This window comes from Euphorbia lathyris, chromosome 7, assembly GCF_963576675.1.
Source record: "Euphorbia lathyris chromosome 7, ddEupLath1.1, whole genome shotgun sequence".
In the NCBI taxonomy this organism is placed as follows: Eukaryota; Viridiplantae; Streptophyta; class Magnoliopsida; order Malpighiales; family Euphorbiaceae; genus Euphorbia; species Euphorbia lathyris.
This window is the reverse complement of record NC_088916.1, coordinates 32686292-32752916: the sequence shown is the minus strand read 5'-3', so window position 1 is coordinate 32752916 and position 66625 is coordinate 32686292. Positions and strand designations below refer to the sequence as shown.

Here is a 66625-nt window from a genome sequence, read left to right as displayed (position 1 = left end):
CTTTGATCCCTCTATGACAAGAGCCAGTATTGCCTTGTCTTTCTTCATATTGGGCTCAACTGACTTGAGCATATTTGCAAGCTCTTCAAGAGAGGTTTGCAAGTCATTCATCTGGTAGTTCATGATGAACTGTGAATAACTCTCTGGGAGGGATTGAAGAATTAAGTCTATGCTTAGTTCGTTATCCATCAGGAATCCAATACTAGAAAGCTTGGTAATATAGCCAATCATCTTGACACAGTGTGTCATAACAGATGTGCCCTCTTGCATCCTGCAACGATATAACAACTTCGATATCTCGTAGCGTTCGCACCTAGTCTGTTTCCCAAACAGCTCCTTTAGGTGCATGATGATGGAATAGGCATCCATTTCCTCATGTTGCCTTTGCAATTCCGGTGTCATCGATGCAAGTATGATGCATCCCGCAAGATCGTCATCAGCTTTGTGCTTTTGGTAAGCATCAATTTCTTCGATGGGAGCATCATCAGCTGGGATAGGGGGTATCGTTGTATCAAGTACATACCCTATCTTATCGAACTTCAAAACGATTTTGAGGTTACGAAACCAGTCGGTGAAGTTTGAACCATTCAACTTGTTATCGGTAAGAATGTTTTGCAGATTGGTTTTAGTCATGATTTTAAGAGTTTTTTAATTTAACCTAAGAGTAAGAAAGAGTAAACGTATGTTATTCATTTGCTTTAAAGTACATCAATCTAAAATTATAGGTCTTTTGATTCATTTTAAATTGCTCCCACTATTTTGCCAAATTAATAGCCCTCCATATTAATTCGAAGAATTTCAAAAATCCTTTAGTGAGCTAGGATCCTAACTCTTGAGATTTCGCCTTGAGTTTGCTCAACAAGCTAGTCTCATTTGTTAGGTAGATTCATGTAATCAATCACATCTTTAATGTGATTCCTAGGTTATTGGGTTACTAACCACATTAGTAACTAATATGCTATTCATATTAATCCCAACCATATTGCCCATTAGTCTATGATAACATGAGTTTGCTCATCCAATTATCATAATCTAATTTAAGTATTACCCCATATTCATGAAAGAACGATTTTCGATAATTCAGGTGTTACCATAAGACCCCGAGCTTGAGTTTGCTCAACAACCCAAAGGCCCCCAGTACTGCCGGCTGAATTATAATATTAGGGAGGGGCAACCGATTTTAGTAACTTGCTTATTTACTTAACTTTTAATTAGTGAGGGATTTTTTTATTTCAAGTCTCATAATCTAACTTAGTCTTGATTTGCTTTAGCATACATCAGACACATACATTGGTGTTATGGACATATTATCTAAATTAATCCGTCGAGCCAGAGACGAAATAAAAGGCCAAACCTAGGAAAATACACTACACCATAGAATGCCAATTGCAATGATTCTGATTCGTTACGTTAGGCACCCATAATTGTTGCATTATGGCCAAAAATGGTCTAATGCAACGATTTTGGTCAATTTATTTTTGTTGGTTAATTCACGGTTGCTTTTTCTCTTTAAGGCAACGAAAAGGCTCTCAAATGCAACAATGAACTTACCGTTGCTTTAGATTTCAGCAAGTGCAACGATCAAACGATACAATTAAAAGGCAACGAAAATGAAACTAAAGCAACGATTTTACATTTATTAATCGTTGCCTTCTGTAAGATAAGACAACACTATTTCAAACTAAAACCAAAGTTTCAATCCCTAATGCAACAGTGCTTTATAGCAGAGGCAACGATTTTTTAACTTTTAGCAACACTTTGGTCATACAAATGCAACGACTTTATTTGGCAAAGGCAATAATTAGTTTTCTAAATCAACAACTTTTGGTTAACAAAAGCAACACGATTTTATTGCAAAGGCAATGAATTTAATTTATAGCTGCATTATCTATTACAAATGCAACGATGTTTAGAACTGATGGCAACGTTGTTGTAACATAAAGGCAACAATGATATTTATAATCCAAAAGGCAATCCTTATTTAAATAAACATCCACAAGCAATATAATCCAAAAATACCTAAATATCAACATCCAATAGTACCTAAATAATAAAATCCTAAAGTACCATCACAAGCATAATTCAATCAACATCACATTCATCTGAGCGGATTGTAGGAAGAACACCATCCAAATTTAGATTGAGCGATGGGTACATAAGGCTCAACTTTTGTACAAGAAATTCAATGAGTTGATAGTTCATTCTGCACTTCCTCTATAATCTCATTCTTCACTTTGTCTCTGATTTCTATTTTGAATTGGTCCATTGCTTCTTTAGGCATGGGCCTATCCTACCAACTATCCATTCACAACCATGAGACGATATGTCTCCGAGTATTTCATCATCCTGCTCAATGTTTTCCCGCTAGATGACAACACTTCAATTCTTGGCTATAGAATTAAAACATGAAAAATGTTCATTAATAGCAAACTGATTATTAATAGCAAACTGATTAGTACATGAGCATGCCACCAAAGGGTGCCTCTCTACCCTATTACATTGAAATTGTACACATACTTGTGCCCCGGCTGAATTGGACACTGTGTTATGTATGCTGGACCATTTTCCCATCCTGTTCGAAGTTGTTTCACCCCGTGCCTGCATTTCACAACACCATATCATATGTAGTTTCCCCAGTAATTATAAAACAGAAATTAGAGTGACCGTGACTGTGACTGACCAATGGATGCTGACATTGTAGCTGACATGGTTGACCACTTTGATAAGAAGAGTATCATCTTCTCTTGCAACAATAGTGGGTCCTGAAAACTTCCATTCACTGTTACTATTGATTTACTTGAGCACAATCTATTCGTTTTCTTCACACCACCTGCATACCATTTTTACTATCACTAAAACATTCCATTTCCTTCCAACAACTGAAACAATTTAAGGAATACAATTAAGCTTTATGATTAATCCAAAATAGTTTTTACCTAATAAACTTTAAACCAAGGTTTAATACCCCTCAACATCATCTATTAATTACTTATCCCAAAAACCCCAAAAAACTATACATATATATACATATAATTTACCAAAGCTAATTTAGTATAAATGGTATCAAAATAGCAAATGAATAGATGTATAATTAGTATTTAATAGTTACATACCCCAAAAATAATTTTGATAAACATATTACATAGCTACACATACACATATATAAGAATCAATTCCAAAAAGGTAAGAAAAAGGTTCAAAAATGGGTTTTATAAAGTTCCAGCAGATTTACCGACGGAAAATCCGTCGGTAAACCGCCTTTAGCGACAGAAAATGGCAGAGTTACAGAAACAGCACCTAACTTTCCAGATTTGTTCAAACACTTTAAATCTAATCTATTCTATCGTTTTGGGTCTCCGAACTACCAAAATTGGATCATAGTCAATAACGGAGACTCCTAAAACGATGTTTTATTTCAAAACATTATTTGGAAATATTTTTAAAATTTATAATTACAACATTTTGATCCCGAACTACCCTCAAATCGGATCACGGTTCGTGTTGGGATGTCAAAACGAGGGTTTTTTTTACTTAAAACAAAAATATTTGTTTAATACGAGACGAGAATTAAATAAACGCGGAAAAGTAAATAAACGTGATAAATAAATAACTAAATAAATAAATAAATAAAACTATATCCTAAAAATAAATAAATGAATAGAATAAATAAAATAAATAAATAAAACGAGTCTAGTCCTCGGATAATACCTCAAGATCGGTATTGACAGCTGAAGTCGGTTGATCCCACGAATTATGATTTTTCGGTGTTTTTGGAGTTTTGGTAAAATATTTAACTTTTAGGAAATTTGGATTTTTAGGAGAAAAAAATATTTTCTCCCAAAAAATTGTCTTTCTCTCTCTAAAAATGTCTAGAGTGAGAAAGCTCCAAAAAATCCCTCTCTCCTCTCAAATGAATGGGGATCTGTGCCTTTTATAGGAACGGATCCCAAAAAGATTTGGGCGTCGCTGGACGGGAATTGGGCGACGCCCAAATCAGGTTGGGCGGACGCCCAAACCAGTTGGGCGAACGCCCAACTTTGGTTGGGCGAACGCCCAACTGCCATTGGGCGTTCGCCCAACCTCGTCGGGCGTCCGCCCAGCGAACGTTGGGCGTTCGCCCGACGTCGTTGGGCGTCCGCCCAACGAGCGTTGGGCATTCGCCCGATGCCGCGGGGCGTCCGCCCATCGAACGTCGGGCGACGTTGACGTGCCTTGGGCCGCGTCCAACACGCTCGACACCCGGCCCATCGGACGGGCGCTCGACGCGTCGCGCGCCGTTATTGACAGAACGACGATCATCGGCGGGAGCGATATTGGTCATTCATCGGCTAACGCTCGACTTTCGGGGCCCTCTCATATATCGATACGATGATGAACATGCCCGACCTTACTCAGGAGATGCTGAATTTGTTAGCGGGGCTATCACATGCCGGCTCTCCGAGTTTCCCTTTGATTTTTAAATTTCGTAACTAATGGAATCAACCGCTTTAGCCGTTTATCGTGGGTTTTCGTCACAGGTCCTCCGACTCGGTGTCTACAACAATCCATGATGAGCGTAGCATTACTTCCAAAGACATTCTGGGGCGATGCCTTAGAAACTGCCCTCTTCACCCTAAATCGAGTACCAACTAAATCCGTCAGTTCCACACCATATCAATTGTTCATTGGTAGGAAACCTACTTTCTCGTTTATGAGAATATGGGGTTGTTCAGCATTTGTCAAACGAATAGCATCAGATAAACTAGATTCTAAATCTGATAAATATTTCTTCATAGGATACCCTAAGGAAACTATGGGGTATTACTTCTATCACTCAGATGATCAGAAAGTAATAGTATCCAAGCACGCAACCTTCTTAGAGAAAGATTTTCTCGAAGAAACACAAAAGGGAAGCATGATTGAACTTGATGAAGTTCAAAAAGAAGAAACACCAGCTGAACCAACACAGGCGATTGAGGAACCCGAAGTAGTCCCATTAGATGAGACTCAAATGCCACCACCTACTCGTAGATCACGAAGAGTTCGTGAACTCCTAGTTAGATACAGTTTTCTAGTGGGAGATGATGATGAGGTTCCCGTGTTAGACGACGAACCCGAAAACTACGAAGAGGCTCTCACCAGTCCATATTCTAAAGCATGGCTTGAGGCCATGAATTCTGAAATGGATTCCATGTACACTAACCAAGTGTGGACTTTGGTTGATCCACCCGAAGGGATAAAACCCATTGGGTGCAGGTGGATCTTCAAGAAGAAGACCGACATGGATGGAAAGGTTAGCACCTACAAAGCTAGGTTAGTAGCGAAAGGATATCGTCAGAAATAAGGAATTGATTATGACGAAACTTTCTCTCCAGTAGCCATGTCCAAATCAATCAGAATAATGCTCGCTATTGCCGCTCACTACAATTATGAGATTTGGCAAATGGATGTGAAAACAGCTTTCCTAAACGGAAACCTGCTTGAGGATGTATATATGATGCAACCTGGATATTTCACATCAAAGGATGCAACCAAGGTTTGCAAACTTCAGAGATCCATTTATGGACTCAAGCAAGAATCAAGAAGCTGGAATAAGCGTTTTGACGAAACCATAAAACAGTTTGGTTTTGAACAAAATTGCGAAGAAGCTTGTATTTATAAGAAAGCAAGTGGGAGCTCAGTTAGATTTCTCATATTATATGTGGACGATATATTACTAATGGGAAATGACATAGCTCTACTACAGTCGGTGGAAGTATGGTTATCAGGTAACTTCTCCATGAAAGACCTTGGTGAAGCAGCTTATATACTAGGGATAAAGATCTATAGAGATAGATGAAGAAGACTGATTGGTCTTTCACAGGCTACATACATTGAAAAGGTGCTAAAGTGGTTTAGCATGCTTGAATCGAAACGAGGTAACTTACCCATGGTCCATGGGGTAAAGTTAAGCAATCATCAATGTCCTAAAACCAAAGATGATAAGAAACGCATGGCTGTAATTTCGTACGCCAGCGCAATCGGTTCAATTATGTATGCTATGCTTTGCACTAGACCTGACGTAGCGTTCACGTTAAGTATAACGAGTCGTTATCAAGGTAATCTGGGTGACAAGCATTGGAATGCCGTCAAGAACATTCTTAAGTACTTGAGAAGGACTAAAGATATGTTCCTAGTGTACGGAGAAGGGGATATGAAAATAGAAGGATTTTCATATGCCAGTCATCTCACAGATGAGAACGATTTTAGATCCCAACCAGGATACCTGTTTATCTTGAATGGGGGCGCGGTCAGTTGGAAGAGTTCCAAGCAGGGAAGCGTGGCTTTCTCTACGACCGAGTCTGAGTACATCGCTGCTGCGGAGGCAGTAAAGGAAGCAGTTTGGATTAAGAAGTTCATTACCGAACTTGGTATGGTGCCTGACATTGTGAATCCCATTACTCTGTACTGTGATAATAATGGAGCCATTGCACAAGCAAAGGAACCACGGTCTCATAATGCATCCAAGCATTACCTTAAGCGATACCACCTTGTAAGAGAGATTGTTGCAAGAGGAGATGTGAGAATAGAAAGAGTACCTACAGAGGACAACGTTGAAGATCCGTTGACAAAGCCCTTAACCCAGAAAGTACATGATCGTCATTTAAGTTCTACTGGGATAAGTTGTAGAAACAATTGGCTTTAGTCCAAGTGGGAGTATGTTGGGGTTTAGTGTCCTATAGACAATTGTTCCATGATATAAACCTAATGTAAATGAATTGTTCTTTATGTCATTTGTTTTAATAAGATATGGTTTCATAACTGTATAAAGGCAACCTCTTTTAAAGAACTAAATAAGTCTAATAAAAGGAAATCCCTAAGTTTATTTAAAGTGATAATAAACTGTTCATACAAGCATGAAGTGAGACAAAACATTATAATAAACTAATAAACTTAAAACCACCCCAAGTCAAGTGATATGTTTTTGATTAGGGATTGACATAACACTGTTGAGACTTGCATGTAACAATGTTTAGAGAGCTGATCTCACCAGCTTCAGATATGCAGATATCTGGACAGTTACGTGGATCCAATGAAAGGGGTTCATTAGGATTGGGGACCCGACTTGAGATAACATGATGGGTAGATTTATCCTTGTCACCTGTTCATCTCATTGGTATTAATAGGTATAAGTAATCCTAAGACTCAAAGGAATGTTAATTAGTGATTCTGGATTACGGAATGTGATGCTTTGATCCTGTTGTAACACAATCCATAACATGGATGACTCTGGGGTGTCTACGGCAGACGTTGGGTATCACAGGAAGTAATTGTAGGATAGTTAACATTGGATTGAGCATTTGTCACTCTTGATAAATGGGAGATACGTCTAAGGATCGCTTGTGGAAGACTTAACTCTAAATCCTTGCAAGGTGATAGCTTAAGACTTGAAATGCATATTTCACTTAACCTATCTAATTAGAGTTAACTCGGCCTGTACAAGTAAAACGAACGTCTCGCTATATATGACTTGACATTATCCGTAGTCATAAGATTATGTTTAAGGATGTAGTTGATGAAGGATCGAATTATACTGTAACTAATACGGAAAGGTGAACGACAGAATCAACCTGTCTTCTTATAGCTCTAGGGGAATGTTTCGGATCTGCCAATCACAGTTCGTGTACTCATTCCGTTATACAAAGATTGAATGTAATTTTAAGAAATTAATTTAATAGTTGTATACAGCTAGAAGCAATAAGAACCTAATGGGTCACACATAAGACTTGGAACCCAAAAGAGAAACAGATGTTAATTAATTGACGGAAGCCCAACTGAGTCCACTAAGGCCCAGTAACAAGGGGGGCGATTTCTATGTGTTGTGACACATAAGAAATTAATTTAATTTTAACAATTATAATTAGATTATGATGATGGATTAAATTAATTATAGGATAAATAAGTCAGGAAGTTTAATGAGATTAAATTGCTTCTAATTATTATCCTATTAATAAGTTATTATTATCTTTATATTTAGATATAATTATAGATAATAGCAATAAGAGTTTTATTCTGAATTAAATTCTTATTCAATAACCTAATTCTATCTGACTAGGGTTTAGATGGAAGAGGCTATATAAACCCCCCTCAGCTGTAAATTTCGGCTACCCCAGGCAATCTCGGAGAGAGAGAATTTCGACCCCCTACTGTGGTGGATCATCTTTCACCGCTTGCTTCCGAATCAATTGATTTCATCTCTTTCCTTTACTCCTTGATCTTGTGTTGATTAATTAGAGGCAATCTACTTTGATTGCTATTATACGGTTGAGTTCTAACTTCGTTTGAATTGTGTTTTTGTTTTGTGCTCGTGAACTCGGAATAAGAGTTGAGGGTACGCTTGCAACAGTAGATAGTTCATCAAAAGGTATTTCCTTCTATCCCTCTTTATATGAAATAACGATTAACAGATCTTGGTTAAAGGAAATAGGTTAAAAAATTTATATTTCCACTGCCAAAAATTTGCCGATTTTCCTTCACTCATCACTCTGATGTGTGGGTTCTGATTTAGGAGCATCTTATCATATTTGTCCAATGAGAGAGTGGTTTTCAACTTATAAGCAGGAAGATGGAGGTAGCATTTCAATGGCTAATAGTCATGTCTGCAAGGCAGTTGGAATAGGCTCGATCAAGTTGAAGACACATGATGGTAAGTTTTGCATGTTGAACAAAGTCATGCATGATCCATTAATGACAAAGAATCTGATATCTCTGAGTCTACTAGACAGCAGAGGTCTTAGCTGGTCAGGAAAAGATGGAATTATGCATGTTTGTAAAGGTTCTGATGTGATTCTGAAAGGCGTGAAACATGGTGCTTTGTATTTCCTGCAAGGTTGCACTGTTACAGGTTCAGCTAATGCTGCATTGTCAGAGATTGACCAAAAAGATATGATAAAGCTATCGCATATGAGACTTGGTCATGTGGGTGAAAGAGGGATGCAGATTCTATCAAAGGATGATCTTCTTGGTGGTCATAAAATCAAGAGTCTGGAGTTTTGTGAACACTGTGTCTTTGGGAAACTACATCGCAACAAGTTTCCCAAAGCTATTCACATAACAAAAGGCACACTTGATTACATCCACTCTGATTGTTGGGGTCCATCTCGAGTTGAGTCTTTGGGAGGTCACATATATTTTGTGTCTCTAATTGATGATTATTCAAGGATGACTTGGGTCATCACGATGAAGCATAAAAGTGAAGCTTTCAAGAATTTCAAGTTGTGGAAAGCATTGGTGAAAAACCAAACAGGAAAGAAGATAAAGAGGCTGCGAACTGATAATGGTCTGGAATTCTGCTCGTATGAGTTTGATCAGTTCTATAAGGATGAAAGGATTTCTCGGCATCACACAGTCATGGATACACCGTAACAGAATGGTGTAGCTGAATGAATGAACCAGACATTACTGGAGAGGGTGAGGTGCATGCTCTCTAACTCTGGGTTAGATAGAAGATTCTAGGCTGAAGCGGTGAACACAACATGTTATCTGATTAACGCGGACCACACACCGGTATATAGTTCAAGACACCCACAGATATGTGGTCAGGAAAGGTTGCTGATTACTCAAATTTGAAAGATTTTGGGTGCACAGTTTACTATCATGTTAATGAGGGTAACCTAGAGCCAAGAGCCAAGAAGGGAGTGTTTGTAGGCTATGGAGATGGAGTTAAAGGCTTCAGGATCTGGTCTCCATCAGAGAAAAGGGTCATTTTGTGCTGAAATGTAGTCTTTTATGAAAAATCTGTGCTTAGACCCATTGTGAAGCCTACAACTGCAACAGAAACTGATAGCATTGATAAACAGGTGGAGCTTCAGGTCATACAGAGTGAGAGTGGCTTGAAGGAACAAGAGTTAGAAGCAGAAATAGAGCTACCAGAATCTACACCATCAGTTTCTTAACTATCTGAAGCTACACATCGTATCTTAGCTCAAGATCGACCAAGGAGCGTTGGAGTTGGGCCACCTAAGAGGTATGGTTTTGAGGACATGGTGGGCTATGATCTACAGGTTGCTGAAGAGGTGGACACTCGTGAATCATCAACTTACAAAGAAGTTGTTTCAGGCACCGATTCTGAGAAATGGCTTGCTGTGATAGGAGATGAGATGGAGTCCCTTCATAAGAATCAAACATGGGATTTAGTCATACCACCTCTAGGGAGAAAGATTATTAATTGCAAGTGGGTTCTCAAGATGAAGGAAGGGATATCACCTGTAGAGGGAGTCAAGTATAAGGCTAGAGTTTTTGCTAGAGGTTTCAATCAGAGAAAGGGAGTGGATTATAATGAGATATTCTCTATTAGAGTTTTTGCTAGTCAGACACACCTCTATTAGAGTGTTGCTAGCTATAGTTACACATTAGGATTTGGAGCTTGAGCAACTTGATGTAAAGACAGCCTTTCTATATGGAGATTTGGAGGAAAAGATATACATGACCCAACCAGATGGTTTCCATATTCTTGGAAAGGAGAATTATGTTTACAAGTTGAAGATGAGTCTTTTATCTATCTGGTATTGTATGTAGATGATATATTGATAGCCGCAAGGAAGAAGAACGACATTCAGAAGTTGAAGGGTCTTCTCAGCACAAAGTTCGAGATGAAGAATTTGGGTGCAGCTCGGAAAATTCTGGGAATAGAGATTTACAAGGACAGAAGCAAAAGGAAGCTTTTTTTTGTCACAAAAGGGCTATATTCATAAGATTTTGTCAAGATTTGGCATGTCTACTACAAAGCCCATAGATACTCCTAGTGCTGCAAGTGCACGTCTGTCTATTGCTTTTGCACCTAAGTCTGTTGAAGAGGAGTACATGTCTCGAGTTCCCTATGCTAGTGCAGTAGGAAGCTTGATGTATGCAATGGTCTGCACTAGACCTGATCTTGCACAGTCTGTTAGTGTTGTTAGCAGGTTTATGGGTGAACTTGGCAAGGAGCATTGGCAAGCTGTGAAGAGGATTTTTAGGTACCTAAAAGGTACATCTTACATTAGTCTCATTTATAGAGGTGATACAGAATGTTTCGTGACAGGTTTTTCAAACTCTGATTATGCTGGAGATGTTGACAGTAGAAGATCTATGACTGGTTATGTTTTCACTCTTGGCGGTTCAGTTGTCAGTTGGAAAGTTACTTTGCATCCTACATTAACTTTGTCTACTACGGAAGCAGAGTATATGACACTAGCTGAGAAGAGGGTAAGGGTGAAGAAGGTTGGCACTACCGACAATCCTGCTGACATGTTTACCACTCTCGTTCCACAGATCAAGTTTCAACACTGTTTGGACTTGCTAAACATCAGAGATTACTAGTTGCCTGTGGGAAACTTTGAGGCAGAGGGAGAAGTCTGTTCATCTGGCACTGTTATGGGTGCATCTGTTATGTTTTCAGGAGGATTTAAGTCAAGGTGGAGATTTGTCGTAGTGCCTTGACTTAGTATATCTTGTTTCCTATTCGGAGTAGTATTGTGTTTCAGATTTCTACTTGGATTCGGAATCGTGGGGACATTGTGAGATCATAGGTTCCTAGTTGGATTGGGATCATGAGTTCCTTATTGGATTAGGATCATGGGTTCCTAGTTGGATTAAGATCATGGGTTCCTAGTTGGATTAGGTTAGATTGGGTATTATAAGTACCCCAGTATGTAAACCTAATCATGTAATCTGTTTTTCTGCCTCCTAATAATACTATTCTCCTTCTGCCCGTGGACTAGCCAACACAACGTTAGTGAACCACGTAAATCTGTGTTTCGATTATTTACTTATTTATCTTTCGTTAATTTCGCACAACAATGAGATATAACCTCAAAGCTATGTTTGGTTCATGAATTGAAGAGAATAGAGTACAATAATATTACCAAGGAACAACATATAAGAGAATAAAATAGGTATTTCTTGGGAATAACTATTCATATCTTTGGCTGATAAAATAAGTTTTGTAGTTAAAAAGACAATTTTGCCCTTAAGTATAATTTCTTATTTATTTTAAAATTTTAATTATTACCATCAATTATTCAAGTATTAATGTATATTATTGAAGGCAAAATAGAGAAACGGTAAAAACAAGAAAACAAAAAAAAAACGTAAACGGTAAAAATACGAAAAACGTGAAAAATGGTAAAAACACAAAATGGTAAAACATGAAGAATTTTAAAAAAAATGAAAAACACAAAAAACAATAAAAGGTGGAAAACTTGAAAAATAGAAAAATGTGAAAAAACGTGAAAATGAAAAAAGGAAAAAATAATAAAAATGCGAAAAATGGAAAAAACGTGAAAACGGTGTTTACCATTTGACAACAAAAGTTGAACCATCAACCGGTTGATAAATATTACTTTTCATCATACTCTTTTCAATGGGAGAGTAGGATACAACGGGGTATATTGAGATTGTATCCTATTGGAGATGCTCTAACAATACAAGTTTAGAGAGAAAGGATTATTTGTTAGAGAAAGTCTGGAGACCACAGTTAAGGCTACAAGCGACTGTTACATCTATAAAAACTCCAACAATGATAATGGGAAATTGAACCCAAATAAGGTGGCACAAGAGTCAAGTATATTACATGGCATATGATATCCCAGTTTGAAGGGATCGATCATTATTATTAAGTAAATAATGGTAGTATAATCACACATATATTTTGCAGAATATCATTGAAACTAATTGAGTAACTTAATTAGGAGGCCTTGTTCTCAAGCTGCAGGGGATGATGAGGCATGGAATGCAGAGCTTCACCAAACTTTTCATCCTTATGGATTACTCCCTCAACATGAACATCATCTTGAACTTCTAGAACAAGAGACCGAGGACCATGAGGTCCTTCAACAATGGCCTCTTTCACCTTCAAATGTTCGTCTAAATGAACAATTTCGTCCACCCTTTTCTTCTTTTTCCTGCAGCAGCAACACACAGCAGCAACAACAAGGCAAGCCAACAATAACAACCCTCCAAATGAGACGAAAACAATCACTATTACCGTAGTGTTATTGCTTGGTGATGGAGCAGGTGGCAATGGGGGCGGAGGAGGAGAAGGGAGTACATGAGGTGGTGGCGGGCGTACAGGTGTAACATGAGGAGGAGGAGGAGGCCGGAAAGGGTGAGTTGGCGGTGGAGGAGACAAATATGGGAAGTTAAAGTTATTGGGTGAGGCCATTTCAAGATTATAGGTAGTGATTGATGATCATATTGATTTTGGTAGGCTATTTGTAAGGGAGAGGTTTGGATTAAAATATTTATTTGTAAAATCTTATAGCAAGCATTCAATTTCTTGACTCTCATTCTAAGATTTGAAAACACTTGTTTTCTCTATTTGATATTTTCTTCTTTACTTTTTCCCATCAATTTCCTAAATGATTTTGGACCAAATTATAAGTTGGAAGTACACATTAGTACACTCAAGTAGGAATATAATATAAAAAAAAAAAATTATTGTTGTGAATCATAATATCTATAGAATGAAAAACAGATGAGAGGCAATTAGGTAGATTTTTCCTAATTGTTAGCACAAAGCAAATGACGTCAGACTTAGATTGAAGATCAATATTCATTCGTTTCTTTTTTAATTTCTCCCAAGTTTTCCCTTTTACTTCAAAAAAAACAAAGCAAAAATCATCTAAATAGCTAGGAATTCAATTGCTTATTGAGCTAACGTGTCATCTATATCCCAATTGAATTTGAATTCTCATAAAATCATACCATCTTTGGCCTCATTTCCAACTCACATTACAAGCTACTTTTAAATATGTAATATTTATTTTTTTTTATTTTTTTCTTCCAAACATGAAATTTAAAGAAATAGAATTGAATTCCACCCAAAATAGAGTTTCCAAACACTCTCTAAATGAAAGAAATAAACTTGAAAACAGTGGCAGCACATTTCACAACATAAAAGCTCAAAAATGAAAAATGAAACAAAATGCCAATCCAAAGACTTCCAAGAAATCTCAGACCTGGAACTTCTACAAACCGCTTGTTCATCGAATGCAGACTAATTCAGTTATCTTCTCTTCCTAATTTATGTTTTCCACTAGCGTTAAAACCCACGCAATGCACAGTATATATACAAAAATGTTGAATTGTATTTATAGTACCAATCTAGTCTTGAGGTTTTTAAGTGTCAATTTAGCTTCAACATACAAAATAGCACCACTTTAGCCTCAACGTTTGTGAAATGGTGCAATTTTAAGCTCGATGGGTTACGGTAGGTATATTTGACGTGTCAATTTCTGTTACCCAAATCTATAATTGCACCATTTCACAAACGTTGAAACTAAAATGGTGTTATTTTATATGTTGGAGCCTTGAAGCTATTTTGGTAGTTTACCCTTTCTTTCTATCTATATTTTCTATTTCAAATGGATCACATAGCCTTAAAAATGCGTAAACTATATGTAATTCTCAGATTAACTCTTGGTTGTTAACTGTTTCTGACAACTATTAGTTGTTGTTAACTCTAAAATTTTAGTTGATTAATAAGTAGCATTTCGTAAATCTAGATGACATCTTGCTCTTAAAATGTCAAAAACTAAGGGTATTTTTTAAATCAGTATATAATAATTAGGGTAAAAATAACCAAAACAATAGACAATGCCACGAAATCATCTTTCGCATTTAAAATTAAAGGGATAAGTACCAAAATAGCCTCGGGAGGAGAAGGGTCAATTTAACCACAACGAACAAAATAACATTAATTTAGCTTCAAAGTTTCCCTTACCTATGGCTATAACTGCACCATTTCACAAACATTGAGGCTAAAATGGTGTTATTTTGTACATTATAGCTAAATTGGCACTTCCCCGAAAATCTTGAGACTATTTTAGTATCTTTATCTCAAAATTAAAATTTTAGAAGTTCAAGCTAAACTATAGATTAAAAAACACATAAATTTCCTTTTTCTTAAGCCAAGTACTCGCATCCAACTAATGCATCAGGTACTTCGTTTGACGAAACCAATCCTTAAAATCATTAAACTTTACTGTTCATAATCATCTTGTCTCTACTTTGTAATCCAACCTTCGTAAGAACAATCAATCAGAAAATTATGTATCAGTTTAGGTATGTTAACCACCCTTAAACAGATACACAACAGTGGACGACCAATTATTCATTAAACTATACTAAAAAACTAAAAAAAGAATGCAAATTGATGACCAATTTCTTTATTTAAACTATATGTAGAAAGCAGTATAGCAAACAACTATATTTTAACTGGCGTCCATAGATGACATATCTATAAAAACAAATGCCATCCGCAATTCATGAGGGTCTGAATTTAATTTAGCAATCAATCAATTGATAAAATATGAATTTTGAATCCTCTATTTGGAGGGAGGTACTTAATTGGTACAATATAACAACTAAAAAAAGAAAATTATTAGAAAAAGATCCAGAAAGGATTAAAACACAGAACAAACACTCTACACAGAACAAAAAAATAAATAAATAGTCTTAATTCCAGTAACTCAAGAACCAGATCTTTAATATTAATAGTTTTATAAATACTCTACGCTATCTCAAACAAACACATCTCATGAAAACCGAGTAATTGCAGAAAAGAAGAGCATAGAAACTAATCTGTGCAAGTTAAAAGGGGAGGAACCTGATTTTAAACATAAGCAGAAAGAAACATTAATGCTGAAGATTAACCCAAACCCGGGTAGTGCATCTGGAGAAGCTTGTGCAGTGCAGTTGATGGCTACCACTCCTCAGAAATAACATGCCAAGATCCATGACCATGAAAGCAGCACTTAAGAGGACAAAGTAATTGAAAGGAAATCTTACTTATGCTAAGTAACCAGCCAATCATTCATTATTTCAAGAAGGATTAAATGGTGGTTATGCTACATTAGAAAGCATTAGTAGCCTCTTCAAAGCAATTCCAACATAAACATAAGTGCTTTATATTCACATACCTGAAACCTCAAATCCTATGAATCATGTCACTAATAGCCTAAATATCACAATTTTCTAAACAAGTAGAAACAAAAAATATATGCGTACCTCAAATAGTTCCAAAAGCTTCCATGCTTGCCTCTTTTCTTTCATTAATTCCTTAATTTGAGCTAGTTTAACAATGAATGACAATATTACCATCTACAAAGCTAGAGATTTCAAGTGTCAGCTTAATGAAATTAGAAAATTCTGTTAATCCTATTGAATAAGAACTTTAAAAAGGTTAGTGGTTTTTTACTGCAAATATAAAAGAACTAAAGAGTAGACCAACAACATAACAAACAATAAAAGAAATGAAGAGCTAATAGAATGAGGAAAAATAAGGGGCGTATTATGTCATTTTTAGGGAGTTACAGTGGCTAATAGATTGTCCCTTAGTTTGGAGGGCAAAGTGATCAAAATGGACAACTTTAGGGCTCCGTATGGTTTAGGCCAAAATAAAATGAACAGAATGAATGGCAGCATACCTCCAATGGAAAGATTCATGAGTCTGGAAGAATGCACTTGCTTTATTCACATCAATGTTTGTCTCTGCCCAGGATGCCCATGTGATTAATGCAGCTCTGAATTCATCAGCAATACACATTCCAAGCTTCATTGAACCACCAAATCTGAAAATAACAATGCCTATCTGAATAAGTATGTTCAGAGAACTTTTTACTGACTAAGAGTCTATAGTGGTTAAAATTTTGCAGGTTCATGTACATAGGAAACTTAGACACTACAAGATGTTGATAAAGCATTGTCTTCCTAAACACTTCAGAATCTCTCTACCATCCCTTATGGAAGATACACATCCTTTCATATCACATTGGTTGACAGAAAATAATAAATGTCGGAAAACTTGTCTCTAATGCTGCAAACTATAGACTATACAATAACATCATATTTATACTCCTTTTCGTCAATGATGAGCATCCCTACTACTTTCTGATTTTAAAACTTCCATAATCTTGCATGGGCATCAAGTGCATTTTTTTACAGTCAAAGGAAGAAAGAATAGAACTACCAACTATTCTCCAGTAAATAAGTTACCACGGAAAGTAATTACATTATTTGCAAAGTAACAAAATGGATGCCTAACACAACAATATCAATAGAGGCGCATAGAAACATTCATTTGGCATGGTTATCACCGAAACTGTCCGTCAATGGATATGAATTTAGTGCAGTCAAGTCCACATAGTAATTGCAAATAAATTGAGCAAAGTTACATTTTTTATTTCAAAGTGTTCCAAGGATTTTTCATCTAATACTTTTTCAAGCTATCGCCTTTCAAGCATCCAAAGTACTAAACTGCTCCACAAATTGATTGCTGAAACTGACCACAAGGTCTAAATGATTTTGGCTACTGGAAAGCAAGAGCATATTGGCAATGGGTTTCATTCAATACAAATAGACTAACATGAAGTTTCATCTGCAGCTTTCATAACCTTATTAACCTAATTTGTCTAGTGATCTAGTTCTTATCGACTACAAAGACACTCTTCTTATCCTCCAGACCAGTCATAAGCATACATATCAAGGACTCCCCATTATTTCATCATAGGAATAAATCCGCTATCTGTTCAACATTTTACACAAGGTTAACGAGAGAACAAAAAAAAAAAGAGTAACATTCTACACAAGGTTAAGAGATTAAAGAAGGTTTACTAATTGTCATGGATAAAAGAATCAATAACAGTAACATAACCATCCTCTTTCATCGAAGTGGTCAAATCTTTTAAAACTTGCTCCATTTCTCCAGACTTGTGTCCTGCAGCAAAGAAATATGTTTTTTGACCAACTATGATCCAGCTACATCCAGGTAGCTTCTTCACTCCTTTCTCCCGCATTGCCGTTCTTAAAATATTGACCTCATTCCAATTTCCTGATGCAGAATGCATGTTTGAAAGAAGCACATAGGGTGAAGAATCTTGAGGTTCAAGCTCGAGCAGTTTGGCAGCAGCTCGTTGGCCTCTAACATCATCTCCATGTATTCTGCAAGCTCCAAGCACTGTAGCCCAAATCATAGCATGAGGTTCCAAATTAAGTGCGTAGATGAACTCTTCAGCTTCTTTAAGAAAACCCCACCTGCCTAGAAGATCAACTACACAGGCACAATGGTCAATTCTAGGCTGAATTTTGAAGTAGTTAACCATACTATCAAACAACTGACGACCTTCCGATACTCTTCCCGCATGACTACAAGCAGTCAGGACACCTAGAAATGTAACTTCATCAGGTCTAACATGCGCTTGCTTCATCTTCTCAAAGATTCTTAGTGCATCATCTGCACATCCATTTTTAGCAAATCCCACAATCATTGAATTCCAACAGATAGCATCATTTTTGCAAGGCATTTGCTCAAAAACTTGAATGGCGCTCTTCACTTCCCCACATTTAGCATACATGTCTACAAGGGAACTGCATGTTAATTCATCAGAATAAAAACCAGTGCGCAAAATGAGCGAATGAATCTCTCTACCATCCCTTATGGAAGATAAGACGGCACATGCTTTGAGCACACTGACAAACGTGGCTTGATCACATAGAGCATTGCACCCACGCATCTGTTGATAAAAATGCAACGCCTCATCACTGTAATCATTATGTGAAAGTCCTGAAATCATCGCAGTCCACAATATAGTGCTTTTTGAATTTGAAAACTCTGAGAAGAGATTACATGCATCTGTCTTTCTTAGGCAGTTCATGTACATGCCCAAGAGTGATACACCTAAAAATTCATCATTATATGGAAGTCCCTTTTCCAGAATAAGACAATGGATTTGCCTTCCTAGATTCAAGAGGTGAGGTTCACAACAAGCATCTAGAAGAATTGCAAACGTTATTTCAGAGGGGTTCAACCCTTCAGCTTGCATCACCTTAAAAAGAAACACTGCCTCTTGCAGATCAGTTGGAGCATATCCTGATATAAGTGCATTCATGGAGACCACACTTCTATTAGGCATGCATTCAAGAATTTCATGTGCAGCGGTAATAATGCCACACTTAGCATACAAGTCAATGAGGGAGCTCCCAACATAAAGGCTTGTTTCTAGACAAGACTTGATTGAGAAACAATGTATTTGTTTCCCTTGTTTAAGACCTTCAAAATTTGCACAAGCGCTCAGTATACTTGCCATGGAAAATTCATCTGGCATAATCCCATGCAAATGCATATTATGGAACATATGGAATGCCTCGGTTTCATTTTCTTCTTGCACATATCCAACAATAATTGCATTCCACGAAATGTTATCTTTATTTCTCATGAGCTCAAATTGTTTCCTTGCATCCATGAGAGCCCTAGACTTAGCATACATATCAACCAATGCATTCCCCACAAATAAGTTTGATGCAAATTTGTTTTTTATGATAATCGTATGCAATTGCCGACCCCCTTCCAGACATCCCAAGAAAGCACAAGCGCTCAAAATACTGGTATAGGTAAATTCATCTGGGTGAAACCCAAAGTTCTTCATACCATAGAACAATTGGAAGACTTCATAAGGACATCCATTCTGTGCATAACCTCCAAGTATTGCATTCCACAAGACAATATTTCGCTCATCTAAAGCATCAAAAATTTTCTTTGCTGCTTCAATCTTCTCACACTTTGAATACATACTAACTAATGAACTTCCAACATACACATTTGAGTCTAAGCCCAGTTTAATTGCCTCTGCATGAACAAGCAAGCCAAATTCAAGAGCACATAAACTACCAATTGCACTCAATACACTTCCTAATGTGGACCTTGTGGATTTGACATTAGCTTTCCTCATATTTTGAAACAATTCAACAGCTTTCTCCTCATAACCTCTCTTGGCATGCCCTGAAATCATTAAATTCCAAGCTACAACATTGGGGTTAAGCATCTGGGAGAATAAATAAGATGCATCATTAAGCCTTCCAAGGCCAACATATGCATTTATAGTAGTGACAAATGCCACCTGGTCTGGTTCCAAGCCAACTCTCCTCATCTTGTTAAATACTTTTAGAGCCTGCTCAGGCAAGCCAGCTTTGACATACCCAGCAATCATTGATGTCCAAGCAACAGTATCCAAATCTACTCCTCCATCAAACACACTATGACAATCATTCATGCTATTACACTTAGCATACATATCAATAAGAGCACCCTTACAAAAAGAACTAGACTGGAAACCCATCTTAATAATATTACAATGAACTTGTCGGCCACGTTGAACACTCTCTAACCTTGCATAAGCAGACAATACAATAGCAAAAGTAAACTCATTAGGCCACATCTCATGATTCCGCAATGACCTATAAGACTTATCAACCATATCCAAAAATCCCAATTTGGAATACATGGATAATATAGAGTTCCAAGCCAATATACCTCTATTTTCAAGCCCATCAAAAACCTTCTCTGCAAAATCAACATTGCCACACTTGGCATAAAGGTCAAGAATGGCATCGCCTAAAGACCCTTTTGACCAAAATCCAAGTATAAGGCTTTGAGAATGTATAATTCTGCAGGTTGCTGAAATTTGATATAGCCATTGAGGCCTTTCGTCGAACAAGTGTTGGGATTTTAGCCATTGGCATTTTCGTAGACAAGACTGCAAGGTTCTGGTGTATGTGCGGGATATATTGGTCTGAGTAAAAAGTGCCGAGTCATATGCAATGGTGCAAAAGGTGACGTGATGATGGAAGCTGTGTGTGTTGGAGGGTTGGAATAAAAATCTGAGACGCATTCCCTTGCTAAACTGAAAATCCTTGCGGTGAACTACCTGAAATGGCCAAAATGAGAATTGGCTGAAATATTCATCAATCTTAATCACTTTCTCCAAAATCGTCATGAAAAACGAACTATACGAAAAGAAAACCGACCCAGAACCCAGGTAGAACTGATACATATACTCCTACCCAAGGAAGCAGAATAGTAATTACCCAACAAAATTAGAAGCACGAGTCGAATCTTTAACAACCATATGGTGAAGTAGGTGAGAAAAGGTCACAACTTTGCACTGTTAACCACTAAAAATGAGAAAACTCACAGTTAATTCTACCAGGTTGTTAACTCTAGAGAATTGAATGAGAGTGATGAGTAATCATGCAACCAAAAGAGTCTATTATCATCAACAACCTACTGATTGTCATAATAACTACTGCAACTTTGACAATATAAAAAAATTAATAGTCCGATGAGAGTATATCATCGAATGACAAAAATTCCCAGAAATTTCACGAGAATTAAGAGAGAGAGAGAGATTGTGAAAGGTCCATGATGAACTTGCCTTGGAAGCTAGTAGAGTCGGTGGACTAGTGGAGATGATGGAGCAGCGACTACGATGAAGTTGCATTTCGGCGAGATGCAGCAGCTAAGAAAGCAGAAAACAAGTGTTGCCATCCCTCTTCTGGCACTTTAGAATAGAACAACAAATGAATGGAGAAGGTAAACAGAGTTCGGTCCTCTGAGAGTTTGAAAGCTATCGTCTTTTGGAGTATGGAACGTAGAAGAAGAAATTTATTCCTGAGCATGTAATCATAAAACACACATCTATATTTTATCTCCAGAAATCAATGAATTGGGGCGGAGACAAGGGTCCCTTCTCGCCTTAATCTTACAAAATAAATTTTGTAGTCCAATTTTAAATTAATTTTGAGATGTTTTAAGTAAAAATTTGTTTTGAACTGATTTGACTGTTCACAAGAAATTCAGAAGCTGCTGGTTCACCTGCATCGGGCCATTCTGGATAGTCAATACTCGATTGCAGCTAGGCAGTATGTCTATGATATGAGTTAAATTGTAGTATGCCGTTTTAGGCTTTGTTGTTGCGTTTTTGCTATTTTGTCTGCTTTTGAGTTTGTTAGGTGAGAGAGAAAGTAGAGACACGTATCCTCTAGTCACCCACATGTGCAACGGATATATTGCATGTATTCCCTATTGCTGCAGTTATGAATGAATATACAGAACTCTTTTCTTCCTCTATCAGATTGTTGTTCTCTTAAATCTTAGTAATATCATTTGGTATCAGAGCAACCTTCCTTTCCTGTGGTACACCCGCCATATCCAAACCTTTTTCCATGACTGAGACTTGAGCACAGGAGTTTAAGAAGATGGAAGAAAGTCTCAAAAACATGGTGAAATCCATGCTTGCCGAGAATAACAAGATGTTGGAGGAAAACAGTAAAAGGCAGCAACAGGTCTTCACTGAGCATGTAGCAAGGCAGCAATCCACCATGTTTGAAGAACTCAAAGGGCTGATTGCTAATTTGAAAGTCACTGATGATCAACATCATCCTAACAATACAGTGAATCTGTCTGGATCTAACTCCGATGGGATTCCTTACCATTTGGCCACACGATTCACCAAAGTTGAGTTTCCAAAGTTCGATGGTTCAGACCTGGAGGGGTGGCTCTTTCGCTGTGAGCATTTCTTCCAGATTGATCTTACTCCGCCAGAATCACAAGTCAAACTTGCTTCTCTACACCTCACCAACCGTGCGTTGGAATGGCATCAGTCCTTCCTAAAAAAACAGAGGACAAACAGGGGAACCTCCTTAGGCTGAATATGTGGTTGCAATCAAGGGGCGATTTGGAGAAAGAGCCTATGAAGACCCCATGGCTGATCTTAAGCGTCTGGTTCAAACCGGGACACTGATGGAATACATAAAGGCATTTGATGTGTGCTCTCACAGAGTTTCACTAACTGAAGATTATATGCTGAGTTGTTTTTTGAGTGGTTTGAAGGATGAACTCAGCCTTCAGTTGCAGATGCTTGGACCTAAATCACTTCAACAGGCTTATGCCTTGGCTCAGCTACAGGAGGCATATTTGAATGCTTCTAGACCAACCAGATCTATCACCAACACCAACAAATCCATAATCACCTATCCTACTACTAGCTCAACCACTACCAATTTCAGACCCCCACCCTTATTACCCACACCAACTGCACCAAAACTCCTCACCAACTATGCTACCAACCACATTCAGAAAACCACCACACAAATGCCACCTGCAAAAACAAATAACCCACCCAAAGCCAGACGATTGACAGAGGCTGAACTTGCAGACAAGAGGTCCAAAAACCTATGTTTTTGGTGTGATGAGAAGTACACTCTGGGGCACCAATGCAAAAAGAAATTCATGCATATGATTATGGTGCAAGAATGTCCCGAAGAAGAGGAGGAAGGAGGCTTAGAAACAATGGAAGGGAACCCAGAGATTCCAACAATATCACTATGTGCTATGGGAGGACTTCGGGAACATTCTCCACAGACAATGAGGCTTGTTGGAAGCCACAAGAAGCAATTGCTCCATATCTTTGTGGATTCAGGTAGCACCCACAGTTTTATTGATTTGAATGTAGCTAGGAGAATGGGATGCACCTTAAGAACAATTAAGCCAGTCATTATAGTGGTTGCTAATGGTGAAAGTATGATGTGCACATATGAATGTGAGAATTTCAGTTGGGTTATGCAGGAACAGGAGTTCATTTCCAATTTCATGGTTATGCCACTAGGAAGGTGTGAAATGGTCCTTGGGGTGCAATGGCTAGCTACCTTAGGCAATATCACATGGAATTTTAACTCAATGAGCATGTCATTCCATATAGGACATACATCATATCTTCTGCAGGGCCTCACACATACAACAGTTAAAGTTGTATCTGAGCAGAATATGATGAAGATGTTTAACCGTGGGCATCCAACCTTTTTAGCCCAAATAAACCAAATTACTACCACCCCTGAACCACCCAAGGAATGCCCTATTGAACTAGAACCCCTTCTTAAGGAGTTCAGTTCTCTCTTCCACAAAATTACATCTCTGCCTCCACATAGGTCACATGATCATCAAATTCCCTTAGCAGCGGGGTCTTCTCCTGTGAATATAAGGCCTTACAAACACTCTCCCTTGCAGAAGGATGTCATAGAGAAGATGGTTCAAGAGCTTTTGGATAATGGAACTATCCGGCACAGTGTGAGCCCCTACTCATCTCCAGTTGTGTTGGTGAAGAAAAAAGATAACACATGGAGAATGTGTATAGATTATAGGGAGCTCAATAGCAAAACCATTAAGGATAGGTTCCCTGTTCCAGTAATTGAGGAATTGCTTGATGAATTGCACTCAGCAACTATTTTCACCAAAATAGATCTTACTTCAGGGTATTAGCAGATAAGAATGCACCCACCAGACATTCACAAGACTGCATTTAGTACCTATGAGGGCCACTATGAGTTTGTGGTAATGTCGTTTGGACTGACAAATGCTCCATCTACCTTTCAAAGCTTAATGAACAACATCTTCAAACCATATCTATGCAAGTTTGTATTAGTTTTCTTTGATGACATTTTGGTGTATAGCCATGATATGGAATCTCACATTCAACATCTTAGATTGGTTTTTCAGAAGTTGCAGGAACACCAGCTATTGGCCAAGCGGAGCAAATGCACCTTTGTAAGCAATTATGTGGACTATTTGGGCCATATTATCCAAGGGGGGGGCAGTAGGTACAGATCCTATGAAGATTGAAGCAATGTCAAGATGGCATATTCCAATAAACATCAGGCAACTTCGAGGGTTCTTGGGCCTAACTAGCTATTACAGGCGGTTTATTAGGAGGTATGGGGTGATTAGTAAACCTCTTACTGACCTATTGAAGAAGGATGGGTTCCACTGGAATGAACGGGTGACTCTAGCGTTTGAAGAGTTGAAATTGGCTTTAACCACTACACCGGTTTTAGCACTACCTTCGCCTCACAAACAGTTTATTATCGAAACAGATGCATGTGAAGTAGGTATTGAGGCAGTGTTGATGCAAGAATCTCATCCTATAGCTTACATTAGCAGGGCATTGGCAGTCAAGCATCAAGGGCTTTCAGCGTACGAAAAAGAGTTGTTGGCAGTTATATATGCTGTTAAAAGATGGGACCATTACATTGCTCACAAGAAGTTTTTGATCAAGACTGATCACAAGAGTTTGAAGTTTCTCCTGGAGCAGAGGATTACAACATCCCAACAGCAAAAGTACATAGCTAAGTTATTTGGCTATGACTTTGAGATCAGTTATAAGAAGGGGAAAGAAAACATTGCTGCAGATGCCCTGTCTATGCTACCTCCAGCTGAATTTACAGCTTTGACTGCGTCTACCCCAATTGGAAGTCTCTTGCCTGAGATTGAGTCCTCTTGGACTATGGATCCGCATTTATAGGTTGTCATTAAGGAGTTACAGGAAGGGACCACAAGGGATGGACCTTATACATGGCAGAATAATTTGTTGTGAAGGAAAGGGAGACTGGTAGTAGGAAATAATGCTGAGTTAAGGACTAAATTACTCCAACTCATGCATGACTCTGCTGTTGGAGGCCATTCTGGAGCCCATTCTGGAGCCCAGGCAACTTACAAAAGGTTGCAACTTCTGTTCTATTGGAAAGGGATGGAAAGGGATGTAAGAAATTATGTACGAAGTTGTGCCGTTTGTCAAGTGTGCAAGTATGAAACGGTGGGAACTCCAGGGTTGTTGAAACCCTTACCTATTCCTGAAGGAATTTGGATGGGAATCAGCATGGATTTCATTGAAGGTCTACCTAAATCCAATGGAAAAGAAGTAATTTTGGTGGTGGTAGATAGGCTCAGTAAGTATGCCCATTTCTTAAGCTTGAGTCATCCCTATACTGCTACAACTCTGGCTCATCTCTTCCTAAATCATGTATACAAATTGCATGGAATGCCTGCTACTATTGTTAGTGATCGAGATCCGGTTTTTCTTAGCTCTTTTTGGACTGAATTATTCAAATTACAAGGGGTTTCTTTACTCAAGTCTTCATCCTATCACCCCCAAACCGATGGGCAGATGGAGGTAGTTAACAGATGCCTTGAAACCTACCTTAGGTGTATGACAAATGGGAATCCAAAGAAATGGGAGAGCTGGCTTTCACTGGCTGAGTGGTGGTACAACACCAATTTTCATATCTCTACTCAACTGACACCATTCGAGATAGTTTATAGAACCCCACCTCCCTTACACATCCCTTACTTTCTTGGAGATTCTAAGATTGCTTCTGTAGAGCAGTTGATGCAAGACAGAGAGATGGCCCTCCAGGTTATGAAGTACCAATTACAGAGAGCCCAACACAGAATGAAGCAACATGCTGATGGATATAGAACTGACAGAACTTTTGACATTGGAGATATGGTTAACCAATGTACTTGGACTGGTTTAGAGATTGATGTCTTAAAAAGCAATATAATTTATTAGGTTAAAAAAATATTTTGATGGACTGGTTAACTGAACTGTGTCCACCCTTACATCTAATGGTTTTAAGACTTTGAGGGTAGTTTTGATATGTCTAAACAAGCTTAGAAGAATCAAGAAGACACAAGAGAATTCTTGTAACCTTGCTAATGCTTAGGGTTGAGTCTGTATTCTTGTTTCCCAAACTAATCTCCGCTCGCACTTGAACTTTGTTTCAATTTCTACACTGTTTACTTGTCTCTGGAAATGGTTTCAACCTCAATCATCACTCTATTGCTCTCGCAATCTGCAACTTGAATGTCTTCGACCAAATAACTTTTTCTCGTGTTGCAATTATAAGCTCATTCCTCAACAATAGCAAAGTAATTTTTCAAAGTTTTTGGAATTTTGAAAAATATTTTCTATTATCAAGGATCTTCATCTGAATCTTCTTTCTCTATTCAGGGTCTTACATCTCATTCTTCTTCTATAATCCATCATAATCTAGCTTGTCCTTCAATATTTCTACCATAATATACCATATAAGGGTCCAATTCCCTCCAATCTCCCTTCCCCTACTAGAGGAATCAACGTCCTTTCGCTAGGTGGCTATTCACTTTCGAATATGGTTTGCACCTCTATGGATAGGACTGCTGGCCACGGAAATTCTTTCCATCCTCAAAGGCGAGGATCGAACCCTGGACCTTTGGTTAAGGGAGGATGAGCCTTTACCACTCTACCACAACCCCGTGGTTAGTCAAATCTAATTTGATTAAACACATGTCTAATTAGAAATAATAATATTCAAACTATTATTTAACTTTTAAAGCTTTTAAGAGGTGAGTTCTTACTGGAGAGCATGTGTCACGTCCGTGACTAAATTTCTAGAATTTATATTTTGATATTAGTATATATGATAATTATTAGGTGTATGATTTTTATTTGGTGTTATAGGAAAAGTTTGGAGTTAATTTGGGGATTTTAGATATAATTAAAAGTTTAGGATAATTTTTAAAAGATTATATAAAGATGAGGATCAAACGGGATATTCTCCAAATATGGATATATATATATACGCATGAGGTGAAGAGAGATGATCATTATCTGATTTCTTTTTCCTTTTTCTTCTTCTTTCCGTTTCTTCTGCAGACCTAAACCGTTTTTTCACCGTTTCTTTGATTTACGGATATTCGACCGTCCGAATCACTTGAAATTTAAATCATAGTATCCTTATGTATAGATCTAAGTCCTAACCGAAGAGTTTTTGAGTTTCGGCAGTGTTTGGAGGAAAATGTCTTAGACAGAGTTTAGAGGCGAATTGAACGGGTTTGTGGTCTTCAATTAGTGACCAAGGTAAGTAACTATCACCTATATGTTGAGTTTTATGTATACATATATATATATAATCAAAGAATTTTCAGAAATTGATATTTTAGGGTTATGCAGGAATTTTATAAAATTGAGGTTTTTCACGATTTTGCTTTTTATTGTGAATTTATGGTTCAAATGAAGCTATTGATTATGCTTCTATGTGAATTTCAGATTTTACTTGATTATGTTGATTTAAGGCTTAATTTGGTTGATTTACATACATACATATATGTTTTTGGTTTCAATATATCTCTATATTGAACAAAATGAATTTGATGATTTCTTACGAATTGTTTTTGGATTGAGAAATCTGTTGCGGTTATTGTTGTTATTATTTTGGGTTGAAGTCCAAATATAATTTTTATGATACAAAAGGGCTACTTGAAGCCAAATGATTTTTTGTTATCAAATAGTTTGGAATTTGATTGTGAAAGGATATTTGAGCACGTTATTATTTTATGATTTTATATCCATCGGGAGTTATCCGGATCGGTGGTTCCATATTTGAAGACCATGTTCAGTGAGGGACATGGCCTGTGTACACAGTCTGAAGACCTATTGGGTATGGCAGTGAAGTGTTGGGTAAGACCATATGGGATAGGCAATGTTAAGAGACGTCTCGCTTATATATGTGGTTATGGATTGATACTTAAGGGGAGAAACTCGAGGATGGATACAATGTTTTAAGTTCATTTGGATTATGTTTTCGGTTATGATTGATTTTGATATAAGGTTTTACGTTTGATTATATACGAGTTGGTTTGAGAAAACACTTATTTGATTACCATATTTTATAAGGTTTTGAACTCAAGAATGAATACAAGATTATATATATTTTTGGATTTTTGTTTAATCCTTTGACTATATTATGACTTTACGTTTTGAGTATATTTTATAAGGTTTTGATTAAATCCCTTTATAAATGTATATATGTAGCTATGTTAAATAAAGTTGGTTTTTATAGCTGATAGTTTCTTACTGAGATTTTTGTCTCACGTTTTTAAATGTTTTAATGGTTTTAGGTGAGAAAGTACAGGATATAGAGAAGGTTACCGACCGTTTAGGCGGGGTTTGAAAGTTGGCTGCTTATTGTGAGAATTATGGTTAGAACTTTGGCAGCTCAATTGTAATATAATGACGTTGGATAATTTGGAGACTCTTAAGTATTGATTACGATCTTTTTATTTCACGACCAATGCCGATTGAGGTCGTCTAGAGTCGGGTGTGACAGCATGTCGTGGATGGACTTTACTAGAAGCAAGGCTCAATTGTTCAGGATGGATCAACTAGAAGCAACGCTCTGCTGTCTAGGGATGGATCAACTGGAAGCGAGGTGGACTTCCAAGCTATGCTATAAATGGTTTTTTCCATTTTCATTCCAGCTTGGTTTACTTCTTCTTTTCCCTTACTTTTTTTTTTTTTACCTTTGCATCTGGGTTTTGGGCGATTGATGGTTTTTTGTTCGTCTGGCGAAAGAGGTGTTTCCGGTGGTTTGTGAGGTCAATTTTCTTAACCATCTTGTTTTGAGAATTTACTTTTGTTTTCTTTTTTGGCGAGCGTCTTCCCTCCTCCCCAATCTGGCTGAGTAACCTTCCACATTCTTCATCAATATGTATACTTAATCTTTTTTTTTTTTTTGTTGCTATGACCTCCCTGATATGTCCATCCACATTTCAACCTCAAAAGTAAAATGTTAGTGTTTTAAAAACTGGACCTGACCGATCGGTTCGACTGGTTGGACCGCGTAAGTTCGGTCCAATTATAGATACTGCGGTTTAACAATGTTAAATCGGATCCGGTGAATCGGATTGACCCCGGTTTTTGAAGATTTTTTCTAAAAATATGGAAAAGCCTAAAAACTAAAAACTGATTTTATGATAAAAAAAATAAAAAAATAAAATTCTAAATTAAAAATAAGAATAATTTGTATTAATTAACTTCAACTTTAATATTTATCGTTGTATTAATCTTAAAATTATGATTGATTTATTTATTAATTTATATATATATATATATATATGACATTATCTGATTGAACCAATGAATTATTCATCCAGTTGTCAAGCAGATTCGATATCCGGTCCGATATTTAAAACATTAGTGAAATGTATACGACATCAATTTCCATATACAGATATTTTGAGAATTTCATATCCCCGTGGTTTCCTCCCTCACCACATTGGCCCATATATATATTAATTATGAAAAATGAAATAAAAAAAATAAAATTCTTATTAATTATTGAGTAAATAATAGTAGCGGAATCACATATATTTCGACGAGATCATTAGTATTAAATGAGAAAGTATGAATAACTTAATTGTTGTGAAGCTGTGAATGATTAGAAGCAGCAGAAGAGTCAATCTCCAAAGGGTTGGAATGCATAGCTTTACCAAACTTATCATCCTTGTGGATCACTCCATCAACATGGACATGAACATCATCTTGAATCTCTAGAACTAGAGATTTAGGACCATTAGGTCCTTCAACAACAGCCTCTTTCACCTTCAAATGTTCATCTAAATTAACTTTTTCATCCACCCTTTCCTTCTTTTTCTTGAAGCAGCAACACACAGAAACAGCAAGGCAAGCCAACAATAAAAGCCCTCCAAATGACACCAAAACAATGACCACAACCGTAGTGTTATTATCTTCTGATGCCATTTTTCACAAACTTAATTTGAATATTCACTGAATCAGATGCCTATTTGTAGGGAGATGAGATGAGAGGCTTTGATTACTTGTTATAATGTATAACATGCTTTTAATTTCTTGACTCTCATTCTAAGACTAACATTTATGACAGATACAGCTTGTTTGCAGTGGAAAACACTTCTCTTCTCTCTGTATTCCCTCATTAACATTTACATCATCTTACACACCTTTAACACTAGCTTATACAAGGTTGTAAAAAACGTTAGATGTTAGTCGGATGGACAAGCCTCTCGGAGATTAATCGGATTTCGAACACCTAGTGTCCAGGCGGCCGTTTTCTTCAACACTGAGTTTATAGCAACTAAAACAGCTTGGCTTAATCACATCAAAGCAATCATAAGATAGTCAGTCAATTTAGCCCATCAACTTATTTCACTGACGGACACAATGTGTGCTTGAATGATTACGGATACTTAATTAAAATATTTTGGGTGCCTTTACCTTAAAAAATTAAAGTGATAGTTTTCTATCGATCAATGGGTGTTCCATCCCCGTCTTCATCCCTGACTTAATTGACCATTGAGTGTTCAATCCTCCTCTCAAACCTCTAGATCCTGTCCCTAACTTAGTTCACGTGATTAAATTTAACTCAAACTAAAATTTTATACAATTTCATTGTGACTTAGAATGAACCTTTTATCTTGCAATGGTCACACTAGAAGATACAAGATAATTGATCTAGGATAAAGAAATTTTAGCAATTGAGGTCAATTTTACATCATTTAGAATGTTGTTGTTTTTTCATAAATTTAATCATGCATATGTGGATCTCTATAGAATTAAAAACTTGCGTTATAAAAATATAGAAGTTGCAGGTGATGAGAAGCATTCAGGTTTCTTGATTTTCTTTTCATCTTATTGGTAACAAAGCAAGTGACATCAAATCAGACTTGTATTTTGGTTTTCTTTTTCCTCCCAAGTTTATTCCTTTTACTTCAAACAAAGGAAAACATCAAATCAGTAACTTTGAGCCTTCCATCTAAATTCCCCTTCAAATCATACCAACATAAACAGATGTACAAATGCACCAGCAAGAATGTCAGGACAAATATAACATATGTATTTAATTCAGAGTAAAGATGTCTCACAGAAATCTCTTTAATGGGAATCTCTGATGCTAAATACAATTGCAGCATTACAAGATAATGAAATCACACTCCTCATATTATATACAGAATCAAATTAAAGCTTGCAATATAAGCAACACCTATTTGCAGGCTCATCAGTATATGCTCAACTTTTCTCTCCTGGAATCTTAGACCAGCTGAATCAGTAATAGCCTTAACCTTTCCAATGTCAGCCGCTAAGGCCGAGATGTAGGAGGCAAACTTGAAACATCATTCATGGACATCAAATACGCCAACAGGATTTCGTTCCACATATCAGGTACTCCAGGTAGACACCAATGGCTACAATCAGGCACAGAGGGGTTGTCGCTCCAGGTACCAACATGTCCATCACTACGGTATGCCCCCATTGGCGTCACATCCAGAACCGTTACAGGAAGTGTCATTTTCTTCACAGCCTCAATTATTGTATGCGAGATTGGGCTCCAATCCCTCCCGCCAGTTCTTGCAGAAGGTTGCTTCGTTACTTTGCAAGAAAAACGCTTCCTGCCACTATTACAAAGTAAAACTGAAAATATAAGTCTAGTTTGCAAAACCAGTAAATGCACAACTAGTTGACAAAATGTTAAAGAGATAGAGTGTGTACGTGTGTGTGTTCATGCAAGTGATGAATGACAAATTCCAGCCAGGAAAAGAAAAGGAATTCACAATTTAGCAAGTAATTCATCACAGCACCGAAAACATTTCAGCAAATGTCAGCTAGACTAGAATCAGAAAATCCTAAGAATTTCAAAACCATAAGCCGCAAATGCAAACTATAGGGAAATGAAAACTAAAATTAAAATAAACAGAATGAGGGACAGCATACCTCCAATGGGAAGATTCAAAAGTCCGGAAGAATACACTTGTTTTATTCGCATTGATGTTAGTCTCTGCCCAGGATGCCCATGTCTTTAATGCAGTTCTTAATCCATCAGCGATACGCATTCCAAGCTTCAGTGAACCACCAATTTGAAAATAACAGCCCCTGTCTGAAGAAGCATGTTAGGAGCACTTTCTTTTGGCCAAGAGTCTATAGTGGTTTACAAAAGACTCGACATACGTGGGTATACAAAGTATTGTATTAAACAAGAGAATTCAAATTTACTTCTCATCAAATCCGTTGCTTGAAAGAAATTAAACAAGAGAATTCAATAATTTTCTTTAGAAAACAAGTCATTTGAAGGAAATGCAACTTATGAGAGAATTCAAACTGAATTCATTTCTTATTAGATTTGATTCCAAACAGCGCATAAATAAACCAGCAGAAAAATAATTGCATTATTTGACCAGAAACTAAAAGTATATATACGCAATGCAACAATATCAGAATGAAACATTCATTTGGTATGGTGTAATTATCACGAAAACTATCCGGAATCTGGCTTGGCTTTTAGTGCAGTTAAGTCCTCATTAAATTGAGCAAAGTTACAGTTCCCTTTCCAGAATGTTCCAAGGATATTTCGTCTAATACTTGTTTGAGCTATTGTATCACAACTAGTTTTATCAAAGACCAAGTAAATCAGAAGCAATTTGTTTTTAGTGAATGGTAAGGCAAATATTGCAAAACTTGAAGACATATGGTCTCTTAGTTTAAGCAGCAAAGAGCTATACAGAAAGTTAGGCCGTCCAACTCTTAGCTAAACGACTTAGGACATTCTATATTTGCAAAGCATCCTTTCACCCAAATAAGTTACATGCTTCTTTTTGGCTAGAAAATTTCACAATGCCATTGACGGCGTACCATGATACATAATGTGAGTAGCACGAAGATAAATAAAATATGGGAGAAAAAAGAATACAGATAATGGGTCAAGTTGTCCATTCAAAGGCATCATATAGTTAAGTGAAGTGCAGCCAAGATTCATATCCTAAAAATTGTATATAAGCAATATTAACAAGTACTTATATCAAATAAGTGCTGAGGAAGCAGATAACTTACATTTCGAAAAGTTTGGTTGGCGTCCACCAATGACCTGAATTAAATATTAGAACATCAGAATTAATCCATTCTTTGCTGATATCATCCAACTTGTCAAGCTTAAGGGTTGATTTAACCCTCTTAGGAGAATGCTTAGGAATCCTACTACCAGGTTGCACCAGAAAAACTGATCGGTAAAAATCAATTCTTAAATTGAATGAACTGAACAATACCCCTAAAAACCTAATTTGTTTAGTGATCTTGTTCTTATTGACTTCAAACACACTCTTCTTATCCTCCACACCACTCATAAGTATACATATCAATGACTCCCACTGTGTTCTGCTCAATGAATCACCCACAAAAACAATCCTTTTACCACGTAACTTTTCAAGAATTTGATGGATATCAAACCTTGGGATTTCACAATTCTTAGGCTTCCATCTCCACTTTGTATAACCTCTATCTTTTCTTCCATTTGCTAAGCAATTGAATCCCTGCTCTGCGAAAGGACATTGTGAGGCATCATAAAGAGGGTAATTTTCATCCCGGATCCAACCACCTTCAAAAAAATTGCACTCACTAATTGAATAATTGTAGTTAGGAATCTGACCAACTGAATCATTATATGTAGGAATCTCAACTTCATTAACAACCGGCTGAAATCTGGGAAACAAAAACAAAAATGCAAATGCAGTGGCTAAAAGGAAGGACACTGCAATAGCTCCAGTAAAATTGAATGACTGAAAGATGAAGAATCTACAATTACCCTTGATAAAACTGAAAACCCTAGCGGTTGCAAATGAAAATCGGCTGGAATCTTCATCAGGCTTAATCATTTTCTCCACAATGAACGAATCAAATAGAAACAACCTCAATTCACCATAGAAAAATATAACTGAGCAAGAACCCAGATAGATCCGAAGATGACCTCCTAAAGGTAAAATGAACACAAACTCTTACTTAAGCAAGCAGATCATAATGAAGAAACCAACCAAATGAACAGGCAAAGTCGAATCTTTAACAGCATAAGCTGAAGTAGGTGAAGAAAAGGTAAGACTTTGCACTATGTATAAACCAACAACCATAATAAAATAAGAGAAGCTCACAAGAAAATAGATCTTGTGTGTGGAAGTAACTTGCAGTTGCAGGATTCACAAGAAAGTAAAGAGTTACAGTAGAAAAGAGAATAAGGATCAAAAGGCACTGTTTAAATTAACGGTGGGTTTGGGTTTGGATTTGGACAGTATCTTATGGTCTTAACTCTTTCGAGTGCTGTCGGTTCACCAAGATTCCTTTTTCATAATTAGGGGTGGCAAATGAGGAGGAGATGTTTTTTGTCGCAAGCCTTCCCCTACCAATTTATTTGGCAAGAGGCCGCTCCTAAGATTCGAATCTGTGACCTCTTGGTCACACGACAACAGCGTTTACCGTTGCGCCAAAGCTCGCCCTCCCCGTGACCTATTGTTCTATCATGTAAAATAAATGTTTATTAATGCTTAATTTGCTGGACTCTTAATTTGCTCGAATCCATTATTCGGCTAACATTCATATATCGACTCTAGCATGTTGATATACTAATCCAAGTTGAATGGTTATCTCATATAAGTAACAAGAACCTAATGTAGTAACTTTTGTGGTCCATGTTAACCGGATATAAATGTTGAAGTGAGGCATGAACCAGTCACTCTCGCAAGCTCTTTGTGCATATCTTTATTCCCTCGTGAATTGATAAGATCAAATCAGGTGCAACACTGCATCCTCACTTGGGTACGACCGTAGACTTTTTAGTCATACCAATCGAGTGGCCGGTGATATCCCCTCTCCAACAGGAGAGAAGTAATAGCTTCACTCGTGGTTTCTAAGCATGATATACAACACACCTGACTAAACCATACTTGGCACCATGTTGCAAACCCGTTAGGCAATTAATTATACTGAATTGTAAGTCATCTAGGCTTCACAATGAACATCGGTCTAAGGACTCCACAGAAAGTGTTAAAATGAGACACACCTATGACTAGGTTCCATGTGGTGTTCTTATTTGGTGGATCTGTCCAGCTCTTACTGTTTCATAAGCTCATGGGCCTCTGGCTACGCATTCAATGTCTGTGAGTGATGAAACACCATCACAACCCGAGCACATACTAGTCTCTAGTTGAATATTGTTCTCATGACAGTCAACAATCTAGGGACGTTTTAGTATAGTATCATATTGCTACATGGTTTCACTTGTCCGGGTCATGAACATTTCAAACATGTACAAATCACTATACTCTAGATACTCTATCAGATAATTTAGAGCAAGATAAATAAACTGAAAGATAATGTTTTTATTTATTAAAAAATGTCAAAGTATAATGTCCAAGGGCTTGGGTATACACTAAAATTAGTTGCCACATGGATTTTAGTGTATTGTGGCGTGACGGCGATTAAACGGAAAATTAGTTTGACATGTCAAGTGTTGTTAGACGAGACTATAATTACACCATTTCATAAATATTGAGATTAAATTGGTGCTATTTTATACGTAAAGGTCAAATTAGCATTTTTCTAATAACATTAGTCATTTTAGTAACTTATCCTTCAATTAATATATTGAGTTTCTCATACAACAACAACAAAAGCGTTAGTCCCGAAATGATTCGGGGTCGGCTAACATGAACCTGAAGGAAAATAGACAAGCTTAGGCGCAGCGGAATTATAAAATTTTATCTATTTTATCTATTTCTCTTTTCCAAGATCTGTTAATTGTTATTTCATATAAAGAGGGATAGAACGAAATACCTTTATGACGATCTATCTACCGTTGCAAACGAAGTGCCCACAACTTCAAAAGAATAGAATCTGTCAACGAATCTTCCCCCTACCCGAACAGACCTTCCAGACCTCCGAATGAAAATCCCAACGGTGAAAACAAGGAAGAATATGTCTAGAAGCTCCTGTCCAAAAATCGTGAAGATCCGACGGTTCAATCTCCGGAAATTTGCGAAAATGTGAACTGACCTGATGTAGGAGGAGCAAAACGAATTTCTCCTTTTGTTTGTCTTTTCTTCTCTCATGAGAACAACAAAACAAACAACACAGAAAAGAATAACTAATCAGTAATCAACCTTAATAATAGCAATCGCAATGATTGCCTCTAACAGAAATCGATACGAGATCAAAGAGAGAGTAAGAAAGATTGTAATTAGCCGAGACGAAAGACGGAACGGTTCCTCTTCTCCTTCTTGTGTGGTGAAATATGTAGGCTAGGGAGTCTATTTATAGACTTCTCAAAACCCTAATCCTAGTTGTGTTAATTAATTAATTAGAATCTTATTCGGAATAGGATTACTAATTAGATAATTAAATAAACACTTTACTATTATCTAAATAATAACTAATTATATCCAGATAATTATTATTAATCAAACTAGTTTTTGGCCCGTGCGATGCACGGATTCATCTTAATATATAAATATTAATAAAAATACAATCTAATAATTACAATTAATGACATAAATGTGTTATATAAATTAAATATTATTATTTAATTTTCACATTTACTTTAAATAATATTTTTATAGATAAATATAATAATAAAATAAAAACTAATATATTATATATTATATTATATTTTTTATCAGTAAAAAAGGAGGAAGTGACACCTCAGTTCCATCGTTGATTTTCACATTTACTTTAAATAATATTTTTATAGATAAATATAATAATAAAATAAAAACTAATATATTATATATTATATTATATTTTTTATCAGTAAAAAAGGAGGAAGTGACACCTCAGTTCCATCGTTACTGTTTTATATTATATATAGATTAATAATTAATTAATGTTAGGGATAATTAATTAGAGTTTCAATCACATAAAAACTTCTAATTAATATTATCAGATAATCCTTTAATTTAATTCATAACCATAATCAAATTATAATTATTAATCAAATTAATTTATTCCTAATTAATCTACAAATTTCGGCCCATATATATAGTGTCTCACTAATTACATTTTCGTCCTCCGAGTCCAAGTTCCATATGCGACCCATTAGGTTCTTTATTGCCACTAGCAGTATATATCCTTTGAAATTATTCATCACGATTAATTCCAACATACATATAACGGAATACCATCGCGAGCTGTTACTAGCAGAACCTATGATATTCCCCCAGAGCAATTAAGAAGTCAGGTTGATAACTGACGTTAACCTTTCTGTATTAGGTACAGTATAATACGATCCTTCATCAACTATATCTTGTCGGTCAATTCCTTATAACCATGGAACGTGTCAAGGTTACATATAACGAAGAGTCTGGTTTTACTTGTACATGTTGAATTCACTCTGAAAGATAAGTTAAGTGAAATGTTCATTTCTACTCTTAACTCTATCACCTTGCAAGGATTTCAGTCAATTCACCACAAGCGGCCATTTGGATATATCTCCCACTTATCGGGAGTGACGAATGCTCAATCTGACATTAACTATTCTGCAATTACTTTGTGTGATACCCAACCCTGCTCTCACACACCCCAGGCTCTCACCTGTTGGATCGTGCTCGCACAGAATCAAAGTATCAGACTCCATAATCCAGAATCACTAATTAACGAATGTTTGAGTCTGAGGATTAGTTATACCTACTAATACCAATGAGATGAACAGTTGACACATTAGATAAATCAATCCATTCTGTTATCTCAAGTCAGGTCTCAATCCTAATGAACTCCTTCACCGGATCCATGTAACTGTCTAGATATCTGAATATCTAAAGCTTGTGAGATCAGCTTTCTGTCTCGACAGAAAACACTGTTACATGCAAGTCTCAACAGTAATATGCCAACCCCTATAACATATTACTTGACTTGGGTTTACTTTAAGTCTATTGGTCTATTATAAAGTACAGCCTCACTTCATGCTTGTATGAACACTTTATAACTACTTAAATAAACTTAGGGTTACTTTCTTTATGAAAGATTTGTGCCTTTATATATAGTTACAGTTTAATGCTATATATCTGATTAAACAAATGATTAAATAAACAATTTATTCATTAATATTTATATCCTAAAACAATTGTCTATAGGACATAAACCCCAACATTCTCCCACTTGGACTAAAGCCAATTGTTTCTAAAAAACATTCCCATAAGCGTTCGTATGACGATCATGAACCTCTTGGGGTAAGGCATTCTTTTAAATGGATCTATAAGATTGTGCCTTGGTGGGCACTCTTTTAATTCTCACATCTACTCTTGTTGTTATCTCTCGGAAGAGATGGTAACGACTGAGGTAGTGTTTGGACGTATTATGAGACTGCGGGCCCTTAGCAAGAGCAACAGCCCTATTGTTAATCTCATTAACAATGTTAGGTACCACGCCTAGTTCATTAATGAACTTGCATTCCAAACTTCCTTTTAGATGCTTCCGAAGCTGCTACATATATATATATATATATATATATACTCTGATTTAATTTACTGGCTCGGTCACGATTTCCTGCTCGGAACTATTCCAGCTAATCGTACCTCTTTCAGAATAAACTTGTATTCCGTAAGATCATCTTTATCTTTTTGATGACTTATATCTGAAAGTCTCTAACTCTCAAATTTCATCTCCATATACCCGGAACATATCTTCAGTCATTTTAACTACTTAAGAATGTTCTTGACAACAATCCAGTGACCATCACTCGGATTGACCTATAATCGACTTTGTCATGCTTAAAGCAAAAGTGATGTTAGGTCTAGTGCAAAACGATTTGAGGACTTTGTCAACATGTTTAGACTAGGAGGGGTCAAGCAATCTTCTCAATCTATCTCCATATATCTTAATCCTTAAGATGTAAGCTGCTTCTCCTAAGTCTATTATGGAGGATTTTATCCGATAACCAAAATTTTCACTGATTGCAGTATAGCTACGTCGTTCCCATTAGTAGAATATCGTCGATGTATAATACTAAGTAAACGACCAAGCTCCCACTAGTTTACATGTAAAGGCTCATACGAGCTCCCACTAGCTTACATGTATAGGTTTGCAAGAGCCTTCTCATAAGTCGTAGATTCATCGTCTAACACGTGAACCTCTTCATCGTCTCCCACTAGAAATCCAAATTTCTTTGGGATTTCATCGGCTCCCACTAGAAATCCAAATCTCTTTGGGATTTGATGAACTCGACCAGACCTATGAGTTAATAATGTCACCAGTGTCTCATCTTGTGAGACAAATTCAGGTTCCACCATCGCTTCCGCTATTTCAGTCAATCCTTCTTCTTGAACTTCTTCAAGTTCAATCACGCTTTCTTCTTGTGTTTCTAGAAGAAACTCTTTCTCTAGAAATACAGCGTGTTTGGATACTATTACTTTCAATCATCCGAATTATAGAAGTAATATCCTATTGTTTCTTTCGGAATTCCAATGAAGAAATATTTATCAGATTTAGGGTCTAACTTAATCTGATGCTATGTCTTTAGCATGTGCTGAACACCCTTAAATTCTCATGAAAGAGAAACTGGGTTTCCTTTCAAATGAACAATTCAAATGGAATAGAACTTGGCGGTTTTGTGGATACTCGGTTCAAGGTAAACAATGCGGTTTCTAGGGCGTAGCCTTAGAACATCTTTGGAAGAGAGGTTGTGCTCATCATGGATCGTACTATATCTAATAGAGTACAGTTTTTCCTTTTAGATACATCGTGGTGTATACGGAGGAGTCTATTATGAGCGAATCCTATATTCAATTTAGATAATCCAGAAAATCATTTAGAAAGATATTCTCTACGACGATCTAATTGAAGCACTATAATATTCTTTCTTGTTTGATTTACTACTTCATTCTTGAATCATTTGAATTTTCTCAAAAGATTCTGACTTATGCTTCATCAAGCAGATGAATCAATATCTGGTATGATCATCTTATGGAGCTAATGAAGTGATTGAACCTTTCTCTTGCTTGTGTTTGATGTATGACTACATACATCTGAATGCACTAGTATTAGAGTGTCTGATACACATTCTCCTTTATTGCTAAAGGGTGTCTTTGTCATCTTTCCTTTAAACAAGACTTACATGTGCCCATTGATTTAAAATCAACAGAGTCTATAAGCCCATCTTGATGTAGCTTGGACATGTGTTTCTTGCTTACATGGCCTAGGTGACTATCACAAGTAAGTTCAATTATCTATCCTTTAGTTCTAAAAGTAAAAGCACCATCATGACCCTTCTTCTAGAGAGAGTCTAAGTACTTCTTACAGTTCTCTTCCACTTCCCTTCTTTACCATATTGGTGGCATTCCCTTCTTGCTTTTATATTGACTTGGGTTTAATGCATTTGTTCTTCTTGGAGTCTTTATAATTGGGAAACTTCCTTTTCTCTCGTGAGATCCCTCAATAACAAGTGCTAACATCACTTTCTTAAGATTTGGGCTCAACTATCTTGAGCATATTCAAGAGCTCTTCTAGAGAGGTCTCTGGGTTTATTCATCTGTCAGTTCGAGATGAACTTATGAATAAATCTCTGGGAGGTATTGTAGAACTAAGTCGACACTTAATTCATTATCCATCACAAATCCAATACTAGAAAGCTTTGGTGATGTAGTCAATCATCTTGACACAAAGTGCCACAAAAAAAGAACCTTCTTGCATCTTGGAGCGAAACAATCATCGATATCTCATAGCTTTCACATTTGAGTCTGTTTCTCAAAACACCTCCTCTAAGTGCATAACCATGGAATACGTATCCATGTTCTTATGTTTCTTTTGTAGCTCTAGTGCCATAGCTGCAACTATAATACATCCTATACGTTCGTCATCTGATTGGTGCTTCCGGTAAACGTCAACCTTCTTGACAGGAGCATCATTAACAAGGACATTGGGTATCGACATATCTTAATACATACCCAATCTTTTCGAACTTCAAAACAATTTTGATGATGAGTATCAGTGTATCTTAGTACATACCCAATCATTTCGAATCCTCAAAACAATTTTGAATTTGCCAAAATAGTTGGTGAATTTTGAACTATTCAATTTGTTATCGGTTAAAATATTATGTAGATCCATTTTCGATATGATGATTCAGAGTATTTACTTTAACTTGAGAGTAAGATAGAGTGACGGATGTTATTCATTTGTTTAATTCACTTACAATTTAAATACGTCGGACTTTTATGTTTTAAATTGCTCCCACTATTTTACCAAATTAATAACCCTCTATATTAATTCGAAGGATATTCACAATTCCTTTAGTGATCTAGAATCCTAACTCCTGAAATTTCACCTTGAGTTTACTCAACAAGCTAGTTTCATTCATTAGGTAGATTCATGTAATCAATCACATCAAAACATGTGATTTCTAGGTTGTTGGGTTACTAACCACATTAGTAACTGATATGTGTCGTCTATCAATCCCAACCATATTGCCCATTAGGTTAGAACAACATGAGTTTACTCATCCAATTATTCTATCCTAATTTAAGCATTACCCCATATTCGTGAAAAATAATTTTTTCGATAATTCAGGTGTTACCATAAGACCCCGAGCTTGAGTTTACTCAACAACCCAAAGGCCCCCAGTACTGCCGGCTGAATTATAATATTAGAGAGGGGCAACCGATTTTAATAACTTGCTTATTTACTTAACTTTTGATTAATGAGGGATTTTATTTAAGTCTCATAATCTAACCTAGTCTTGATTTGCTTTAGCACATATCAAACATTCATACATTCAACATTGACAATTATGGACATATCTCTAAGTTTATTCCGTTGAGCCAGAAACGGAATAAAGGGTCACCCTAGGGAAATACTAACTATTACATATTTCTCTTTGGGTCCTTCGTCTTCTCCTTGGCGCCTTGAATTACAACAATATTCTATTTCTAAGAAACTTCAATTTAGTTGAGGGGATTTGGATGAGAGGAGAAATACAATAGAGAGTAAGAGAAGACAAGACACGCAGGTCCTATTTAAATACCAAAAGACTAAATAACGATTATAGAGGGTCTCATATGTCCATAACGCCAAACATGCATAGACTCAATTAAACTAAATTTAATTGGTTGATTACATAAACTATTTATGTAACATTTGAGTTAATCAAATTAACAACTTAAATTAATTTTCATCCAATTTTAATTATGCATATCCTAATTAATTCGTATAATTCATTTAATGTTTTGAATTACTTATATCAAATATTTAGGTAAAACAAACTTTTAAATAAATTGGTTTTGCTAATCAAAACAAATTATTATATTCTGAAGCATATACATATATATATATATATATATATATATATATATATATATATATATATATATATATATATAAAACTCGGGTCTGTTTTAAAACAATTTTAAAAACCCGTATCAGTGATTGGGCCGGACCGATTTAATCATCCCGACCCAAACGTTAAGGTCATTGCCTTAGGGCAACAGCTGGCACCGCGGCGCTGCCGCCTTAACGGCAGCAGCGTCGCACTACAGTTGGTTGCTGCCGCTGGCAGCAACCAGCAACAGTGGCGCAGGGTGGCTGCCTCGCGGCAGCGACCCCGACACTCTTGTTTTATATTTTTTATTATTTAAAATTATATATATACATATAATTGTTTGAAAACAATTTTCAGAATATCAGTTTTTATCTTTAAGATTTAATAAAACAAAACGTTTTAATTATCCAACCATAAAACCTTTAATGTTTTGTTTAAACGATTATCAACCGAATTAATTAGGAACTATGCATAATCATTTTTAATTATCAAGTAATCAAAACTTATTTATCTTTAGATTAATTAACCTAACCGATTAATTAATTAACCTAACAATAAATCTATTCAATCTGATTGAAAAACCCTTTTATTTACATATATGAAATAACAGATTAACATAGGCTCTGATACCAATGAAGGAAAATAGACAAGCCTAGGCGCAGCGGAATTATAAAATTTTATCTATTTTATCTATTTCCCTTTTCCAAGATCTGTTAATTGTTATTTCATATAAAGAGGGATAGAACGAAATACCTTTATGACGATCTATCTACCGTTGCAAACGAAGTGCCCACAACTTCAAAAGAATAGAATCTGTCAACGAATCTGCCCCCTACCCGAACAGACCTTCCAGACCTCCGAATGAAATTCACAATGGTGAAAACAAGGAAGAATATGTCTAGAAGCTCCTGTCCAAAAATCGTGACGATCCGACGGTTCAATCTCCGGAAATCCGCGAAAATGTGAACTGACCTTATGTAGGAGGAGCAAAACGAATTTCTCCTTTTGTTTGTCTTTTCTTCTTTCATGAGAACAACAAAACAAATAACACAGAAAAGAATAACTAATCAGTAATCAACCTTAATAATAGCAATCGTAATGATTGCCTCTAACAGAAATCGATACGAGATCAAAGAGAGAGTAAGAAAGATTGTAATTAACCGAGACAAAAGACAGAACGGTTCCTCTTCTCCTTCTTGTGTGTGGTGAAATATGTAGGCTAGGGAGTCTATTTATAGACTTCTCAAAACCCTAATCCTAGTTGTGTTAGGTAATTAATTAATTAGAATCTTATTCGGAATATGATTACTAATTAGATAATTAAATAAACACTTTACTATTATCTAAATAATAACTAATTATATCCAGATAATTATTATTAATCAAATTAATAATTAATTAATGTTAGGGATAATTAATTAGAGTTTCAATCACATAAAAACTTCTAATTAATATTATCAGATAATCCTTTAATTTAATTCATAACCATAATCAAATTATAATTATTAATCAAATTAATTTACCCCTAATTAATCTACAAGTTTCGGCCCATATATATAGTGTCTCACTAATTACATTTTCGTCCTCCGATTCCAAGTCCCATATGCGACCCATTAGGTTCTTTATTGCCACTAGCCGTATATATCCTTTGAAATTATTCATCACGATTAATTCCAACATATATATAACGGAATACCGTCGCGAGCTATTACTAGCAGAACCTATGATATTCCCCCAGAGCAATTAAGAAGTCAGGTTGATAACTGATGTTAACCTTTCTGTATTAGGTACAGTATAATACGATCCTTCATCAACTATATCTTGTCGATCAATTCCTTATAACCATGGAACGTGTCAAGGTTACATATAACGAAGAGTCTGGTTTTACTTGTACAGGTTGAATTCACTCTGAAAGATAAGTTAAGTGAAATGTTCATTTCTACTCTTAACTCTATCACCTTGCAAGGATTTCAGTCAATTCACCACAAGCGGCCATTTGGATATATCTCCCACTTATCGGGAGTGACGAATGCTCAATCTGACATTAACTATTCTGCAATTACTTTGTGTGATACCCAACCCTGCTCTCACACACCCCAGGCTCTCACCTGTTGGACCGTGCTCGCACAGAATCAAAGTATCAAACTCCATAATCCAGAATCACTAATTAACGAATGTTTGAGTCTGAGGATTAGTTATACCTACTAATACCAATGAGATGAACAGTTGACACATTAGATAAATCAATCCATTCTGTTATCTCAAGTCGGGTCCCAATCCTAATGAACTCCTTCACCGGATCCATGTAACTGTCTAGATATCTGAATATCTAAAGCTTATGAGATCAGCTTTCTGTCTCGACAGAAAACACTGTTACATGCAAGTCTCAACAGTAATATGCCAACCCCTATAACATATTACTTGACTTGGGTTTACTTTAAGTCTATTGGTCTATTATAAAGTATAGTCTCACTTCATGCTTGTGTGAACACTTAATAACTACTTAAATAAACTTAGGGTTACTTTCTTTATGAAAGATTTGTGCCTTTATATATAGTTACAGTTTAATGTTATATATCTGATTAAATAAATGATTAAATAAACAATTTATTCATTAATATTTATATCCTAAAACAATTGTCTATAGGACATAAACCCCAACAGAACCATCATACGAAATCGTGAAATCAAGTCATGTCAGGGACATAAATTCTCTCCCTCCACTCCGCCCTATCCACTACCATATTTTTCTCAACTCCCAATAAACTCATATCACTCTCAATCACCCCCTTCCAAGTTTTCTTAGGTCTTCCCCTACCCCTCACCATTGCATTCCTTTGCTACTCTTCGGCCCTCCTAACATGCGCATCAAGCACTCTTCGTCTTACGTGGCCAAACCACCTTAGTCGATTTTCCCTCATTTTATTCTCAGATGTAACCCCTACTTTTGTCTTAATTATTTCATTACTCACCCGATCCTTTCTCGTATGACCATATTATTGGTGTGTTCTAGTTCATAGGCATTGGTCCTGTAATATGTATTAGACATTTGTATATTGTTGAATACATTGTATATGTGTTTTATGAATAAAGGCAATAATTCATGATGTTTATATCTTGTGCAATGAAACATGTATGAAGTATCCGTTGATTAACAATCATAAAATGTCTAAGGCATGTTCTATTCGTGGGAACGAATATAACTAAAGGTCTATGCATTTAGTATCTGTGTAGTTGTGTAGGAAGCACCACTACAACACATGTATAGTCAGATATGGATACAGTACGTATTGATGTAGCTCAATGTGGGACTGGACCGATCTGCTCTAGAAAGATTCATGGTGGACGTGTCATTGATCTTTCTAAGTATAGAACTCTATTATCTCCAGACATATTTCATTATAGTAAATGACGTGGGATGTCGTTCACTTTGATATACGCCTAACAGGTCCATAATAGGATGCCAAATATGGGTATGTTGGGTGGATCGTTGAACACGTTGTTGTGGATAGATGAAGTGAAGGAATTACCACTCACCTAACGGTGAGCCAATATCATCGGCCACTTGATAAGTGGAACTGAAGAAGTGTATGGCCATACACTGATAAGTAGTTTACTTATCTGATTCATCAGTTCACTTTAGATCAAGAAATATAATGAACTGCACAGAGAATGACAACCACCATGTCTCTAGTTTATAATATGGATATGCAAATGGTAAGAGATACTGAGAGGTCATCTATTGGGTTTCATGTGTCTTCTATAGACGACTGAAATAATTCGTATTAGCCAGGGCCTTAATGGTTTGCTAGAACCCACTTATGGTTATTGGGCTTTAGGCTCATTTTTGGTTGAGGACGGACCCTTAGGATCGTGCACACACAACTCGTGGAATTGAATAAATGTATAATCTTAAATACATGTTATGTATTTAATCAGAATGGAATATGTTAATTAATTGTCAATTAATTAGAAAATTGATAAATTGATTATTTGTTATTTAACAAGTTAATCAATTTGACATTTAATTTGATTATGGTTAGTTAATTAAGTTTCCAAATATAATTAATTAATCAATTGATTAATTAGATTATATAGGATAAATTATTAATTGAATCATAATGCAATTTAATTCTATAGGGCCTTAATTATATATATGGGGTAATTCAATTAGGCATATTTGATCCTAATTGAATTAAATATAATCTATAGGGCAATATTTATGATTAGGGATCAAGGAGGGACTGGTTAGATATTAACCACTTAAAGTGGGATAATTGAATTAGACATATTTGAACTAATTGAATTAAATATAATCTGTAGGGTTATATTTATGGTTAGGGATCAAGGAGAAACTAATTAGATATTAGCCACTTAACCTAAACCTAATTGGTGGAGGTATATATTTATTAGGTTAAAGAAGTTAATTAACCTAGTCTCCATATACTATGAATTTTGCCCCCCTCTGTCCATGAACCATAGTTCTTCGCGTTCTTGGTGTTCATGGTATTCTGTATTGATTGCGGCTAGCACCAGTTCAATTCCTATAAGGTTGGTGGACGTGATTTTGGAGATTCACTCGTCTTGTGGATTCCTGAAACCGTCTCTAGAAGAGACATCACCCATGAGTACCTAATCTTTGTATTAATTTTGTTTTGAAGTTCATCATGTGGCAGTCTAACGTGATTTAACTGGATTATAGAAAAATCCAACGGTAGCATTCCACTGCGCTTTATTGATTTTCGATGATTAATCCCCAACAGACATCCATCTTAACATACGCATCTTCGTCACTGACATCTTATGAATGTGACAGTGTTTCACTGTCCAACACTCTGTACCATATAACAATGCAGGTCTAATTGTCGTGCGGTAGAATTTTTCCTTCAATCTATTAGGCATGTCAGGGTCACAAAAGAAACCCATAGCACTCTTCCACTTCGACCAACCAGATTTAATCTTATGCACAACATCTTCATCCACTTCTTCATCTGTTTGAATAATAGACCCTACATAACGGAAGCAATCTGAGCCCTAGACAACCCTCCCATCCAAGATGATTGTCCATGCCTCCCTACTTGTTAAGCCTAAAATATACCTAAAATATCATCAATATTTATATCAGTTTTGCTACGAATTTGTGCTGTTTATATCTATTTAGAGTACTGATGCGCCTCCCGTAAAGAAGGCTCACTAAGGGATAAGTGTACCCCATCGTTATCAAGTAATAAATCTGGAAAGTCCAGGTATCGAATCCACAGGACTTATTTACCACAAGTATCGAGCTACTTGGTCTCAGGTGTTATCTAGGCTTTGTGGGTTTTGAGTTTGTTTGTTTAAGTTAATCTACTCCTAGGTTGAATTACGCTACTCCTAGCTAAGTTATGCTAATTCTAACTAAGTTATTCTACGCCTAATTAAGTTAAACTACTCCTAATTAAGTTATACTACTCCTAGGTGATCTTTCACTAATGCAATTACCCGAAGGAACATGGTATGAACGATAATAATGAAGTTAGGTTATTAGGTCTATTGATTAAAAACCTAATCTAAGTCACTTGTATTCAAGGCGATTAACCCTACTTACCCTCCTGAAGTTCCTAGTGCGTGATTCCCTTGTAAGGCCGAAACTAGGTCTAAGGCTCATCAATTTGGGCTTAATCAACTAAAAGGTCGTCAATCTCCTAGGCTCTGACTAGGTCAGATTCAGCTCATAATATGTGCCTACTAGATTTTGGGGCTTTTGAATGAGTTAAACCAATTGAATAAAGCGTAAGACAAAGATTAAACAAATAATCATAGAACAAAATAAGAGCTAAAATATTATTAAAGGCGAAGAACAATGTCACGGGATACAATTAGCCTAGGATTCATAGACTGTATCAAAGAGTACAAACAAGGAAAGATAAAAGGAGATACGAAAATCCCTTTCAGGGAACCTGTCTACTCTGCAGTCGGCTTCCTAGGTCTTAAGGACGGACCTTGAATATTCCTCGGTGAACAGCTTTGAAGGAGCTTCAATGGAGGTTGAAGAAGATGGAGGAGATGGAGAGGAATTTCAAGGGGAAAGCTAAAGTAAATTACAATAATGAAAGATATCTAATTTACAATGGAAAAGTTCTATTTATAGTTGTAGCTCGGGCCCTCTTTTTGACCTATTTCGTGTCCTTGTACAGGTGGGAAGTCGTGGGACCGGTCGTGGAGTCGTGGGGTCAAAACTGACTTTTTTGACCAATTCTCGCAGGTCAGCTCACCGAGCAGGGCGCGCTGCTCGGCGAGCTGGCCCTGCGCGGCTAGCTCGCCCGAGCAGGCCTCTCGAGGCCTGCTCGGCGAGCTGGCTTATAATGGCCAGCTCGTCGCGATCTGGCATGGCCAGCTCGCCCGAGCAGGCCCCTGGAGGCCTACTCGGCGAGCTGGCCTAAAAAGGCCAGTTCGACGAGCCGTTTTGCCCTGCACGCTTCCGCACGGTTGCTCGATGTTCCACGATGTAATTTTTGCCCGAATTTCCCCTGCGCATGCACGAAAACTCTAAATAACATTAGTCTCGAGGCTAAATTGACCCGCCAATCGCTTATTTTGCACAAACGCTCCGTTTGGTGCGACTTTTGGCGGATCAATTAGCTATAAAAGATAACTGAATTATAACATACATGCCATTTTGGCCTTATTTGCCTAAAATGGTCAGAAAACGAGCCTAAACAACAAAAAGTTAATAAAACATTTCCAATTCCTAACTAACTCACACAAAGGCATATAAATGCGAGAATTGCTCGCTTATTCATGAAATAGCACTAAAACCGTCCTAAAACCGTACCCAAAGATAGGGGTTTTTGACCCCTATCAAACCTCCTCGCACTTAAAACTTTACTTGTCCCCAAGTAAACTAAAAAACTAAACCCGCAATCACAAGCAAGCTAGAAAACCTCCCGGTTTGACTAGGTGCTTGACACAATTTCGAGTATCTGTAATTACATGCATTCGGAAATACAAAGTAGAGACACGATATCCAAAAGCCGCATTTCAATTATCATAGGTCATATGTTTTAAGAAAAAGGACACATGTTCAATTAAACGAGCTTAAGGGGATCGCTAAGTAAAACACCTCACCATAGGTAGTTCACTCATTTCACACAATTTTGGTGGCTAAAGTGTTTACTCTCGGCTTATGTTCTTGCTTAGGATTACGTTGATTTTGCACGTTCATCTGAGTTCCTCTACTATGCTATATGACTCCGATGATATCAAAAATAGCCTCGAATTGGGGTTGTAATGTGGTTAGAGGGTTAAATGTACAACAAGGGTTAATAGTTCTAGCGCTAGAAAAACAAAGTTAAAATGGCTTTAGCGAGTATGAAGTGACTGAGCTTTTTATTCGTTATCTTTTTTTTTTCTTTGAGACGTTTTGATTTTAAGAACTGGGGAATGAAGTTCTCCCTTTTTGTTCGTCTCTTTTCTTTTCTTTTTCTGTTTTTCTTTTTCTCTTTCTTTTCTTTTTGGATAGTATTGCTCAATCACTTCTTAGCCTTTTGGCTTGCTACTATAATGCCATAAACAAAGACAAAGCGCTAGAAGAAAACAAAGGCTCAATGTGAGCTTTGCAAAAACTTGGGTTAACTAACAAACCAAGTGATGGTTTGCAAAAAATTGGGTTAGAACGAAAGAAAAATCTACAAACTACAAAAATACAGGCTCAAAGGGGCTTCCTAGAGTGGATGAAAAAGAGAAAATAAGGTAAAGAAAAAGGTTAATTCTAATGAGGCTGATTTCATCGTCTACCATCTCAAATCATTGCATGTAGGTTCAACTTAGTATTAGGTGCAAAATCTATAATCTTTCCACAAGTCAAAGCATTTCACACAAAAATGTCAAGAAAAAGAGCTTTTTGATGTTCGCTCTTGGGCTCAAATTCAACTCACAATTCTTTGGGTTTCAATTTTGTGTTTACTAGTTCTCCCCAAACTCAAGTTTAACATCACATGCCTTCAATTCTTAAGTTATCTACCTAAGTAATGATTTTAGCATTTCTTCAAAAGTAGGGTCTAAATGCAAACTTTAGCTCATGCTTTTACAGATACAAGGATTGTGTCCTACACCTAAACTAGTTGTCATGCAATCTTAGATTCGGTTCTCAGCCCTCAAGGACAAATAACAAAGTTTAGATTCGAAGGAGGTTCACGGTTTTAGGTCCTAAACATGCAAAACATAAATAAAACCCGAAAAACGCAAAACTAAACTAGACAAGACGCAACAAAAATTTAAAAATTATACAATTTTTGTAAGTTTGTCTACCCCTCCTCCTCACACTAAAAATGTGCAATAAGTTCCAACATTGCATCACAAACCATAAAGTACAAGTGCAAAAAGTTAGGGTGGAGAAGACAACTTACTGATCGGCCGGGGGGTGGCCACAGCATGTTGTAGCGCTCACAGTAGTCTGCCGCTACATATTCAAGGCATGTGAGCCTCCGGTCCATGTTCTGCTCGAAGTTAGTGAACCGTTGGTCCATTTGTTGAACAGTGTTGAAGGTCCGAAGGTTAAGGTCTCTCATTTCTGCCATCATGGTGTTAATGGCTTAGAATTGGGCCTCCTTCCCCGGCTCTTGGTGTTCCGTTTGGTCATCTGCTTCTGCAGCTTCTTCTCCCTCAGTTTCGTCGTGCTCTCTCTCTCTTTGTCGTGGTGGGTTTCTTACCCGTTTTCTTGCTCTCCCGCTTGAGCTTGCTCCTCCAGATGGGTTCCTATTTAAAACTGCATGAAAAGTAGACCTTCCAAAAAATGTGGAGTTAAGCAAGGTGGGGTGGAAACCATCTTCGTTGATTTCCAAATTTTTGAATTGGTTATCAAGGAAGTTGGTTACCAAATGTCCAAGACCATGTGATCCGCGTTTTCTACTTGTTTGGCTTTGAAAGCCTTCAAAGATGGCTTTGACATTATCAACGGGTTTATGATTAGCTACACACCACAATATGAGCAATTCCGTGCTCGAGACCTTATTGCTCTCGTTTTTGCCTAGCAAGTTGTGAGCCACAAACTTGTGTATAAGGTTTAGCAATGGGTCTAAGAGAGCGACCGGGCTAGCAGTGCGGGAGTCATAGTCTGATGAGCCTGTTAATTGGAGCCAAGCATCATCTGGTGTCACGGGTTCCTCAAAACCCGAGACTGCCTCTGGGTGGTTGTAGACTCCTATTAAGGCTGCTATCACAGTGTCACTGAGACGATAGGGTCTACCGTTCAGTCTGAAAGAATACTTTCCCGATCCTATGGGCGGTTCTTTTTTCAAGGTGGTCAGAAATTCCATAGTAAAGTTATAATACACTAGGATCCCTTTTGTGGCCAGTTTATACCAGCCTTGGAATTTTAGGATTTCATTGAAATCCTTTTCCAAACCTATAGATGTTAGGTATGACTGATCAACAATGATTCGAGTGGCAAGGTCCTGCTTAGAGAACCGAGCGTACAACAACCCCTCACGCTCATCAACTAGTCCAAAAGTGGGATTATACTTAGCTTGGAGGGCGTCGCTGAATTCGACGTCAGAGTCGGCTTCATTGTTAACCGTGATCTTGGCCTTGCCTTTCCTGCCCATAGTACCTGAGAGATAGACCAAACGGACTAGTTAGAATTTCTTCACAAACATAAACATAAACCCCCAAACAACCAACAATTAGGCATAAACCATAGTTTAGAAACTTAGGGACCAAAACCATGAGCTTTCAGTCCCTAAGTAATTTACCCGTAATTCCAAATTCGTGCAAAATCAAGGATGCCCAGTGACCAAAATGCGTTAAGAATGTGATATAGAATTCCATTGGCAAGTTTTCAACTATAAACTGAATAGTTGAACTTTGAGCTAAAATGGAGATTTTACCCAAATTGAGCAATTTCTCCAAATATTCACAAATTAAGAACAAAAATCATACCCAAACCACATATTGATAATAATGTTACTATGTATTGCAAGAAGGTCAAGAATTAAAAGCAAATAAAAGGTTATTTAAGAAAAAAGATAAAAAAAACCCAAAACTTAGGTTTATCTCAAATCTCAAAAATTAACACCCTAAACTAAAATCTAAACCTAGAAACATGTTAGAAATCAAAAATAGGTAAGAATCCATACCTTAGTTGTTGAATTCGGGTTAGTATGGAGGATTTGGGGGGTTAGGTAGAAGGGAAGAAAGAAGAGAATAAAGAAGAAGAAGGTAAGGAAGGGGATGATGAGTCATCCCCTATCCTTATCCTTTTTATTTTTTTTATTTTTTATTTTTTTTATTCAGGATTTTTAGAAATCCCGAACGGTCCCGTGTCGACCGAGCTGGCTGGCTCGGCCGACCGGCTCGGCGAGCTGGGCGGCAGAGCCTAGCTCGCCTGAGCTGGGGTGCCCAGCTCGCCCGAGCTGGGGTGCTGGGCGAAAAAATATATATATATATATATATATATATATATATATATATATATATATATATATATATTAGAGTATGGGGAGTGTAAAACTTGACAAATTAATTACCAAAACGAAAATTATGAAAATAACAATCAAAATTAACAAAAAGAAAAGAAAAGATGCAGAAATAATTGTTCAAGTTTTGGATTTAAACCGAGGAGAACTCCATTTCTCCCCCTTACTGTCTCGTCGAGACAGGCCCTCGTCTCGTCGAGACAGGCCTTGTCTCGACGAGACGAGGCGGGGGAAGGCGCGCCTGCGCCTTCCCCTTTGTTGAAATTCGCGGATCAGGGCCCTAAAAGTCCATTTAACACTTTGTAAATGCCATTTTTACCCCTGAGGCATTATGGTTTCCTTCCTAACTCTATAAATAGCTAATCCTAATCTTTCAAGGGGGGGGGGGGGGGGGGGGGGGGGGGGGGATTAGCCACTTAATAAATTGGAGAGCCACTAGGGATTTCTCTCCTCCACAATGTAGATTTAGCTTTTATTTCAGTTTTATTTTCCTGTTTCTAGATTAGATTTATTTTCTATTTTGTTATTTCTGTTCAAGAACAATTGATGGAAGAAGCTCCAGATCTTCTATTTTTGTAATCAGAATCGACAAGCGGGTTTTGGATTTCTATCTCTCCCTCTTATCTTTTCCTTTTATATTTAATTGAAGCTTTTCCCAAAAAAAAAATAAAAAATTTAAAAAAAAATTAATTTTTTTTTCGTGCCCGTCTCGGCGAGATGAAAGGTGTCTCGCCGAGACGAGACGGAATTTTTTTTAATGGGAAAAGCTTCAATTAAATATAAAAGGAAAAGATAAGAGGGAGAGATAGAAATCCAAAACCCGCTTGTCGATTCTGATTACAAAAATAGAAGATCTGGAGCTTCTTCCATCAATTGTTCTTGAACAGAAATAACAAAATAGAAAATAAATCTAATCTAGAAACAGGAAAATAAAACTGAAATAAAAGCTAAATCTACATTGTGGAGGAGAGAAAGCCCTAGCGGCTCTCCAATTTATTAAGTGGCTAATCCCCCCCGAAAGATTAGGATTAGCTCCCTATTTATAGAGTTAGGAAGGAAACCCTAATGCCTCAGGGGTAAAAATGGCATTTACAAAGTGTTAAATGGGCTTTTAGGGCCCTGATCCGCGAATTTCAGCAAAGGGGAAGGCGCAGGCGCGCCTTCCCCCGCCTCGTCTCGTCGAGACAAGGCCTGTCTCGACGAGACAGGTGATGTCTCGTCGACACAGGTCCTATTTGAGGAACTGTGGCTCCGGCTTTTATCTGTTTAGGTCCATGGGCTTTCGAAAAGTGCTCTAATGGTCCCTAATGAATCCCAAAAGTGCTCTGATGGTCCCTGAATGATCCGAAAATGCTCCAATAGGCTTGGGTCTGGTTCGGAAATGCACGAAAGGTCCCTGAAAATCCATGAAAACACCAAAAATACCATAAATAAAGGAAATTGCTAATTTTAACTAAAAAGTAATAAAACGATACTGAAATTAAATAGAAACAAAGGGGAAATAAACTAAATTAATCCTAAAACCCTATATAAATGGGAGCTATCACTTACTCAATCCTTTCTCAGGATCTTTGGATTCTTCTCCGTTGTGCTTGGGAGAGAACCTTGTGGCCTTTCCTGCCTGTCCCTATTGATCTGGTCTACCTGATTGCTCAGATCCTTGCAGAAAGCTTCATTGTTGGCGAGCCTAGCCGAAATTTCCTTCAAGAGAGTAACCACCTCGTCAGATTCCTTAGGAGGTTGCATTGGCTCTTGGTTCTGCTGTTGATATGGGGGCATGCCAAACCCCTGCTCTCTATGTTCCTGAACAAAACCGCTGGGAGGTCGAAGCACATTCTGATTTGAATTCCCGTAAGATAGGTTCGGGTGCTGAGGCCTCCTATAGTTGTTGTTGTTGTTGTTGTTGTAGGAGTTGTGGTTGTTATAGTTCTGGTTGTACCTCGGTTGCCCCCCAACATAATTGACCATCTCCACCCTATCTCCAGCGAAAGGGCTTCCTACCTGACAGTCCTTTCCATGGTGGTCGCCGCCATAGTGCACACAGGTGGGAGGTTGGCTGAATTTTGCCAACAGGACATCCATCTTCCTACTCAAATCTGCAACACCCGGATTTTGTTCTTGTTCTTCCACAGCAAACACCCACTGCCTTGTGGGGCCAGCGAGTTTCTCCTCTTGCCACTGCACACTCTTCCTAGCCAGCTCGTTAATCATGTCATATGCCCTGAACAAATCTCCACCCGCTGCGGAGTCCACAATAGCCCTGTTAGTGGGTGTCAATCCGTGATAGAAGACGCTCACCAATTGATGCTTGGGTATGTCATGATGAGGGCACATGCGCAGCATTTTTCTGAATCGGGTCGAAGATGTGTGGAGCGCTTCGTGCTCGGGTTGGTGGAAGGATGTGATCTCACCCCTGAGCATTGCTATCTTCGAGGGAGGAAAGTAGTAGGACAAGAATTCCTTCTCCAATCCTGCCCAAGTTGTGATTGATCCGGGCTCCAGTGTTTTTAGCCATTCCAAAGCTTGCCCAGTTAGAGAAAATGGGAACAACTTCAGCCTAGCAGCATCTTGGGGAACCCCATTTGTTCTCGCAGTGTCTGCGCACATTAGGAAGCGATCCAGATGATCATTCGGGCTCTCATGTGCCTCCCCTCCAAACAATTCGGTCTGTTGAATCAAGTGAATTATGCCCGACTTGATTTCGTATGTGTTGGCCGAAATATTCGGAGCGACAATGTCGGATAGATGCTGGTGTCGGTGTGGTGCCAGGATCTCACTCATCAGACGAGTGTCAGTTTCTGGTCCAGTGTTCCGTTCATTGTCATTAAATAGGTAGGACGGCGCGGCTGCTTCGTTGAGCCGCGCCACAGAATCGAGAGCTCCAAGTGGGCCATTTTTTGTAAGCAAAACTGGCGATGCGGGATGAACCGGAAGCCGGGTTACGGTGCCCAACTGCGCGCTAACCTAGAACCCACAAAGGGTGTTGGTCGATTAAGACAGCAGGACGGTGGTCATGGAAGTCGAAATCCGCTAAGGAGTGTGTAACAACTCACCTGCCGAATCAACTAGCCCCGAAAATGGATGGCGCTTAAGCGCGCGACCTATACCCGGCCATCGGGGCAAGAGCCAGGCCCTGATGAGTAGGAGGGCGCGGCGGTCGTTGCAAAACCCAGGGCAATATTGAGGAACCCCATGTTGCAAGGGATACTCCCTAAGTGTTTGATGAAATTCCCCTTACGCCTATCTATATAAGTATGCTTAAGGAAATTGATGGCATATGTCTTGAAGAGGGGGAGAAGGAGTTTGAGCTTGTTAATCTCTTTAGGAAGCATGATGAAATTAGTTTATGTGTGGAGATTGATGGCTATGGTGATGGGAGAGATGTTGGTGGTTCTACCATGCTGGGTTGTAGCATGTCTTTTGAGTCGGGCGACTTGGCACGTGAATTAGTCGGTTCGAATTATGAAGAGGAGTGGGAGGAAATGAAAGGTCGTGGGAAAAGATGGTTCGTGGACGAAGAGGGAAATGATTTGAATACCACCATGAAGAAGAGGAGTTAGAAGAGGAGATTGATGAAGAGGAGAACCGATCCGAGAATGAGCTAGAAAGAAATGAGGAACGTGATTATTATGAAGGCGAATTCAAGGATGAGGTTGAAGAGAGAGAGAGCATGCTTCTGAAGATGAAATATGTGAGGATGGTGAACTTTGTCATAGTGCATATTGTTGGGGTTTAGTGTCCTACAGACAATTGTTCCAGGATATAAACCTAATATAAATGAATTGTTCTTTATGTCATTTGTTTTAATAAGATATGGTTTCATAACTGTATAAAGGCAACCTCTTTTAAAGAACTAAATAAGTCTAATAAAAGGAAATCCCTAAGTTTGTTTAAAGTGATTATAAAGTGTTCATACAAGCATGAAGTGAGACGAAACTTTATAATAAACTAATAAACTTAAAACCACCCCAAGTCAAGTAATATGTTTAGAAATAGGATTGACATATCACTGCTGAGACTTGCATGTAACAATGTCTTCTGTCAAGAATATGAGCTTTATGTTGAGGGAGAACCTTCCCTATGATGAGCCCATGAGAGGTGATCTTGTTGTGAAGAATATGAGCTTTATGTTGAGGGAGAATCCTTTCTATGATGAGGCCATGAGGTGTGATCGTGTAGTGAGGAATGTGGGCTTCATTGATTATTTATTGAAGGGGAATGGCTTCCCGGGGAATATAGAGAAGATGGAAGGAGGTCAAGACTTGGTAAATTCGGAACTCACTATGTTGTGCTTTGTTGACATGAATGTGTGTGGGTATGTGGTGTGCTTGTTGAGGAAGCATCACCCTTATGAGGAGTCAATAAGAAGCGATCTTGTGATGAAGAGAGTGAGGTTTATGAAGTCTTTGATGAATGGGATAAGAATCACGAAAATTAACTGACATCCTTAGTTTTGATGATGTGGGATTGACATTGTTTTCCAATGATAGGCTCAATGATCTCGTCTTGCTTCAGTTTTCCAATCTGTTTGCTCCTGCGAAGAGTACGTTCAAGTTTAGGGTTAAGAGGGACACACGGTATTCCCGCTGATCTTGTAGGCATATGCTGAGAAGAAATAAATACAAGAAATAAATGAAAGCAGAAATTTTTCCTATGAAAGAAAAGTATACACATCATACAAGGTCGCACAGTTTTATACAAGTATTCTTATTGGTTTATATTGACAGATATAGATTGGTGTACATGGTACAAACTAGTAGAGATAAACAAGTATGTATAAGTATGAATCAGAATATGAACAAATATAAATATAAGAATGAACAAGTATAAAAGGTATAAACAAGCACAGACAGACAAGTATAGATGAATTTAACAAGTATCAATATACGTTTGTATAAACAAGTATAAATAAGAATAGGTATGAACAACTACGCATGTTATGAGAAAACACGGTAGATATAAACAAGTATAGAAAGGTCATATATACTGAGGTATAAACGAATAAACAAGTATTTGCATATATAAGTATGAATATGAACAACTATAAGTATGAACGATATAGACAAAGAATATTTACAAACGAATTGTATATAAACAGGTATATGTATATATCAGTTTTGCTACGAATTTGTGCTGTTTATATCTATTTAGAGTACTGATGTGCCTCCCGTAAAGAAGGCTCACTAAGGGATAAGTGTACCCCATCGTTATCAAGTAATAAATCTGGAAAGTCCAGGTATCGAATCCACAGGACTTATTTACCACAAGTATCGAGCTACTTGGTCTCAGGTGTTATCTAGGCTTTGTGGGTTTTGAGTTTGTTTGTTTAAGTTAATCTACTCCTAGGTTGAATTACGCTACTCCTAGCTAAGTTATGCTAATTCTAACTAAGTTATTCTACGCCTAATTAAGTTAAACTACTCCTAATTAAGTTATACTACTCCTAGGTGATCTTTCACTAATGCAATTACCCGAAGGAACATGGTATGAACGATAATAATGAAGTTAGGTTATTAGGTCTATTGATTAAAAACCTAATCTAAGTCACTTGTATTCAAGGCGATTAACCCTACTTACCCTCCTGAAGTTCCTCGTTCGTGATTCCCTTGTAAGGCTGAAACTAGGTCTAAGGCTCAGCAATTTGGGCTTAATCAACTAAGAGGTCGTCAATCTCCTAGGCTCTGACTAGGTCAGATTCAGCTCACAATATGTGCCTACTAGATTTTGGGGCTTTTGAATGAGTTAAACCAATTGAATAAAGCGTAAGACAAAGATTAAACAAATAATCATAGAACAAAATAAGAGCTAAAATATTATTAAAGGCGAAGAACAATGTCACGGGATACAATTAGCCTAGGATTCATAGACTGTATCAAAGAGTACAAACAAGGAAAGATAAAAGGAGATACGAAAATCCCTTTCAGGGAACCTGTCTACTCTGCAGTCGGCTTCCTAGGTCTTAAGGACGGACCTTGAATATTCCTCGGTGAACAGCTTTGAAGGAGCTTCAATGGAGGTTGAAGAAGATGGAGGAGATGGAGAGGAATTTCAAGGGGAAAGCTAAAGTAAATTACAATAATGAAAGATATCTAATTTACAATGGAAAAGTTCTATTTATAGTTGTAGTTCGGGCCCTCTTTTTGACCTATTTCGTGTCCTTGTGCAGGTGGGAAGTCGTAGGACCGGTCGTGGAGTCGTGGGCTCAAAACTGACTTTTTTGACCAATTCCCGGAGATCAGCTCGCCGAGCAGGGCGCGCTGCTCGCCCGAGCTGGCCCCTGGAGGCCTGCTCCGCGAGCTGGCCTAAAAAGGCCAGTTCGACGAGCCGTTTTTCCCTGCACGCTTCCGCACGGTTGCTCGATGTTCCACGATGTAATTTTCGCCCGAATTTCCCCTGCGCATGCACGAAAACTCCAAATAACATTAGTCTCGAGGCTAAATTGACCCGCCAATCGCTTATTTTGCACAAACGCTCCGTTTGGTGTGACTTTTGGCGGATCAATTAGCTATAAAATATAACGGAATTATAACATACATGCCATTTTGGCCTTATTTGCCTAAAATGATCAGAAAACGAGCCTAAACAACAAAAAGTTAATAAAACATTTACAATTCCTAACTAACTCACACAAAGGCATATAAATGCGAGAATTGCTCGCTTATTCGTGAAATAGCACTAAAAACCGTCCTAAAACCGTACCCAAAGATAGGGGTTTTTTACCCCTATCAAGTACTTTTACGTCCGGATATGTTTCTTTCATGCAAGGTACCTAAATATTTGGTAAAATCCAAATAGGAATGAAAAGAGGTCAAAAACAAAGAAAAATCCCTACGAAAAGAGTCAAAGACGAAGAAAAACAAACGCACTGAAACGAAGACAGGAAACAAAGTCGAGATCGGGAATAATCACCCGTGTCGCGATCGAGATTCACTAATCTCGGTCACGACACGCGTCATTCAGACACCTCTCTCTTCCATTTTTGAAGACCAAGACTTGCCCCCTAATCTCGGTAGAGATTCACCATTCTCGGTAGGATCAGCATGACTTCCAGCACAATATACACATGTTCGATTTCAAAGAAACGCGTCCGTTCGGGTGGATAGAAACGTCTCTTCACAACGGACATGACCCCTAGAAACGACTCTCTAACATCTATAAATAGAGAGTTGATTCAGAGTTGTGAATAGAGTTAGATTATTAAGATTAAGTACAGAATTTATGCAGAAATTCTGAGTCAGAAACGATTCAGAGTTAGAAGTTCGATTTTGTAAAAACGATATGATGTACACACATTGTTTATCAATTAATTACAAACACAGTAGTAATTAGATTTAGATTAAGATCTGTTCAAGACTAGTTTACATTTTGGTAGTAGAAATACCATCTCTATTCTGAAGATTCAGTGAGAAGATTAAGTAGCGGATTCGACCCCGGAGCCTGACAAACTCTAACGAGGTTTGAGGAAAGGAATGACGACCCGGAACTCTCATGTCGTTTTGAATGCTTCCATGCTTTTTATTCTCTGTAAACTTGTATCAAATTCACACTTCATCTAATAAAGTTCATTCAATTCAATATAATTTTATGTAGCACTTCTGTAAATGATCCGAAGTGAGTTCTGGTGTTTTCATTAAAACGTAGTTAAATTCAAAATCTTTACAAGGAAACTTTGTTGAACACTTAGGCAAATTCATCCTTACGGACGATATGATCGTTAAGTCGGGTTATCGAAAATAAGTATAAATTTGGCTAAGGTAGCGGTCTTGCCCGACCGTAGGAAAATCGTCTGCGGTTCAAAGCCTTTTAATTGAAGAAGTTCACGTTATTATACTTTTATAATTTTTACAAAGTTTAAAGTTGTTTTCTTTATGCAAACGAATACAATTATTCTCTTATTTTAAACACTAAACATTTCTGTTTTGTAATTCATATTCAAACAGAATTGATTTCTAACATTCTTCATACATTCTAACCTAATTCTTATTAATTCAATCTCAAAACCAATTTCAAATAACGATTGTCTATTTTATAAACCTTAAGTCGTATTTAAACTACATTTAAATAAGTTTTTATTGAAAAACGTTCCCTATGGGATCGATATCTTTTTATTACTACAAGCGAAACCGTGCACTTGCAAAAATCGCTCAACACTACTCCTATCGTTGCTAAACTTACACTCCAAATATTCTATCTTACTTCGACTCAACTTAAAGCCTCTAGATTCCAAAGTTTGTCTCCATAGTTCCAACTTCCTCTCCACGCCTTCTTTCGTCTCATCAACCAACACAATATCATCTGCAAACAACATGCACCATAGTATACCATCTTGAAATGAACTCGTTAATTCATCCATAACAATGACAAAAAGAAATAGCCTAAGTGCGGAACCTTGATGCACTCCAATCGTAATAGGGAACTCTCCAGTCTTTCCAACACTGGTACGTACACTCGTGTACGCTCCCTCATACATTAGATGGATGGCCTCCATAGTTGATCTTCTCGGTATAAAGCCAAACTGGTTTTCCAAGATTTTCACCGTCCTCCTTAGGCTTTGTTCGATCACTCGCTTCCAAAGTTTGGACATCGCCTTTGTTGTCATACAAATGGATTATGATACTTTTCCTCCATTCTGATGACATCTTATTGTTTCTCCAAATCTTGTTGAAGAACGTCACCAACCATTCGATTCCTCTCTCTTCCAAACATCTCCAAATCTCAATAGGGATGCCATCAGGTCTTACTGTTTTATTCAATCTCATCTTATTTAATGTCATTTTGACTTCAACCTTTTAAATTCTCCGCATGCAGTTACGATTTATCATATCGTGAGGGGTACTTATATCTCCAACATCTTGTCTGCGATTTCCATTAGATAAGTCATCAAAATAGGACCTACATCGTTCCTTAATATCCTTATCTCCAACTATGACTTTTTGGTCCACATCCTTCACACATTTAACTTTTTCAAGATCTCGCATCTTCCTGTCTCTCATCCGAATGATTCTATAGATCTCTTTCCCTTTCCTTCATAAATCTATCGAAATATTCACTAATCTCACGTGAAGATATTAAGAGATAAGAATAATTTATTATGTCTTAACTATGTCAAATCCAACTATGGTTTGACCATTTTACAAACGTAACCATGTAATTAAAAACTTGCAAACAAAGATGTGTGGATTATATAAATTGCAAATTCAAGCATTCCATAAAAATTGTTATTGTAACTATCTATCTCAAAAGGAGCAATTTGAAACAATTAGAAAACACAACTTTGAAAACTATCCCATATATAAGACCTAAATTTGCAAATTAACTAAACTACATATAATTTTTTATCATAAAATTGATTCAAATCGTTTTAACTGCACAAACCCTGTTTCCAAAGTTTTATTTTTCCTTTTATTTTTTTTGCTTTCACCTAATTTTTTTACCAAGAAAATAAATAAAAATAAACTAGGATTCATATTGGATCCATAAACAGCAGCAGCAGTAGTAATGCAAAGTTGTAGAAAATAGAATCGGTAAAGTTAAGATAAGACCCTGTAAGAAAACAAAGTTAGGCTTGAATGTATGCATGCATCATAAAACAATTCAAATGAACAATCAAACGCTTTGATTAGATACAATTACAATTACAATCCAATCCAATCCAATCATATGAATGAGATGAGATGAGATACACAAGTTAAACCAAAGAAAGATAAAAAAAAAGTCATTTCCTTCAAATCTCTTCTTCAGTTCTATATATCCCTATTCAAATGTCATACCTTATGGATAAGAAATCATTCCATAGGAATGTGAGTCTTAGTAGGCAATCTTCGGCCGTTAACAAATGAACTAAATAGATGTAAAGCTCTTGATGGTTGTGCATAAGGTACCATATGAGCAGCACCCCTTACTGTTGCAAATGTCACTAAATTTCCATATTCTGTTGCCCAACCTCCCACCTGCCCTTTGTGAAACCAAGCTCCATATGGGACTGTTATCTTCAACTTCATATCATGAGCTAGTTCACGCACTAGCGTTCTTGATCCCAGAAGCGGTACAACTGAATCTTGATCGCCACTACATTCATTAGTTCAACAATCATGTCATTCCAAATTATCCGGTTTCTAGCAAGCAATCAAGAAAACAGGACTCACCTGAACACCCATACTGGAATTCCATTGTTAACAATCTTTTTCAGAATGGGAAGTATGTCAATGTTACCATCTGTATCACTGTAATCTAAAACACTGGAAAAGAAAAAAAAAATGTTATCTTTGGTTCGAAACAATCTATATTCTTTTATTACTTGTTCAAATACACAATGTCAGTTTCTCTTACCCGCTGCACATAGACCATCTATAGTTTAGATTAGTCCGATTAGCATGAAGAGCCTTCTGTACCTCTGCAAGGTTGAAATAGAAAGCTCTTTCAAGGGTCATACACACATCAACCCCAACACTTAACTTGGTAACCTGCGTAGCAAATTACAGAGGGATTCATTATCCATATAAGTTTCCAATAACATATGAATATCGGAAGCGAGTAAAACACGAAAGAGAGCATACCACTTTCTTCAATAGCAGTTCTTGCTGTACTATAGATGGATAGCAAACATCTAGGATCACATCATAATTGTTTACGTATTCGCCAACAATGTTATTTGCTTCAGACATGGCTTCGTTACATGAATCCGTTACATTGTGTGGACTTGCAAAGGTGTAATCATCAAATTCACAATCATTCATGATCCTAAGACCAACCTCATCGGAAATCATTCCATGAGACCAAAAGAATTCGTATGTTGCAGGAGCATCCCGGTCAAGTTTAAGGAGCGGGTTTCCAATCTAATGACAGTAAATAAACACGAGGGTACACAAAAATAAGGTAACCAGAAAGAACAATACTAGTACACATTGACAAGGTTAGATATTCTTACAGCAACTCCTTTGATGTTGAACTTGAAACCAGTTGAACGTGCATTATGATCCAGTAGAACCTCGGCCAGCTGTGGTATATAATGCCCTATATGACAATGCTTGTACATATGAGGAAAATGAAAATTCTTAAAATGAAAATTAATTTTGAATGCTGCCTTTCAATTCAAACCTGCATAGCTTTCTCCTGTAAGGAACAGTTCCCGGGATTTGAATTCTGGGAACTTCTCATACCAATTCAATAAGAATATATGCATATCCTCAGCTGCAATAAAACCATTGTTTCAGTTCAGCGGTATATGATTGGATTGGAGTTAATTTTACTAAACACATACTTAAATAATTTGATAATATATACCAGTTTTTGCATCTCCAGTAGTGTAATCAGAAGTTTTATTAGAGTATGACCATCCTACTCCAGCAGGCGATTCAACAAAGAGGAGGTTTGATGCTACAAGAGATTTTTTGAATTTATTATTTTAGAAGTGCAAATAAAGTAAAATTGGACTAGTTTTGTGATATTACAAAGGTTACCTTTGTTCCAGGACATTTTATTTCTACGAAGGCCTCGGCCATCTCCTGTAGGAAAAAATGGGCCCAACTCTGTGAAGGCACCTCCCCCAATGGAGGAACAACCAGGTCCTAAACACGGAATTTCAATCTCAATTACTAGTTCACAAAAATGGGTATTATCAGAATTACAGAAATGTACGTATTCTTGTTAATATTGCTGCTTCATGGCATATTTGAATGACTCGTAACTTACTTGCAAAAAAAAAACTGCTGTAAACATTTAAGCCCAATTTGAACATTACAAATGAACAGACAGAATCAAGTTTTTTTTGACAATCAAGTACTCTGAAAAGACGGAAAAAGAACAAAGTACAAGAAGAAGAAATGACCTCCATTGAGCCAAAGAGAAAGAGGCTTATTGTGAGGATGAGCATCAGCCTCAACAAAGTAGTAAAACAAGCTTCTTCCATTTTGAAGATCAATATCAATATAACCAGAAAACTGTCTGAAGGAAACTTTGGGCTGGCCAGGCAAATTCAAGACCAGATCCTCAACTGGGTAACCTTCAATTACATAATTCACAAACCCAAAACACAACACACCAATCAATACCAAGTTTCCCATAATACAAGAGGAAGAGGAGGACCCTCACTCCAAAGAGCGTGAGAGAAGAAAGATAATCTTCGACAGTGACACTACTCTATGTATGGGTATACAAGTAAGTAAGTATAATATTAATTAGGGAAGAAATTCGGTTTGAAAAGTCACGTGAATTCTGAATTGCATAATTAAAGCAAGAAAGGTGTGCTCTTTTTTTATACAGAACAAGAAGAAGAACGAGGGAGAGGAAGAAGACGTTACGAAAGTTGCAGACTGGCACGCACCACCAACCAAACACTCTACTACGGAGAGAGAAACCTCGAGACCTTGGGAATTTAACTTTTCTTTTAAATATCCTAAACAAATACGTCAGATATTATTTTTTTCATTTTTTCAAATTTTTATTACTGATTAAATAAAACATTACAGTAAAATTTTGTAAAATATATATCTTTACACCGAAAAAAAATATTAATTAAGCGAGATTATTTATTTATCAATAAATGAATAAATTATTCATTTATCGATAAATCAATATTTATTATTTTATAAATAATTTTTCATTATAAAATGCATATAGACGAAGAAATTATCCAGTTAATAATGAACAATGATAATGGAAATGATCCAGAGCCAGATGATAGTTGCGTTGTCGCAAATGTATCGTCAAAAGTGGCCTTCCAAGTAATGGTCATCTTAAACAACTATTTGCTACAACATGAGCAAAATATACAAGAAGTTGTGTTTGTTCATTTTGGTTTAAGTGGAAAGAAAAAACAATCAACTATAGATACATTTTTTCAGAAGAAATGATTTCTAGTTGATTGATTGAAAGGTTTTGGTCTATATATATTTTGTATGTAATTCAATAATTATTAATTTATATTTTCATTGGCCCTTAAGTATTTAAATATAGGGTCGTCTCCAGCATTTTAGAGGCCCTAGACTTATTGTGCACTTTTTTTCATATCTAAATCTAATACTATTTTAAAAATAATAAATAGTAAATAGTAAAACCAATATATTATTGACTACAATTCAAGTCATATAATAATAATATACAGCTAAGAAATTATTATTCTTCCTGTTTTTGTATATGTAAAATCGAGTTTTCTTTTATATATTTAAAATCAAGTTTCTTCTCACCAGTCATGCGAGAAGCAAGCAGACGACAAAGTATTAATTTCTGGAAATTAATCTTGGACGGCTGAACTCGAACCTAATCGCAAGATTCTATGAAAAGAAAGAGAAGAATTTGTCTTCGAGATTAAAAATTGGTTGAGTCGCGTATTTATTATGAATTAGAGGCTTAAATCACTATTTGGACATCGATTGATCTAAAGAATCTTGTCATTTCGCGCTTGATCTATCCAAAATTTTATCATTTGGCCACTGAACGATCCCAATTGGTGAAATTTCAATTCAATTTAGATGGAAACTTAATAGAATTATTAACATACGATGATATTTTGATAACTAGACTTGATAAATTTTAGTTTAGAGATTTGTTTTCTTGTTTTAATCTCATAAATTATTTGGGTAAATCAACTTTAAATCGTACAACATGTCAAGCTCATATGTCAAAATATCACCACATATTATAAGGAAACAATT

At 37.0% G+C, this 66625-nt stretch overlaps 4 protein-coding genes across 7 annotated transcripts; all 4 read right to left on the bottom strand.

The window, feature by feature from the left end:
- Window positions 1-15427: 15427 nt before the first annotated feature.
- LOC136235382 (pentatricopeptide repeat-containing protein At3g09040, mitochondrial) lies at window positions 15428-21653 on the bottom strand. Of its 3 annotated transcripts, none has more exons than XR_010691786.1 (4): window positions 21203-21653; window positions 17611-20695; window positions 16425-16568; window positions 15428-16106 (listed from the first exon to the last, which is right to left on the bottom strand). XR_010691786.1 is itself a non-coding variant. In XM_066025030.1 (2 exons), the coding sequence occupies exons 1-2, from the start codon at window positions 21270-21272 to the stop codon at window positions 17610-17612; spliced, it is 3156 nt and encodes a 1051-aa protein (XP_065881102.1). In that variant the 5' UTR covers window positions 21273-21653; the 3' UTR covers window positions 17469-17609. The 3 variants fall into 3 exon arrangements, 1 of the variants encoding a protein (XP_065881102.1); XR_010691787.1 differs by lacking the exon at window positions 21203-21653 and adding an exon at window positions 20860-21020 and having other exon boundaries at window positions 17611-20699; XM_066025030.1 differs by lacking the exons at window positions 15428-16106; window positions 16425-16568 and having other exon boundaries at window positions 17469-20695.
- Window positions 21654-29735: 8082 nt separating this feature from the next.
- LOC136201088 (protein TRACHEARY ELEMENT DIFFERENTIATION-RELATED 6) lies at window positions 29736-30220 on the bottom strand. Its single transcript, XM_065991662.1, has one exon. It carries the CDS (start codon window positions 30183-30185, stop codon window positions 29838-29840), a length of 348 nt encoding a protein of 115 aa, XP_065847734.1. The 5' UTR covers window positions 30186-30220; the 3' UTR covers window positions 29736-29837.
- Window positions 30221-31275: 1055 nt separating this feature from the next.
- LOC136200799 (protein trichome berefringence-like 7) lies at window positions 31276-34514 on the bottom strand. 2 transcript variants are annotated; one of them, XM_065991255.1, is made up of 4 exons: window positions 34373-34514; window positions 33285-34197; window positions 32172-32330; window positions 31276-31855 (listed from the first exon to the last, which is right to left on the bottom strand). In XM_065991255.1, the coding sequence occupies exons 2-4, from the start codon at window positions 34100-34102 to the stop codon at window positions 31540-31542; spliced, it is 1293 nt and encodes a 430-aa protein (XP_065847327.1). In that variant the 5' UTR covers window positions 34103-34197; window positions 34373-34514; the 3' UTR covers window positions 31276-31539. The 2 variants fall into 2 exon arrangements, with proteins under 2 accessions (XP_065847327.1, XP_065847326.1); XM_065991254.1 differs by having other exon boundaries at window positions 33285-34500.
- A 28058-nt stretch (window positions 34515-62572) lies between these two features.
- LOC136201346 (serine carboxypeptidase-like 42) lies at window positions 62573-65321 on the bottom strand. The gene is made up of 9 exons (XM_065991996.1): window positions 64801-65321; window positions 64433-64540; window positions 64257-64349; window positions 64071-64163; window positions 63901-63986; window positions 63530-63808; window positions 63303-63436; window positions 63119-63211; window positions 62573-63041 (listed from the first exon to the last, which is right to left on the bottom strand). Exons 1-9 carry the CDS (start codon window positions 65033-65035, stop codon window positions 62759-62761), a joined length of 1404 nt encoding a protein of 467 aa, XP_065848068.1. The 5' UTR covers window positions 65036-65321; the 3' UTR covers window positions 62573-62758.
- Window positions 65322-66625: the final 1304 nt, after the last annotated feature.

What these genes read in the sequence shown, in the direction of transcription:
- LOC136235382 (XM_066025030.1), bottom strand. Translation starts at nt 21,272, where the DNA reads ATGCAACTTCATCGTAGTCGCTGCTCCATCATCTCCACTAGTCCACCG. An exon ending in TCTACTAGCTTCCAAGGCAA is followed by an intron (nt 20,696 to 21,202) that starts GTTCATCATGGA and finishes CATTTCAGGTAG; the next exon opens with TTCACCGCAAGGATTTTCAG.
- LOC136201088 (XM_065991662.1), bottom strand. Translation starts at nt 30,185, where the DNA reads ATGGCATCAGAAGATAATAACACTACGGTTGTGGTCATTGTTTTGGTG.
- LOC136201346 (XM_065991996.1), bottom strand. Translation starts at nt 65,035, where the DNA reads ATGGGAAACTTGGTATTGATTGGTGTGTTGTGTTTTGGGTTTGTGAAT. An exon ending in TAAAATGTCCTGGAACAAAG is followed by an intron (nt 64,350 to 64,432) that starts GTAACCTTTGTA and finishes AATCTCTTGTAG; the next exon opens with CATCAAACCTCCTCTTTGTT. An exon ending in TACTGGAGATGCAAAAACTG is followed by an intron (nt 64,164 to 64,256) that starts GTATATATTATC and finishes GTTTTATTGCAG; the next exon opens with CTGAGGATATGCATATATTC.
- LOC136200799 (XM_065991255.1), bottom strand. Translation starts at nt 34,102, where the DNA reads ATGATTAAGCCTGATGAAGATTCCAGCCGATTTTCATTTGCAACCGCT. An exon ending in CCAACCAAACTTTTCGAAAT is followed by an intron (nt 32,331 to 33,284) that starts GTAAGTTATCTG and finishes TTCTTCAGACAG; the next exon opens with GGGCTGTTATTTTCAAATTG. An exon ending in TTTGAATCTTCCCATTGGAG is followed by an intron (nt 31,856 to 32,171) that starts GTATGCTGTCCC and finishes ACTTTGTAATAG; the next exon opens with TGGCAGGAAGCGTTTTTCTT.